Below are 72089 nucleotides of genomic sequence, written 5' to 3' on the forward strand. Positions count from 1 at the left end.
TTTGATAACTCATTTTCAGTTTTTTTTTTAATTTGTTATTGTGGAGAATCTGCATTATGTGTAGAGCTGTAAAATAAGATTTTGGGTTGTAAATATTGTTCTTTCTTAAACACACTGTAAATTACAAACTAATTTAAAGCCGTTAATTAATTTATTGATATATTCATTGGTAGATAAACCACATTAATTATAAAAGTTTAGAACAATGACTTTAGTAATAGTAAAAAGATTTTACAACAATGTTTTCAATTATTTTTTCTTAAGGCCTATATGTGAATGACTATCAGGACCTCGCGGGGCACAGGGCAGGTGAAGTAGAGCTCATCTGTTTCTATGTTCTCAGCATATGAAGGAATAGTGTGGTCAGAGTCATGCTCGGCCGGAATCGTTTTTTTTTTAAATACAAACATGTCCTCCGCATTCATTCCTAAACACCTCCTTTCTCTCGCTCACAACACACCCGCTGTCACTCGACCAGTCGCTTCGCTTGTACCCTTATTTACTCCGTACAACTACATACACGTCAACACACCCCGGCAGTGCGTCTCGCTACTTTATACATACACACACGCAGAGATCCGCCCCACGTATTTACCTTTCATACACATTACATCATGACATAAATAAGTAAATAGTCCCATCATTGCTTTCTCATTTTTATAAATAAAGAGAACTATTTTTATTTATACCATTGTGAGTTGAAAGTATGTAAATATAATAAGTATATGAAATGTATTTATGGGTTATTTTTAGGAACTCTGGATTCAACAACTGCATACAGAGAAGACAAAAATCAAGAAGAAATTAGAAAATATCCATCTCACTGTTCTGGAAACGTAATTTACAACCTTCTTCAACAGTGGTCAGATTTGACAGAGATTGGCCTGCAACAGCATACATGTTGGATCCAAGGTGTTATAATTGGGATTAGCATAGGATAGAGGACTATTGTAGAATATCGTTTAATTCTTAGTTGTATCGATGTCTACACTATTATATTGTTTAACTGTAGGTTAGATAGATCATAATAGGTGTAATAGGAATAGCCCTTAGTGTGTCTGACTGTAAGTCCACTCACTAGATACAAGCCTTTAGATTGTAAATACAGATGACAGCCGTGTTGACCTGTGTAACCTTGGTGCAGACAGTATGGCCATAGATTGGGTGAAAACCTAGGAAGTTATCAGTAATGTCTGGCATTTTAATTAGGTACGACAGAACTGTGGCGACATGTACATTAGGTTAGGCTTAGTGGGGAAAAACTAAGAAGCTAGGAACTGTGAGGGTTACAGGACAGTTGAACGTTTGCCTTGTGAGGGTGTGGTCGTGTTTTGTTTTTTAAAGTGTGGTAGGGGCTGGGCCCTAAGACTTGACGTTACTGATTTTCTTATTTCTTGGTTTTGACAAGACCAACAGTATCAACCATTAAAGTTAATGAGCTAAAATTGTGTTTGTGTTTTCTTGAACATCTCACTGCAGTCATTGGTACTCACCATACTGATGACGTCATAACATTTTGGCGAAGCAGCGAAAGTTATTCGTAACATTTTTATCCATAACACAAGGATAGGCTTACATCTTGGATCCAAGAAAACCTTTTCATATTAAACAACTATTTATTTTTATCATTTCTGAATGTATATGGTAATTAAAAAAAAGAAAACTGTGGTGTTTTTTTTTTCTTTAGCACATATTGGGTACGCTTGTTTGAGCTAAAATTATTATATATTACCAACCTAATTTAATAATATACTTTTTACTGGTGAAGTAAAATAATTTTTTTTAAATATGATGCTGAAGTAGATTTCACATTTTTTAGAGAACTTAATGGTCAGCACAATTCCAAACTGCTTTACCTGAGAACTAGAGTTGTGTTAAATCAGTGGCAACTTACAGGATCAAGAATCAGATTTATACTCAAGAAGCAAAAGTTCTTGAGTATAAATTTGATTCACAATTATAGAGTTTCACTAAACGTCTTCATTTGCATAAAACTTGGTTGATTTAAAATGAATATCTAATATATTATTTGTTAAAAATATCTCCTAGTCTAAAAAAAGCATACTAAAATGAAACTCTTTTTGTCAATAGAAGGAGATAACTAATACAAATTTCCAATAAAACAGCAAATGAGTTTGGGTAAAATGTTCAGTTGTGAAAAACACGTATTCTATTAACAGAGGTACAATCAAAACAACTATTGTAATTGGGTTTGTGTGTCTATGAAATATCTGATAAACAAGATCAAAATTTATTGTGATCGTCCATAAAAAAACATAAAAATATTATGGGGTTGAGGAGATGCTGACTTTTGGGACAAGAGCAATTGATTCCATTAACTGAGATGACGCTGGCTGCATTTGATAACAATCATGTTTAGAAAGTGACTTGTTTCATAAATTATTTTCAAATAATTGATCAGTAGGCTTACATTATATATTGGGAGATCCAAGGTAGGCTTAAATATTTTCAAATATGGAGGGGGACGTTAGTTTTTGTTACGATGTAGGTGTGGGAGGGGGGAGGACGAGGACTATCGTGTAAAAACGTTTCAGTGTTTATGGGTGCGATCATAGTCATAAGCTTAAAAAGGCAAATCTAGATTGATTTGTGTTTTCTTGATCCTCTCTCTGCAGTCATTGGTACCCACCATACTGATGACGTTATAACATTTTGGCGAAGCAGCGAAAGTTATTTATAACATTTGTATTCATACACAATGATAGGCCTACATGTTGGATCCAAGAAAACCTTTTCATATTAAACAACTATTTATTTTTATCAGTTCTGAATGTATATGGTAATTAAGAAAAAATGACAACTGTGGTGTTTTATTTTTCTTTAGCACTTGTTGGGTACGCTTGTTTGGGCTAAAATTAATATATATTACCTACCTAATTTAATAATATACTTTTTACTGGTGAAGTAAAATAATTTTTTTTTAAAATATGATGCTGAAGTAGATTTTACATTTTTTGCAGCTCTTAATGGTCAGCAGAATTTCAAACTGCTTTACCTGAGAACTAGAGTTGTATTAAATCAGAGGCAACTTACAGGATCAGGATTCAGATTTATACTCAAGAAGCAAAAGTTCTTGAGTATAAATCTGATTCAAAATTATAGCATTTCACTAAACGTCTTCATTCCCAAAAATCTAGGTTGATTTAATATGTATATCCAATATACCATTTGTTAAAACTATTCCTCTTCCAAGACAATCTACTGCAATGAAACTCATTTTATCAATAGAAGGAAAAAACGAATACAAAGTTCCAATAAAACAGCAAATGAGTTTAGCTGAAATGTTGAGTTGTGAGAAACACGTATTTTATTAACAGAGGTACAGTCAAAACAACAATTGTAATTGGATTTGTGTTTCTATGAAATATCTGATAAACAAGATCAAGATTAAGATCTTCAATGAAAAAAACATCAAAAAATTATGGGGTTTGGGAGATTCTGACTTTTTGGACAAGAGCAATGTTTTCCAGAAATTGAGATGCCACTGGCTGCATTTGATAAGAATCATGTTTAGAAAGTGACTTTAAGTCTTTATTTCGTGTAATTAAAAGTTGTTTCATACATTATTTTCAAATAATTGATCAATAGGCTTACATTATATATTGGCAGATCACAGGTAGGCTTAAATATTTTCAAATATGGGGGGGGGGGGGGGGACACGTTAGTTTTTGTTACGATGTAGGTGTGGGAGGGGGGGGAGGACGAGGACTAACGTGTAAAAACGTTTCAGTGTTTATGGGTGACCTCATAGTCATAAGCTGAAAATGTCTGAACTAGATTGATTAAGCATATAGTGAAATAATATTGAATTATGTTGATATTAATTACGATTTAAATAGTATTGTGATAGGTTATAGCTTAGGAGCTATTTAATTGGATCTTAATTTGTACTTATTTCACACATTTAAAAAATAAGATTCAAGTTTAGTAAAAAAAAAAATATGCTTTCTTGCAACAAAGATTTGGAACCAGATTTTCATGCCTATGGTTACACAATTCTTTCACCGTGTCAGTTTAAATCTGTCATAAAAGCTCTGGAGAAAACACAAGACAAATAAAAACAGTCAAATGAAAAACAAAACTTTCCACGACTGAGACGTATATGTATATATATATATATGTATATATATATATATATATATATATATATATATATATATATATATATATATATATATATATATATATATATATATATATATATGTATGTATATATATATATATATATATATATATATATATATATTTATATATATATATATATATATATATATATATATATATATATATATATATATATATATATATATATATATATATATCAATGTGTTTGGGTTAAGGCATTTGTCGGTGCCGCAAGCGCTGCAAATTGAGTCAATTTTATTGTGCTAGTTCAATTTGTTTCAATATTCTAGATGTTTTGTAAGGATCCATATATAAAATGATTGATTAAAATAAATAATTGCTCTTCTTTCTTCATTTTGAATCTTAATTTTAGGCATTCGTGTTAAATGATTTTGCGCCATTTAGACTATTGAATCTGATTTCATCCTGCTTTTCTGTAAAAAATCAATAATATTGTTGAACTGTGTAATTTATATGTATAGCTTAGATTACCACATTTGCACAAGCCTGGCTTATCTGCCTTATATTCTTTCACAATGTTTACAAGCGGACTGCTTTTATTTTACTACTGCTATTAATTATTATATAAATACTTAAATCTGTGCTTAGAAAAAAAAGAGCAACGCTATTTTATAGTCATTCATAAACACACAACATAAAGAAAGGAAAGCAGATGCTCCTTTTGGAAGGGGGGGGGTGGAGAAGATATAAGATAATAATGAGGGGTTAATCAGTTGTTGTGGGGATATTAACTCGTCGTTTTTTGGCTTACATGTATCCATGTAATTTCATATGCTAATTGTAAAATTCAAAGTTGAGAAATGACCGACGATGACATACATCGAAATACTACTATTGCAAAAGAAAACATTAGTTGTGTTGAATATCTCTTCGACCCATTATTCAGTGTTTATAATATCTTTATATCTGGCGACACAGCTAAATGTTCTGGTATGATCCGTGTTCATGTAGCAAAAAACCAAAAGAAAAAAAAAAACTTTAAAAACAATTGTCAATGCCAGATGTTTATTTTTTCCAGAAGTTTATTTTATTCATTTTGTGTTCTGCAAGGGAGAAACATAAAACAGAGTTAATACAACATTACAGTTTTTTTTACAATCCAATATATATATAATATATATATAAATATATATATATATAAATATATATATATAAATATATATATATATATATATATATATATATATATATATATATATATATATATATATATATATATATATATATATATATATATATATATATATATATATATATATATATAAACAAATAATAAATTTCTAAACATATTGACTTTTCCATATTATTTTCTTTTTGATTTACATAGCACGCAAACTTTTGATGCGCATATTTAAACTTGTACATCATAAATCTACGATCGTTTCTAATTAAATACGTAGACAACGTTTCTTTTTGTTATAATTAGATCTTCTCAATCCGTTTTTATATTGGCCTTGGATTTTCCGGGTATTTAATAACAAACTTTTTATGTACTAATGCACTAAAAAGTAGAAAATGAATTATAGACTACGATTTAAACAACTATAAAGAAAAGCGTGGGTCACTTTAGTATCTATTGGATTACTTTACTAATGTTTAGGAAGAGACCCACGCTTTTCTTTATAGTTATTTAAATAGTAGTCTATAATTTATGTTCTACTTTTTAGTGCATTAGTACATAAAAGCTTTTTATTGAAACGTTTTTCATGAAATTTTTTTGAGTACTTTACATGTTTTTACTTACAATAGTTTCATGACTAAAAAAACATTGCGCGCCTATTTCACTTGAGGACGCACTATTGAACTTGATGACGCGAGTGGTGTGGTTCGATAGAAGTTGGTTAAAATTTTAATTCATTCATAAAAAATCAATTAGGCATCCAATTAAGTCATATTTAAAGTCATACATTAATGTTAAGCCATTGTGTTCATGTCTTGCCTAAGTACAATTAAGAACCCTATCTGTCAAGTAGAAGTAGGTGCAATTTCGCTCCGGCGTTTCGATCAATACAGACTGACGACTGACGACTGACGGCGCCCGGGGACAAACTTTCTATTTGACCCCCCTTAAACTTTCGATTTGCACCCTCCTCAGACTTTCGTTTTGCACCACTTTTGATTTGGAATTCCCCCCGCTCAAACTTTTGATTTGCACCCCTCTCAAACTCTCTATTTGCATCCCCCCCCCCCGCCATAAAACTTTCGATTTCCAACCCCCCACCCCGAAAGTTTTTTCCAAACTAATATGCCCCTCTCCCCCCCCCCCCCCCGCTACGCCTCTCCTATAAAACCTCCAGCTTGTCCGCAAACTGAAAGATAGAATAATAATAAATAATATACAATAAATAATAGGCAATATTTAAAGTATCCGTGTTTTACCTACCATATATCACCTTATCAATTCACGAATATTTTTTCGAGTACTTTAAATATTTAAAATTTACAATAATTTAATAACTAAAACCATTGCGCACCCAATGAACGTGATGACGCGTCTATAATAATGCGGAATAGTTGATTAAAATAAGAAGTAGTAATAAGTACATTCAGTGAATAAAATAAATAAAAGATTGCCTTTTATCAATCCATGCTAATTATAATTTTCAAACAATAATTTCCTCTTCCACATCCGCACAATTTGCATTCACATTTTGCTCATTATATTATTGAAACACTAATTCCTTCTAGGACGCCCGTAGATTTGCATTCACATTTTTTTATTAGCGTGAGTTAAATTTATTTTTAAATTACCTCCCTTGTCAAAATTAGAAAAAAAGTTTAATTAATTAGATTTTTCTAATCTACTGTGATTATGTTATTTAAATGTATCCACTTTTTCTGGGAATCTAAACGAAAATGATATTTGACATTAATCTTGTTAATATGTTTTAGCAGTGTGCGTGTATTTAATATTTTCTTGACGTTATGCGAAAGAGTAAAAACAATGGCATTTATAAAATAACCTTATGTCGTTATATAAAAAACACTTCTCACTCATAATAAGACACTGCGGTGCAATGAAAAGCACAGCATGGTGCGATGTTAACGTTTATGGTTCCAAAATCTATAGCGATGACAGAAGGATGGACGGCTAAGGTGTGGAGTGCTTAATTTTAGAGAAAATGATATTGTTGTTCTTTGTTTACAGCCTATTTTCAGAGTAAATATAGGAAAGTTCGAAATGTATGACTAAAATGGAATTAGAACTACAGAGGTTCCATGAACAGTATGTCTCATAATTTATATTACATTGACTTTTAAAATGAATTAACTTATTTAATTAGGATACGTAGCTTAATTAACAACTTAATTTTTTACTGAAACAAATGCTATACTTCGTCATTTTCTGTTTATGTTTAAAATAGTATACAATTGTTTGAAAAATAATTATTTTAAAAAAGTTACCTCCGAAGTATGTCTTTGTTTACTTTTGTTTTACAAACAATTGTTTATAAGAAAATACTTCATCTTGACAAATCTAACGACCCTAAGGGTGTCTAAGGGTGTTTTCGACGATAATAATGTTTTTTCGTTATTCTTCGGGGTAGATCTACGACCTCACAAAATATTAGGGAGATCGTTCGTCAATCTAAATCTATAATAGGCCACGTTCGCACTTCTCTCTCTCTCTCTGTCTGTCCGCAAAATATTTTCGCCGGACATCACATCAGAATCTACAGCGATATATCGAGAACTTTTTACGGACTTTTGTTGAAAATAATATGTTAGATGTTTTAAATGTGTAACCATAATTTTATTTAAAGAAGAAAAATAAAAAAAATAAAGGCGTATTCGAATATAGAAAAACAGTATTATTTATGCAACCGGAAAAGTGTATAAACTTGGGACAAGAACGCATTTAACAATGATGTCGCTTATTGTTTACACTAAAACACTAAAACAAGAGCACGAAACTGATTACGTCATCTTCCGAGTTTAGAATTTTAAAAAATGAACTATTTCATTCAAATATGATTTAGAGCTTTGTACGCTATGAAATGTAGACTACACAATACGATATTCTCGGCCTAAACTTAAAAAAAAAATATTTTATCTATTTGGATTCTAGATCTAGAGATTCTAGATCTAGACTAGATCTAAATCTACGCAAAAACTACACTTAGATGCTACGTCGCTAAGATCTATTCTAGATCTAGATTTAGACTCTATCTACTGTAGAATCTATTCCAAAAATAAATTTCTATAATAAACTTTTTCAGGACTTAAATATTTTATAGAAATCTGTGTTTGTTTAGCAATGAAACTGGCTAATTTTGGGTAAAAAAAATAATTTGAAAAAATAGGCATATTCGTGTAAGTTATTTTTTAAAACTCTTCTTTTATTCTCCATATTTTAAAAGGTACCTAATTAGCTGAGATGGTAGTGTACTTGATACCAGACAGGTGGTGCTGGATCGAGACACACCAAGTCAAACCTATTTTTTTTAAATATGTGAATCTTCCTATTTTAGACTATAAAGAAAGGAACTACTTTGGAAATCTTTGTTTATCTATGCAATTTGCTAATCTCTATAATATATGAAGCAAAGTTGTTGGGTGCCCGACATCGGGCACTTCCCGGCGCCGCAGGCGCTTCAAATTTGGCAGGATTTTGCCTTGGGGCGACAGAACACGGGGGCCGGTTGGCCGAAAAGTCTACGATGTGGGGGTCAAAACTGACCTCGACTGACCGGCGCCTTATATGAGCTATAAATCGAAAAAAAATGTCCACGGAGGAACCTCTTCATAACTCCTGAGGTCGTAGACCGACCCTAGGGCAAATTAATTAAGCATTCAAATCCTCAATGTTTTCGAAAGCCTAAGCGAAGCTGGGCAGCATGCCTAGTTTATTTATATATATCTTAGATAATGAGAATTTAACTCGCGGTCACTTTTTAGCCCTCGTCGAGTGATTTGAGTCAGACCAACAGTTTTTCCATTCCGCCTAATCAACTATAGAGGTGCAAGCAAAAAAATGGAAATATAAAACGAGGTTGAATATCCTAAACTTTATGTTGAAATTACCCTGTTTTTCCCATAAAATACAAAGATTATATAGGAAAATACGACTGGTCAGTTTTGACCCATTTACAGATTTTTTTCCGCAAATGGCGAGTTTTTTCTGAAACCATTAGGTGTTCTCCTACCACTTCACAAAATATCAAGGGGGTCGTTTGGCAAGAAATCTTTTCGTAATAGAGCTCATTTAAAGAGAATTTCACTCGAGGTCCCGTTTTAGCCCTCGTCGAGGGCTTTGAATCAAACCGACAGATTTTCCTACAGGCCAAGCCATTTACCTAGGAGCATGCAAAAAATTAGCCAGATATACTGAATTTAAGTACCCTAAAATCCGCGATGAAATGACCCTCTGTTTTTCCCATAAAATACAAAGATAATATAGGGAAATACAACTGGTAAGTTTTGACCCCTTTACGAAGTTTTCCCAGATATGCCGAGTTTTTTCTGACACCCCTATGTGTTCTCCTACCACCTCAGAAAATTTGAAAGGGTGTCGTCAAACGAAAGTTGTTTTTTTTTGTAATAGAGGCTATATAAGGTGCCGGTCAGTCGAGGTCAGTTTTGACCCCCTCTTCGTGGAATTTTCGACCAAACGTCACCGGCCCTTTTGCCCGTGTTCTTTTGCCCCAAGGTACCATCCTGCCAATTTTGACGCGCCTACGGCGCCGAGAAGGGCCCTATTGGGCAACTGACCATTTTGCTTTTATATATATATATATATATATATATATATATATATATATATATATATATATATATATATATATATATATATATATATATATATATACATACAAATAATAAATTTCTAAACACATATGTAAACCATATTATTTACTTTTCTCATTTATATAGCACGAAAACTTTTACTTCGCATATTTAAACGTGTACATCATAAATCTACCTTTTTTAAAAAAACTCAGTATATTGACAACGTTTTTATTTGTTATAATTTGATCTTCACAATCCGTTTAATAAATCGAAATTGTAAAGATTTGCTGAGTAAGTTATTGTATGCAATTTGTTTTTAATCGTTTTAAAAGTGTATAAATAATAAAAGATCAGGTAAATTTAAATCGAGAGTAAAAAGAGAGAGTGCTGAATTTGTTGATTAATAATTGTGTTATGCTTGTACCTATATGCAGAAGTGACGCAAACAATGTTAATAGTGAAAGTGGCGGCAAGGATTCACGAAAATGAGGTGTATGTCAATAATATCAGACTGGCATGCAGCGAATATTTTTTTTTAAATTTTAAAACATTCTGTTAACATGGTAGTTGGTTAGCTTGCACATATGTGCTCAGGGGATGGGTGAAGAAAGGCGAATAATATATTAGGGCCTGGGTTTGGGAGGTAAGTGGTGTGGGGATGAGGTGCGGCACATATGAACGGGTTTTTCTGAGCCCGGGTGTGTAGCCGTTGTGTGTGTGTGTGTGTAAACATGATTTTAAGTGAACGTGGGTATTCGGATTGGCCATGGATTTTCCTGGGTATTTTTGACGAGCTATTATGCCATTCAAATTTCAGAAAGTCTTAGGTATAACAAGATAGTGTTTAGAAGAAACATACAAACGAAAGTATAACTAAATTTATGTTTAAAAATGTATTTATAAACTTACAGAAACAACCCCAACGCAACGTATTATTTTACAGCGCCCTACAACATACTTTACTTTTTATTTTCTACCATTTGCAACACATCTTTTTTGTCCGGCACTAAAAAAAGAAAAGAACAGTAATAACAATAATTAGTGGTGGTTTTGATTATTGAAATAATGTTTATAAACAGTTTTTCCCGTGTCGCTGTTATACATTTAACACCTATAGCTATAGTTTTCTAAATATTCCTAAATTCTGTAGCTCAATTTGAGGAAGTTTAACGGAAGTGGAAACTACTTTCGGTTTCTTAAAAGTTTATAACTTGCATACTGATTCAGCCCGATGGAAGACATTTCATAAATTAGTATTAGATGGTAAACGAAGAATTATTTCAACTTTTTAACGATTTTCTGTTTGTGAAAGTGACCCTTTAATCTTTTTCAAGCTATATAGACGAAATTCATATACATGTGCAAGATAAAAAAAACATTGTGGCAATGTATGGTTCTCTTAAACATTTGCATAACTTGTTCTGAAATACAGCTGTGGTATCATACTTTGTTCTAGTCCGACAACAACGACTATATTATTTTTAAGGTTTAACAAAACGTTATTATTGTAAATACCACAGACTTGGAAATACATTTTTCTGTTAATTTCTAATTGAGCTGAGGAAAAATAAACGTTAGGATCAATCAAATTCACTTAAAAAATATATTTTTATAATAACAATGTAACTTATAATTTCAATGATTTAAACAAATTTCCGTACCCATATCGGTGACAAACATATGATGTGCAACAATCTTTATGGGTTGAACAGCCTCCACTATATGTGCAACAACTGTTTGATTGAAAATAAAACGTAAATATTAAATATATGTATGTGTATGTGTATGTGTATGTGTATGTGTATGTGTATGTGTATGTGTATGTGTATGTGTATGTGTATGTGTATGTGTATGTGTATGTGTATGTGTATGTGTATGTGTATGTGTATGTGTATGTGTATGTGTATGTGTATATGTATGTGTATGTGTATGTGTATGTGTATGTGTATGTGTATGTGTATGTGTATGTGTATGTGTATGTGTATGTGTATGTGTATGTGTATGTGTATGTGTATGTGTATGTGTATGTGTATGTGTATGTGTATGTGTATGTGTATGTGTATGTGTATGTGTATGTGTAAGTGTATGTGTATGTGTATGTGTATGTGTATGTGTATGTGTATGTGTATGTGTATGTGTATGTGTATGTGTATGTGTATGTGTATGTGTATGTGTATGTGTATGTGTATGTGTATGTGTATGTGTATGTGTATGTGTATGTGTATGTGTATGTGTATGTGTATGTGTATGTGTATGTGTATGTGTATGTGTATGTGTATGTGTATAGGCATAGGCATAGGCATAGGCATAGGCATAGTCATAGGCATAGGCATAGGCATAGGCATAGGCATAGGCATAGGCATAGGCATAGGCATAGGCATAGGCATAGGCATAGGCATAGGCATAGGCATAGGCATAGGCATAGGCATAGGCATAGGCATAGGCATAGGCATAGGCATAGGCATAGGCATAGGCATAGGCATAGGCATAGGCATAGGCATAGGCATAGGCATAGGCATAGGCATAGGCATAGGCATAGGCATAGGCATAGGCATAGGCATAGGCATAGGCATAGGCATAGGCATAGGCATAGGCATAGGCATAGGCATAGGCATAGGCATAGGCATAGGCATAGGCATAGGCATAGGCATAGGCATAGCTATAGGTATAGGTATAGGTATAGGTATAGGTATAGGTATAGGTATAGGTATAGGTATAGGTATAGGTATAGGTATAGGTATAGGTATAGGTATAGGTATAGGTATAGGTATAGGTATAGGTATAGGTATAGGTATAGGTATAGGTATAGGTATAGGTATAGGTATAGGTATAGGTATAGGTATAGGTATAGGTATAGGTATAGGTATAGGTATAGGTATAGGTATAGGTATAGGTATAGGTATAGGTATAGGTATAGGTATAGGTATAGGTATAGGTATAGGTATAGGTATAGGTATAGGTATAGGTATAGGTATAGGTATAGGTATAGGTATAGGTATAGGTATAGGTATAGGTATAGGTATAGGTATAGGTATAGGTATAGGTATAGGTATAGGTATAGGTATAGGTATAGGTATAGGTATAGGTATAGGTATAGGTATAGGTATAGGTATAGGTATAGGTATAGGTATAGGTATAGGTATCGGAATAGGTATCGGAATAGGTATCGGAATAGGTATCGGAATAGGTATCGGAATAGGTATCGGAATAGGTATCGGAATAGGAATAAGAAATAGGAATAGGAATAGGAATAGGAATAGGAATAGGAATAGGAATAGGAATAGGAATAGGAATAGGAATAGGAATAGGAATAGGAATAGGAATAGGAATAGGAATAGGAATAGGAATAGGAATAGGAATAGGAATAGGAATAGGAATAGGAATAGGAATAGGAATAGGAATAGGAATAGGAATAGGAATAGGAATAGGAATAGGAATAGGAATAGGAATAGGAATAGGAATAGGAATAGGAATAGGAATAGGAATAGGAATAGGAATAGGAATAGGAATAGGAATAGGAATAGGAATAGGAATAGGAATAGGAATAGGAATAGGAATAGGAATAGGAATAGGAATAGGAATAGGAATAGGAATAGGAATAGGAACAGGAACAGGAACAGGAACAGGAACACGAAAACACGAACACGAACACGAACACGAACACAAACACGAACACGAACACGAACACGAACACGAATACGAATACGAATACGAATACGAATACGAATACGAATACGAATACGAATATGAATATTATTTTAAAATATACATATTACCTATATAAATATCTATCTATATACATGTATGTAAGTATATATATATATATATATATATATATATATATATATATATATATATATATATATATATAATAAATGTTTATGTATTTTATAGGAAGGCGTATTTAATTTACGTTCGACTCTGTGCATAAACAATGAATTCTAATTTCAATACATAGTTTTAAGTACCATCCTATTTAGTAAAGATAGTTCTAGTAGACTCACCTGTCTGTTTCAACAAAGAGATTTGCCATACACACCAGAAGAAGAAAAAATGCGAACTTCATTTTAATCAGCTCAGTAAATCTAAAATAAAAATCTTAAATATAGTTTTGCGTTTATACAAATGTTTCATCGAAGTTATTATGTATCAACTATTGAATTAATGTACTTATTCCATTCTAAACCGATTACACATTTTACAAAGCCAGTTAAAATACATTGTAAATATCATACTGCAAAACTATTATTACTTTTTTGCATAGAAATAATGCATGAGTGATCACTTCTAAACTTTCTCAAATATTCTTTAAAAAATCTAATATGGAAGGAAAGTAGAATAAGTTCCACTTCCATTTACCGAAAATTGCTAAAAAGTGGACACAGAACAACACATTTGATATAATACTTATATACGAAATGTTGTCAACCTCGTTGTAAATACATACACACACAAACAGACATACAGACAAAATTGCAAAATTAAGTTTTTCCTACTCAGGGAGGTCTAAATCGTCGAGATTTTTGAATACTCTGTTTCGTTTTTTGCCCTTATGCAATACTTCCTCTAAACTCTATATACGAGAGAGTAAAAATATGTAAACATTAAATTTTAAAAAAAATATTAATTTAACTTTTTCAAAACCAAAAATTAAATACATTTTATAATGCTAGATGAAATATATTGTACATGTCACGTGTTCAATTTATTTTTAATTATAATTTATACTTAGAAAATATGTAAACATGAATATATTTTATTGATGCAAATATATTATCTGTAACAAACTATTTACTACAAAGCTAACTTAAAAGCTAACTAATGTATGTCTTACAGAATACACGAGTAGTTTAAATGATGACCGTACATTGAATAGACATTTTATACATGCACGTTTTCTAACGTGGATGATTTCGATTGGCTAGTATTCACAACTCTAGTCTTTAAACAAAACAAAAGTATAAGATTATATTTAAACTTTTAACGAGTTTTCAGCAGATTAGTAATATTATAGTTGAGCAATGAGTGGAGTTTGTCATATTAAATCCAGGCTTCGAAATGAAAGAATACCATAAGTTAGATATATTTTTCCACCATTTGTGTTGGGAGAGGGCGCCTAATACATGGGCAACATCTGGCTCTTCTCATCTTACCACTCTGACATTGTGCTTGGATTTCCTATCCTCTATCTCTAAATGTTCGATAAGTCTTCTGAACCACGTTTAGAATTTCATGATGGGTGCGGTTTGTAAAATGTATATAGATTTACATTTGATACGAAACATGTGGTACATGCGTATCAACATGTTATGCGCTCAGTCGCACCTACATAAATAAAATGAAAAATCATGCACTAAAACATTGAAAATAATGATTTTCTTTAAATATATAATATTACACTATTAGCTGAGCTAATCTAAGCTAATCTAAGGTAACGTAATATAAGCTAAGCAAATCTAGAGCTCAATGGCATAGGCCCGAATGTATCGGATTCCCGTTGACTGGAAAGAAGCGCAAACGGAAAAAAAGCGCAAATAGAAAAAAGCGCAACGGAAAATGCGCTACGGAAAAAGCGCAAAAAAAAACGCAAACAGAAAAAAGCACACACAAAAAAGTGTGCCCATCGAAACATGCGCAAAGAGAAATTTTAGCATAAAGATTTCTTTACGGACTATATGACACCTTTATACGTGATTGTTAGGGCTGCTGTGAGAGGGTCGTGTTTGACCTGACGCGATCTACTACCATTTAAAGAATACCACTACCATGTGCATTCATATCACCACGATACACCACGATACAGGCGATAATTGCTTGAGCTACGCCAATTATTTTCTTGTTCACTATTTATTCAAATACTATTCTCATATAAATAAACATAAATCTATCCTTGATATTGGCATTACACGGAGTATCTATTACATTCTCCCTAGTCCGAACTTCCAAGCCTGCATACTATATTAACCAGTTCCTATCGCAAAACTTCACTTTCTTTCTTCAGCGTCATCAAACATGCATTCGCTATATCTCTCGCACCAACATTCACTCGCACCAAAATATCATGATAAAACACACATCATAATTATTATGTATTTAATATTATTTCATCATGATAACCTACCTACCTACCTACCTACCTACCTACCTACCTACCTACCTACCTACCTACCTACCTACCTACCTACCTACCTACCTACCTACCTAACTACCTACCTACCTACCTACCTACCTACCTACCTACCTACCTACCTACCTACCTACCTACCTACCTAACTACATGCAAAAGAAGAAGTTAAAAACTAACCATCTCACTGTTTTGAAAACGTAATTTACAGCCTTCTTTAACAGTGGTCAGATTTGACAGAAATTGGCCTAAAACAGCATATGTGTTGGATCCAATGTGTTATGACTGGGATTTGCATAGGATAGAGGACTAGGGTAGAATATCGTTTAATTCCTAATTATATCGATGTCCTCACTATTATATTGTTTAACTGCAGGTAAGTTAGATAATAATAGTTGTAATAGGAATAGCCTTTAGTGTGTCCGACTGAACGTCCACTTACTAGATGAAGCTTTTAGATTGTAATTACGGATGACAGCCATGTTGACCTGTGTAACCGTGGTGGAGACAGTATGGCGACAAATTTGGGGAAAAACTAGGAGGTTATCAGCAGGGTCTGGCATTTTAATTAGGTACGACAGAACTGTGGCGACATGTACAGGTTAGGCTTAGTGGGGGAAAACTAAGAAGCTAGGAACTGTGAGGGTTACAGGAAAGTTGAACGTTAGCCTTATGAGGGTGTTGTCGTGTTTTGTTTTGTAAAGTGTGGTAGGGGGTGGGCCCTAAGACGTGACATTATTGATTACCATGTTTATTTCTTGGTTTAGACAAGACCAACAGTATCAATCGTTAAAGTGAATTAGCTGATGTTGTGTTTGTGTTTTCTTGAACCTCTCACTGCAGTCATTAGTACCAACCATACTTATGACGTCATAACATTTTGGCGGTGCAGCGAAAGATATTCATAACATTTTTATCCATAACACAAGGATAGGCCTACATGTTGGATCCAACAAAACCTTTTCATATTGAACAACTATTTATTTGTATCAGTTATGAATGTATATGGTAATTTCTAAAAAAAAGAAAAATTTGAAGTGGTTTATTTTTCTTTAGCACTTATTTGGGCCAAAAGTAATATATATTACCTGCCTAATTTAATAATATACTTTTTACTGCTGAAGTAAAAATAATTTTTTAAAAATATGATGCTAAAGTAGATTTCACCTTTTTTTACGGTCAGCACAATTTCAAACTGCATTTACTCTAGTCTACATGACCAGACTTTTAGAATTGTGTTAAATCAGAGGCAACTTACAGGATCAAGAATCAGATTTATACTCAAGAAGCAAAAGATCTTGAGTACAAATCTGATTCACAATTATAAAGTTTCATTAAACGTCTTCAGTTTAATAAAACTTGGTTGATTTAATATAAATATCTAATATATCATTTGTTAAAATTATTCCTCGTCCAAAACATAGGTACAATCAAAACGACTATTGTAATTGGATTTGTGTGTCTATGAAATATCTGATAAACAAGATCAAAATTTATTGTGATCGTCAATAAAAAACATCAAGATATTATGGTGTTTGGGAGATTCTGACTTTTGGGACATGAGCGATGGGTTCCAGAAACTGAGATGACACTGGCTGCATTTGATAACAATCATGTTTAGAAAGTGACTTTAAGTGTTATTAAAAGTTGTTTCATAAATTATTTTTAAATAATTAATCAATAGGCTTACAAAATAAATAATATTGCTGAACTGTGTAATTTATATGTATAGCTGAGGTTACCACATTTGCACAAGGCTGACTTATCTACCTTATATTGACATTCCTTCACATTGTTTTCAAGTGGACTGCTTTTTTTTTGCAACTGCTATTTATTATTATATAAATAATTAAATCTGTACCTAGAAAAAAAAGAGCAATCGCCATTTTATAGTCATCCATAAACTCGCAACATAAAGAAAGTAAAGCATATATTTTTTGGGGGATGTGGGGGGAGGTGGAGAAGATATAACAGAATTATTAGGGGGTTAACCAGTTGTTGTGGGGATATGACCTCGTCGTTTTTCTGGCTTAAAGTTATCTATGTAATTTTATTTGCTAATTATTAAATTCAAAGTTGAGAAATGACCGACGATGACATACATCGCAATACTACTATTGCAAAAGAAAACATTAGTTGTGTTGAATATCTCTTCGACCCATTTGTCAGCGTTTATAATATTTTTATATCTAGCGACACAGCTAAATGTTCTGGTATGATCCGCGTTCATGTAGTAAAAACCAAAGGAAAAAAATAACTTTAAAAACATTGTCAATGCTAGATGTTTATTTTTTTCAGAAGTTTTTTTTTTATTCATTTTGTGTTCTGCAAGGGAAAAACATAAAACAGAGATAAAAAAGCATTGCAGTTTTATTTACAAACCAATATATATATATATATATATATATATATATATATATATATATATATATATATATATATATATATATATATATATATATATATATATATATATATACTAGGCATGCTGCCCAGCTTCGCTTAGGCTTTCAAAAACATTGAGAATTTGAATGCTTAATAAATTCGCCCGAGGGTCGGTCTACGTTATGAAGAGGTTCCTACGTGGGCATTTTTTTCGATTTATAGCTCATATAATGCGCAGGTCAGTCGAGGTCAGTTTTGACCCCCTCATCGTTGACTTTTCGGCTAACCGGCCCCCGTGTTCTGTCGCCCCAAGGCAAGATCCTGCCAAATTTGAAGCGCCTGCTGCGCCGGGAAGTGCCCTATCGGGCACCCGAAAACTTTGCTTTATATATTAAAGAGATAAGCAAATTGCATAGATAAACAAAGATTTCAATAAAGTAATTAAGGCCTGAAATACTTCAGTATAGAAAAGTATTATTTCAATAGATTCTAGATCTAGGTAGGGTCTACATCTGTGTAAGTCTAGTTTTTCCTTAGATCTAGATCAGATCTAGATCTAGAATCTCTAAATCTAGGATCCTAATAGAATTTTTTTTTAGTTTAGCCCGAGCAAAATTGTATTGTATAAATTTTATAGCGTACGTAGATCTAAATCAAATTTGAATGAAATAGTTCATTTCTTTTTATTCTAAACACGGCAGATGACTTTTTTTTCAATTGTCCAGATTTTCATTATCTTAAAACATAACCATCTGTCCCTTTCTTTTCTTGTCTCCTCCTAACTCAAAGTGTTAGCAGCGCTTGATTGGTAATTGTTTCCTATATTTACATTCAGTGCACTCCATACGAAGGACAATTTTTCTGGTGGTTTTAGCCTTCTTTTTTAAATTTGGCTTGGACTGACCACCATAACCGCTCTGCTTTCTGTCATAACGTCTTTTACCTTGGGCATACAAAGAAGCCTTTCCTGCTTTGTACTGAGTAACTTTCTGTATTGTGTGCTTTTTGCATTTCTTGCTCTTGCAGAAGGTTCGTCTTTGTTTTGGAATGTTCACCATTTTGAAGTTTACTCGGAATGGATAAACATGAGTGACGTCACTGTTTTATGCATTCTTTTTCACAACTATAAACGCTTTTCCTGTTGCATAATTAAAACTGTTTCTCTACATTCTAGTACGCCTTTATTTTTTATTTTTCTTCTTTAAATAAAATTGTGGTTATACATTTAAAACATCTAACATATTATTTTCAACAAAAGTCCGTATAAAGGTATCCACATATCGCTGCTGATTCTGACGTGATATCCGGCGAAAATATTTTGCAGACAGACAGAGAGAGAGAGAGAGAGAGAGAGAGAAGTGCGCACATGGGCTATTATATATTAGAATATATATATATATATATATATATATATATATATATATATATATATATATATATATATATATATATATAGGCCTATATACAAATAATAAATTTCTAAACATACGGACTGTTCCATTTACTTTTATAATTTACATAGCACGCAAACTTTTGATGCGCATATTTAAACTTGTACATCATAAATCTATGATTGTTTTTAATTCAGTAGAAAACATTTCTTCTTGTTATAATTTTATCTTCGTAATCGTTTTAGAAATCGAAATTGCAAAGATTTGCTGAGTAAATTAATGTGTGCAATTTGTTTTCGATCGTTTTAAAAGTGTGTAAATAATAAAAGAGAAGGTAAATTTGATGAGAAAGTAATGAGAACGGGTGCTAAATTTGTTGATTAATATAGTGTTGTATGTGTACATATATGTAGAATTGACGCAAACAATGATAATAGTGAAAGTGTTGGCAAGGATCCACGAAAATGAGGTGTATGTTAGTATTATCAGACTGGCATGCAGCGAATAGTTTTGTTTTAAATTTAAACAGTCTGTTAACATACTCATGTGATGGGCGAATAAAGGCGGATTATATATTAGGCCCTTGGAATGGACGGTTAATATGAACGGGCTGCTCTGAGCCCGGGGTTGTAGCCTGTGTGGTGTGGTTTTGATTTTAAGTGAACGTGGGTATTCGGATTGGCCTTGGATTTTCTGTGTATCTTTGACCAGCTGTTATGCCATTTAGATTTCAGAGTTTTATGTATTATAAGTTTGTGTTTAGAAGAAACATAAAAGCGAAAATATAACTATATGTATGTTTAAAAATTGGTTTATAAATTTATAAAAAAACATCCCGAAAGCTACGTATTATTTTTCAGCGCCCTATAACATACTTCATTTTTTATTTTCCATGTGGAATACATCTTCTGCTCTTCAAACTAAAAAAAAAAGAAAAGAACAGTAATATCAACAATAAGTGATAAAGGTCTTAATTATTGGAATAATGTTTAGTTAAAAACAGTTTTTCCAGTGTCGCTGTTATACATTTAACACCTCTATCTATAGTTTTCCAAATATTCTTGGGTTCTGTAGCTCAATATTGGTATAAACGCTATTTGATTACCGAGTATAGAAAATCTGTTTCAATCAAGAAAAAAATAGTTTTCGATTTTTTTTAACACCCTATACATTTCTGGGTAAAAAAAACGAGTTTTGCGTTCGAATGTCTGAGAGACATGATAACCTGGGTAACGTTTTTGTCATATTGACATTGTCTCATATACAATAATAATATATAATATGGCCCATAATTTTTTTTTAGCGAATTCCGTTTAACGAAAGTGGAAACTACTTCCGGTTTCTTAAAATTCTCTAACTTGTATACCAATTCAGCCTGATAGAAGACATTTCATAAATTAGTATTAGATTGTAAACGAAGAATTATTTCAACTTTTAAACGATTCTCACTTCGTGAAATTGGCCCTTTAAATTATTTTCATGCTAGGTTGACAAAATTCATATACATGTGAAAGATAAAAAACCTAGGTGATACTATATGTTTCTCTTGAACTTTTGGAATAACTTGTTCTGAAATACAGCTGTGGTGTCATACGTTGTTCTAGTCCGACAACAACGACTATGTTATTTAAACGAATACAGGCTTAAACATATATTTTTGTGTCAATTTCTAATTGAAGATGAATAAAAAAAAACCTTAGGGACCATCTAATTCCTTAAAAAATGTTATATTGAAAATGTAACTCATAATTTTAATGACTGAAAACAATATTCCGTACTTAATATAGGCGCAAAAATGAAATAGGCAACAATCACTATTCTTCGAACAGCGTCCACTTTTCATGCAACAACTGTTTGATAAAAAAGAAAACGTAGGTATTATATATAACTATATTTATATTAATATCTATAATCTATATCTATATCCATTTCATCGATATCATCTATATCTAAATCTATTTCTGTGTCTGTATCTGTGTCTGCGTCTGTGCCTTTGTTGTTGCCTACGTCTACGCCTATGTCTACATCTACATCTACATTTATATTTCAAATAAATGGTTATTGTCTTAATCCTATTTAATAAAGATAGTTTAATTTAACTGACCTGTCTGAAAAATCACAAAATTTTGCAATACACACCAGAAGAAGGAGAACTGCGATTTTCATTCTTAATCAGCGTAGTAAAACTAAAATAAAATCATGTTGTTTCTCAAACTTAAAATAGTTTTGAGTTGATACACATAATATAGAAAAGAAATCAATTATTGAACATCTTACTTAGCAACATAACAAATGGTTAATACATTTAATATTGCCTATATATTGTAAATATATTTTTACTTTTAATTTATACAATAAAATATATATAAACATGAAAACTTTTTGTTAATGCAAATAAAAGTGTAAGATCTATAATAATTTATTAACAACAAAGCTATGATGTATACAATGATGTATGTCTTACAGAATATAGATCGTTTGTATGAAGTAAAGCATAATATGAATACTATAAGTATAGGTTTCCTCTAAGCAAAAGTAATTAGTTTTTTGTTTGTTTCGTTATATGAGAGAATATAACACAGAACAATAAACCTAACTCGAACTCTATAAGTAAAATACAAACACAAATGCAAACCTAACGCTAACACAAACGCAAACCAAAATACAAACGGCGCCCGGGTAAGGGGGTTGCGATTTTCGTCAATACACAATTTGGCGACCAGAGTTCCAGAGCGACTATGTTAGCAACGGACATCCTTTAATCGTGCGTCCTTCATAGCGGGTAAGGGGTACTAATATATTCAGCTTTAAAACTTCAACAGGCGCAAACGACTGCGCCCCGTTGATTGGACGAACAGAAGTGCCTCGTGCTCCCTCGCAAGCACTATGACGCATACGTTCGTTTTAAAAGGGCTATACTATAAATACACAATGGGCAACAATAATCGTTGACTGTATTAAACTAGGCGCGTCCCCCGAAGAAATCTGCATAATTGTTTCAGAATGCTATTTGGCGCTCTGACTTATCCTGTGAGCACTATGGCGCTATTACGCGGCACCTCTGCCTTAAAAAATGATCTGCAAGCAGAATACTTTTAAAACGGTATGTTTAGAAGATATACTTTTACCGGGAAATCATTAAAATAAAACATATTTTAGATTGTATACTAAACAATGTACCATCATTTTACCTTTCTATTTCTTAACTATTCCTTTAGCCACTAAACCACTATAAGAAGTTCGCTATTCTGTCTGTCTTTCTGTCTGTTTACCCAGAACGTACTAGCGAAAACACATGGACATTTAAAAGTTGCACAGCGAACGACCTTGATGTAACGTTATATTTAAGACATTTTCAAAACGAAGCGATATATGTACAATTTTAAAGCCGGAGATCTACACATGTCGGCATGATTCTAGAGTATACATAATTAAAAGTTCAAAGGTAGAGGGTGATAGATACATGGGCAACATCTGGCTCATACAATTTTACCAACCAGGGGCTTTGTGCTAGGATTTCTAATGCGCAATCATCTAACGATCGATAAGACTTCTGAGCCATGATTAAAATTGTTACATTATGTTTTTCTATGGTTGACTGGTTAACGAGATGCTAATCGTTTAATAACTAATGCAGGGTGATATTTGTAAATTTCAAAGGACGCATAAAGTGCGCCATATTGTTTTAAAATATTTTGGACAACGGCTGTAACGTTTACCTATCTACCAGCCAGATAGAAGGTGAACGTCCCCGGATTCTTTTTTCGGGGTTATATGCAAATGACTTACAGCCTAAATGAATGAACACTAACTCAACAACACACTAGGGCTCGAATTCGACGTCTAGGGAACTAGTGATACTATTGAAGTTAAAACTCATCCAATCTGCATACAACCTTTAATAAGCGAACACAGTTGTGGCAGAACACAAGGTTAAACTAGATAAAATATTTAATTTATAAAATGACAAAACCCAACTTACAAAGCGTAAGAAAAAACACTATCACAGATTTCAACACTGTATAAAAATAGCCACAGGTCACACAACACTGCTATAGCTTCAAGAATCACTTGGCGACAAGTAATTTTATACTAGAAGACTAAAACAACTTAAGAAAGCATAACACACTCAGGACTTAAGTTCTCTCACGTTCAAATGGTCAGAATCTATTGCCGGACAAAATGGTCGGCCTGGTCTTAATAGACCGTTTGATCAAGGTAGACTGCCACGTGTTGCGAATGTGCGGTGCAGTTAAAGACTTATGCAACAGGGGAGGTTATCCTCAACTCATGTAGCCATTGGATGGGATGGTCATCTGATCAGAATCAATCAATCAGATCTTGATGGAAAATTTCTGGGTCCTAGACACCCTTAATAAGAAAGTGGAAAAACCCCGGTAGTTGCACCATCAATCCATATAAGGTATTATACAATGTCAAAATAAAAATGGAACATGACTCGACCTAAGTAGGTCACACGGCAATGATCAGCGGCAAAGTTCATGTGTAACAGGTGGTATTGAATAGCGGGTAGTGTGGTGTAGATGTGGATGTGCATGAAGTGTTAGATGATGTTGATGATGCGCAGTTTGGTTTTTGATATGGGTGGCATTGTTTTCAGCTGTTGATGTGGGTGGCCTTAGTATGGTTTGGAAGAATAAAGCGGTGTAGACTAATGAGAGTACATGGTGTTATGTGTTGTTGATGTGGATGGCATGTAGTGTGGTGTGGATGTTGATGATGTATAAAGCGATATAGACTTAGAAGAGTAGATTGTGTTCTTTATGCGCCTATCAAAGAGATGCCTAAAAGAAACTCTGCATGCAGACCACTTTAAAAATGGTAATTTTAGAATATATACTTTTACTCACCAAAAAATTAAATCCCCACCCTCCCTCAGAAAATATGGAAATCTCTTCTTTTTTTAAAATAAATAAAAGAACATTTTAAATTGTACACACACCAATGTACTAGGATTTTACTTATCTATTTCTTTAGCCACTAAGCCAATAGAATACTTTATTATTTTCTTTAATATTTAATGAAACACAACTATTTTAATAAATGTAAAAAAGAAGCGTGGGTCACTTCCTAAATAATATTTTAAAAAATTAAGTTGTTCAGTAGATAATGGTTCACGCGTTATTTTTCAGTTGTTTTTTTTAAATAGTAGTGTATTATTATATATTTAGAGAAAAAAAATGCATTTAGTTCATTATCACATAAAAGCTTATTGATATAATGTTTTATACGAAAAAAAGTGTCAGAAGGCCTACTTTAAAACTTTGAATAGAGTTGCACCGAATATACATGAAAAATGCGCGTATAATATAGATGTAAATAGTACTATATATAATACATTTATTATATATAAAATAACAGTGTTGACTTTTTTTTCTAAACCAAAACCGAAATATCCACCTCAACTTCAAATTTAACCGGAAACGAAAAATATAATTGAAAACTGATTTTTATCTAGAAATGGTATTTTAACAAGATTTAAGATTGATCGGTACAAAGCTAGTGCACATTCATATTAAATATAGTCGTAGTCATACCCGTAAACCTTGCGTATAAGCTTTGACTTGACAAAAGTCGCATTTAGAGTTATTTCAGGCAACGCTTCGGAAGGTTGTGGGGGGAGGGGGGAGACAGAGCCCCTGAAAAAAGTATACCGCCCCCTATAAAGACATAAAACGTATGTATAAAATATACTTTTTATTCAAACTATTGTTATGGACGAGATAAATGGCCAGTTTAGTGAAAAATAAAACGGGCGATAGAGTTGTGGTGTTCTCTATCTCTAATCCAAAGCAAAGTACCACGCTATATGTAAATATTTCCGTATTACTTTATCTAGAATAATTGATCTTTACTCAGTTCCTGCACATTGATACCAAATTGTGTTGTAGTCATACCCCTAAACCTTGCAAAACAATGCATTTACATTTCTCTACGATGGAAGAGTTTCTACCGCCCCCTCGAACGAAACATAATTTAAATTGAATTTTTTAACAATGCATTTGTTATGTTGGTGAGTAAGATGTACAATTAATGATTTCTTTGCTAAATTATGTGTATCAACTATAATTCTATAATTTAAGTTTATGAAACAACATGCTTTATTTTAGTTTTACTACGTTGACTAAAAGAAAAATCACAGTTCTCCTTCTTCTGGTGTGTTTTGCAAATCTCTGAGCTTTATCAGACAGGTCAGTTAGTTAAACTATATTTATTAAAACGATTGAGATAAATTATTTGAAACATCTATATCGATACAGATACTGATAATTATACAGATAACGATATCAATACAGACACAGAGATACAGATCCATATCCATATCCATATCCATATCCATATCCATATCCATATCCATATCCATATCCATATCCATATCCATATCCATATCCATATCCATATCCATATCCATATCCATATCCATATCCATATCCATATCCATATCCATATCCATATCCATATCCATATCCATATCCATATCCATATCCATATCCATATCCATATCCATATCCATATCCATATCCATATCCATATCCATATCCATATCCATATCCATATCCATATCCATATCCATATCCATATCCATATCCATATCCATATCCATATCCATATCCATATCCATATCCATATCCATATCCATATCCATATCCATATCCATATCCATATCCGTATCCGTATCCGTATCCGTATCCGTATCCCTATCCGTATCCGTATCCGTATCCGTATCCGTATCCGTATCCGTATCCGTATCCGAATCCGTATCCGTATCCGTATCCGTATCCGTATCCGTATCCGTATCCGTATCCGTATCCGTATCCGTATCCGTATCCGTATCCGTATCCGTATCCGTATCCGTATCCGTATCCGTATCCGTATCCGTATCCGTATCCGTATCCGTATCCGTATCCGTATCCGTATCCGTATCCGTATCCGTATCCGTATCCGTATCCGTATCCGTATCCGTATCCGTATCCGTATCCATATCCATATCCGTATCCATATCCATATCCATATCCATATCCATATCCATATCCATATCCATATCCATATCCATATCCATATCCATATCCATATCCATATCCATATCCATATCCATATCCATATCCATATCCATATCCATATCCATATCCATATCCATATCCATATCCATATCCATATCCATATCCATATCCATATCCATATCCATATCCATATCCATATCCATATCCATATCCATATCCATATCCATATCCATATCCATATCCATATCCATATCCATATCCATATCCATATCCATATCCATATCCATATCCATATCCATATCCATATCCATATCCATATCCATATCCATATCCATATCCATATCCATATCCATATCCATATCCATATCCATATCCATATCCATATCCATATCCATATCCATATCCATATCCATATCCATATCCATATCCATATCCATATCCATATCCATATCCACATCCATATCCATAATCCATATCCATATCCATATCCATATCCATATTCACATCCACATCCACATCCACATCCACATCCACAGCCACAGCCACAGCCACAGCCACAGCCACAGCCACAGCCACAGCCATATCCATATCCATATCCATATCCATATCCATATCCATATCCATATCCATATCCATATCCATATCCATATCCATATCCATATCCATATCCATATCCATATCCATATCCATATCCATATCCATATCCATATCCATATCCATATCCATATCCATATCCATATCCATATCCATATCCATATCCATATCCATATCCATATCCATATCCATATCCATATCCATATCCATATCCATATCCATATCCATATCCATATCCATATCCATATCCATATCCATATCCATATCCATATCCATATCCATATCCATATCCATATCCATATCCATATCCATATCCATATCCATATCCATATCCATATCCATATCCATATCCATATCCATATCCATATCCATATCCATATCCATATCCATATCCATATCCATATCCATATCCATATCCATATCCATATCCATATCCATATCCATATCCATATCCATATCCATATCCATATCCATATCCATATCCATATCCATATCCATATCCATATCCATATCCATATCCATATCCATATCCATATCCATATCCATATCCATATCCATATCCATATCCATATCCATATCCATATCCATATCCATATCCATATCCATATCCATATCCATATCCATATCCATATCCATATCCATATCCATATCCATATCCATATCCATATCCATATGCATATGCATATGCATATCCATATCCATATCCATATCCATATCCATATCCATATCCATATCCATATCCATATCCATATCCATATCCATATCCATATCCATATCCATATCCATATCCATATCCATATCCATATCCATATCCATATCCATATCCATATCCATATCCATATCCATATCCATATCCATATCCATATCCATATCCATATCCATATCCATATCCATATCCATATCCATATCCATATCCATATCCATATCCATATCCATATCCATATCCATATCCATATCCATATCCATATCCATATCCATATCCATATCCATATCCATATCCATATCCATATCCATATCCATATCCATATCCATATCCATATCCATATCCATATCCATATCCATATCCATATCCATATCCATATCCATATCCATATCCATATCCATATCCATATCCATATCCATATCCATATCCATATCCATATCCATATCCATATCCATATCCATATCCATATCCATATCCATATCCATATCCATATCCATATCCATATCCATATCCATATCCATATCCATATCCATATCCATATCCATATCCATATCCATATCCATATCCATATCCATATCCATATCCATATCCATATCCATATCCATATCCATATCCATATCCATATCCATATCCATATCCATATCCATATCCATATCCATATCCATATCCATATCCATATCCATATCCATATCCATATCCATATCCATATCCATAGCTACGACTTACACACGGAAACACGTAAAAAACTCTGTCCGCGAACGCCAACGTCCTCTTTTGGCTAGATGCTCCCGCGTTGCACCCCCCCCCCCCCCCCTGCGGTTTTATGGTGTTCTTGGCTTGCGACTAGGACACCAGGACCCCCATATGAAGGTTTATCGCCCGAGCACCTGAGTAAGGGGCCAGACAAGGTACAGCTCCCAGGACGGGTAGTACGATGTACTGGAGCGGAAGACAAGCCCGAGTCCGCCAAGCAGGCGAGGGGGTACGCCAAGGAATGACGGCGACGCAGTGTGCGATGCCATAGAACAACGTCATCTCCTGCCAAGGCAACTAGGGGAAGCTGAATTGGGAGCTCGACTGGGGGGGGGGTTGTGCTCTCGGTGCAGGGGAACCAACCCGCCAGAGCAATCCGAAGTCCCCTAACCCTGTTTTTAAAATGTCCGAAGGCCACCCACGATCAATCTGGGTTCCATGACAGTGGAACGACGTCCTGCGTCAGGTGGTGGGGAAGGCAAGCCTGGTGAGAGCCCACGGAAGCAAAACGGCCGACATGCAGTGTTCGAACCGACATCTTCGTGAGGCTGCTAACAGCCCACGGTAAGCCAGTTTGTCGGAGTACACTGCGTCGAGGACCGCCTGGCTTATGGGAGCGTAACTCCTGAGTCGGTGATCCCCGTTGTTCGAGTAGTTTGCAGTCTCTGAAAGACAATTATTTGCCCCTTCTTAGCCCGCGGTCGACTCATAGACGTAGCGACGGGGGAGGCGTACATATGTCCCCGGGCGACGACCCTAGGGGCCGCCATAAAGGGTTGAAAAAAAAATTAAAAGCTCATTTTAGCTGCAGTTTTGTAATATAAATATAATAAATATATAGGGGGGGGGGCGGCCAAATTGAAAGTTTGTCGACGGGGGGGGGGGGGGGGGGGGGCAAAATTAAAAGTTTTTCCCCGGACGTCGGGAAGGGTCGCTACGCCTCTGGGTCCACTCTCAGGCAAATAACCGACTAGATCTAGCAAGCTATTGTGTTTATTTTTGTTACCTCCCCTTAATTATTAAAAAAATATATTATTCATATAATATTCTTGTAATGTTATTGATGAAAAACGTATCTGGACAATCTCAGCAGGAATCTCTGCATTTAAAAGTGTGTCGAAATCCAGTTTTGTTGTTCACCACAAACCGACAAACAAGTAAACATATATTCTAAAATAATAAAAGCTTAGTGTTAGTCCTCTCATTTTAGTATTCATTTTTTTTTCTCTATATGATGCTATTCAGTTTAAAAAAGGGACACAAGATAACGTACGTCGCTCTTTCAAACTTCACAACGTATTATGCGAAAAAACAAATCACTTATTTTTACTATTATAGAAACAGAAAACTAATGTTGTTTTGTTTCATTTTCAGTGCATAAAAGTTAAGCAATAGTACCACATTTGTTCATTGTTTTCCATTCATTGTGAAATACTTTGATACACTCACAGTGTTTCTTTCAGTTTTGTTCTCGGGAGGAAGGGGGGAGGTAGAGAAGAAGGTCGGACTAAATTTCTCGGAGAACGGAAAAAAGTATATATTTTCTATAGTAATTATATTACGTTCGGGGGTGGGGGGGGGGCGGTAGAAGTTCTTCGGGAAAGATACCTGGATCAAACTCTGCACCCACGTTATGTCCAATATTTTCTTTAGAGCAAAATGTGTTCTCCATAGCAATAGAATATAACTATGCTTGCGTTATGTACTGTTATCATAAGTGATCTACTAATGGATCTTATCATACTCAACCATTGTAAAAGATTGTTTTTAAAATTAATATTCGTTGAAAAAAAAAACACTCATAGTTTTATTTTTATTCATAAAACTATAATGAAATATTAAAACACATTTCCAAACGGTCATAAAAATGTCTTATTGGAATTTCTAATTTACTAAGTACTGACATGTTTTCTAAAAATTAAACTATAAAACTGTAATTAATTGAAAATTAAATCTTTAAAAAGGAGGACACCATTTTATGGGCTGGCTTAGGGCGTGAAAGGTGTCCATCCAATCTTGTCTACTTGCTTAGTGGGAATGCCTCGTTAAACTAAATCGAGGTTTCCAAATGTGAGTAAATTATTAATGCCCACAGAATAAGTCAACTGGAATTCAGATTAAAAAAACACCCCACTATAATATTCACATTAAAATGTAATCAGTCACTAGTATTATCATTTTAAAAGGAAAAACATAAGCTAATTATTTTCTTATTGTAAATCTGTTAATAATAATATTCATTTCATACATTTATCTAGTTGTTCCAATATTTTTTTTTTCAAGAGTTATGTTTTTTTTTAAGATCAGAGGATGCGTTTGAAGTATAGTGCATCTGTTTCTCTGAGTTAAGTATATACAAATTGAGACGTGTTGCCTAGCGGTAGAGTGCTAGAGTGCTAGCGCGAAAGTCTCGATTTCGAATCCGGGTTCAAATCATGAGAGTGTCCCTGAGTCTATCCAGCTCTGATGGGTACCTAACTCGCGTTAGGAAAAGTAAAAAAAGCGGCTGGGAATAGTGCTGATCCCACTATCCCTTAATATTCCGATTTCACACAAAACAGGTGAACTCTACTTCACTTGCACAATGGACCGTCATGTTCAAATTTGAATTTTACTTTTACTAGTTAAGGAAATACAAGCATAAATTTGTTTCCTCAACCAGAATCAACCCTACATCTGTAAATAAATATATAAATATGTAACTTATGCATTGATCTGCCCGGGGGCTTGAACTTGAGTCTTGCCTTCTAACTTCTCTTTTTATAAGATTAGAACCATAAATTAAAAAATAACTATGATAAAGGTTATCACATGTGATATATAATATCACTGTTTGTGATATATAATATCACTGTTTTAAAAAGACACATCTGATACAACTTTAAGAGTGTTTTAAAAGAATGCGAAGACTAATCGATTTTCAGCTATTTGTTATTCTATAAATCTCGACATATATAGGATTTGATTAAAGCGGCTACATACTTTTTTTTCTAAAAACAAACATTTGGGTGTGGTTGTCAATCTATAGAATTAAAGCATTTAAAAATAAAATCTCAAAGTTTTGAAAGTGCTTGAATGAGGTAGCATGTATATTCACATAAGCGGGTCAGCGCGTAGTTTACGGGAATTGATCGAACTCAATGCAAGTCATACTATTGATAACCGTGTGAGTTAAGATTAACACTGGGAATTTCATTGCAACAGATTGTACATCAATACGTCTTAAACCTAATTGAAAGGGGCTATGTGTTCACATGTGAGGAAAGACCTATTAAGGAAATGTCAATGAATTGGATAATGGGTTTAGATATACCTGTATGCTTAAAATTGATTTGAGGTTACCGATGTGTACATTACTGTTGTCATTGCATGTATAGATGAAAGGATACAAACTGACATTTATTAAGATGAACAAAACATGTACTTAATGAGATATCGACTCGAGGCTAAAGGTAGTTAAGAAAAATCATTACTAGACTGTCTTGTATCTTTCACAAATTAACCTATTGACTTTAAATAGATCACGAACATTAAATCTGACATTGGCAATAGACCTAAAAGTTGTTTTTATTAATACGCCATCGTTTCTTAGAAATCAGCGATCCAATGAAATAACGACGGACAGCAACCAACTTTTATCACCATTCCGCCTGCCTATCCAACCCATCTAACTCACTACCCCCATGTATTACCAACCCACCTACCTCCCTTACGCACCTGATTAATTAACACACCTAACTCACCAACCCACCTAACTCACCAACCCACCTAACTCACCAACCCACCTACCTCACCAACCCACCTACCTCAACAACCCACCTACCTCATCAACCCTTCTACCTCACCAACCCACCTGCCTCACCAAAATACCTACCTCACACACTTGTACCTACCTCACCAACCCATCTATCTCACCAACTCTACTACCTTACCAACCTATCTACACCACCAACCCACCTACCTTACAAACTCACCTACATCACCAACCCAACTACCTCACCAACCTACCTAAATCACATGCCCACTTGCCTCACAAGCTCACCTACCTTACCAACACACTTACCTCATCAACACACCTACTTTACCAACCCACATACCTCACAAGCCCATTTGCCTCACAAGCCCACCTACCTTACCAACCCACCTACATCACCAACCCAACTACCTCGCCAACACACCAACAACACTAACCTACTTAAATCACAAGCACACTTGCCTCACAAGCTCACCTACCTTACCAACACACCTACCTCATCAACACACCTACTTTACCAACCCACCTACCTTACCAACACACCTATATCATCTCTACTAACAAACCATCTTCTTTACCAACCCATCAACCCACTAACCATACCCCACAGCTGCAACAAGCAACCACTTCACTGTAATGTCTCCGTTCATTATTTAAAAGAAAGGGAAGCAACTTTGGAAAATTGTTTTTAAAAACACAACCAGATAATCTCTCTTGAATTTCAATGGTATCTTTGCAGTGATTAGATGGTAGTAAATGGAAAATTTCGAGCATTTCCACGTAATTCGAAATTGTTCTTATTTTTTAAAGTACGATTCTTCAGAAGTAAACATGAAAATTAAGTTAGAATTTCCAATATTTAGACGTGTAGCTAAGTTGTGTCATTTTAATGAAGAATATTTTTTTTTATCAAAGAAATAGGGGGAGGGGTGTTAAACATTAAATCTTAAAAAGCTTGTTTAAAAAGTGGACTATAGTCGGTGAGCAAATGATGACGTAGGGTGTGTAATCCGGTCAGACAAGTAACTTACTTATCTTTAAGCTGAAATGGTATACGCCTTCGAACTCTGCCTTGAAGACGCCATTCTGTTCATCAAACTTGTGGCCAGTGCCCTGGTTGACGGTGGTGTTGTAGTGGGTCACTTTAACGTGGGTTACGTTGGTGGGGACCTGGCCTTGGGGTAGGCCGAGAATACGGATGAACTTTTGAGGGTTGCTGTGGTGAGCGGTAGGAAGGTGATTTGTTTCAAGTAGAGTTCATTCTTTTCTTCCGCGGCATTTGAAGGAATGGTGTGGTCAGCTCTATGCGCAGCCGTCTTTGTTTTCCCTAACTTAAGTTAGATACCCATCAACGTTATGACGACTCAAGGACATTCTACTCACTTGAACGTGGATTCAAACTTGAGGCTTTCAGATTAGCAGTATAGCTCTCTACCGCTTTGTCACGCCGTTCCATTAACCTGTGTTATCGAATGTTATTTTAATGGATGGAACTCAGTAAATTGTATCACACTTTGTTTGAGTCAATAGACTCAACTACTCCGGAACTAAACAGATTGGTCTAAATATTAGAGGTCAGTAAATTGAACTCCATCTTGATGGCACACCGCCTTGAAGTGGTGGGATGGCTTGTGTGATCCAGCGACCCCTAGAGCTATGCAGGCGGGAGCCTAGTGCTCCTGGCAGGTCTAACCAAGTTGGACAGATCTGCGTGGGTAGGGGCCAGACCAAACGTTGTGCCCTGGTCCTCCAGGTTGGGTGTTGTGCGATGGGCTAACTACTCATCCACATAAAACAAAATATACTTACAGAAACCGAAGCCAAATCTGAAATTAACGCCAGCGAGTATGTGACTCCCTCTTTCGTCGCGACCCTGGAATGGTAAATGGGACCCAGGGTAAAACTCTCGTCTTCCCAGACTGGTGAATTTTATTTTAAGCTGGACGGTCAATGATCTCAATAACCAAACTAGTTCTGTGATATCGTCTTGACTGAAGTTACAAGCTAGATTGTCTATTTTCAATTCATGTATACACTGTGCATCTAATGGGCTATCTCTCCGCTCGATGATGTCTTTGTCATCAAGTACTTCTAGTGCTAAGTCTTTGTCAGGATAGATGCTACCTAAAAAATAAAAGTAATAAAAAGTTATTTTTATACTTGTAGAAATTTCACTCATTTATGTTATTTATGATGAAAAAACATAAATAACTAAAAATAAAGTAATAAAAATATAATAATTGTTGGCAATAAAGTTTAGTGTGTAGATTTTTGTCAATTTCTCTGTGTATGTCTGTTTGTGTTACGTGATGTATGTATAGGGGGGGGGGGTGTTGTTGTTCTCCACTCCACGCATCCACGTTGGAACAAGGAGGTTTACCAAATTCGCTGTATTCGCTGTCCCGATGATGATTCAAAATTTAAATAAATAAATATAAGTAGCATAATAAATTTAAATAAAAGTTTATTTTGATCGTAAATGAATAAAATATTTTTTTTTTCAAGAAGCAGCAAAACACAAACAGTATTTGAATTAAGCATCATGTAGTGTTAATTAATAACGACAAGTTTGGCTTATATAAGATGTGTTTGCTATTTATACAATATATTTAAATATTCGCAATACCCAACAAGAAATTTATTTTATTTTAGGCAAGAGAATACCAAAATCGTATTGCGTGTTTTAGAAAGTGTTCATAAATACTTTTGCATTGTGTCAAACGAACAGCAAACCAAATAAAATGAGAAAGGCCCCTGCTGACATAATAAAAGTCAAAGCAAATATTAGGTTGCAATAAAATTAATATACGTGGGGCATCGATTATTTTTTCTATTGACGTGTTTAGAAATTCTAACTAAGGGATTTTTAAAAATATTTTATTTCCAAATACATTATTTAAAAATGGATTAAATAGCGTATATTTATTTTTCAATATCCTTATATATATATATATATATATATATATATATATATATATATATATATATATATATATATATATATATATATATAATAACATACATTATTTTATTTAAAATATATTTAAATAGATTATAGGGGTCATCCATAAATGACATCACGCTTTGTTTGGACGATTTTTACCTCCCTTTCCCTTCCGTCACACATTATCACAAAAAGCCAGACGCCCCCCCCCTCCCCAAATAACGTCACATCTCAGCCTACAACCCCCCCCCCACACACACACACACACCCCAGACTTGCAGTTGAATTTTTCTTAAAATACGATATATTTCTAAAATCTTGTCTGAACTCTGTCAAAACTCTGTTAAAACAGTTTTATAAAACGCGAAAAAACGGCTAAAATTCGTTTTCTAACATTGCTTTTTTATAATGCGAAAGTTTGACGTCACACCATCTGAACATCCCCACCCTCACCCCACTCATTGCATACCGTCTCAAAACTACGGATATCCCCTCCCCATTTATGGACGACCCCAGAGGAAAGCAGAGGAAACAACTGTGTTATCAGTTTATTTCAAAATGTTTGGAGCTTTATGAGAAAACTGGTGGATATTGTAGACTGTAGACTGGTAACTAGACCATATTTAGTTAAACCAAAATTTCAAAGATAATTATCTTTTTTATAGTATTTATAATATGCTAAACGAACAAAAACTCATTTAGTAGTTGATCGTAACGAAATGACTACCCAATTGTCACACTACAGATTTTAAAGTATATCAACAAACAGAGCGTATTGTGGTCTGCAAAAAAATAAATAATTTCCCAATAGATTTTGTTGATATCATAATTTTAAAAATGCTATTATTGTATGGCGAAAATAAATTTATATATTAAAAAAACATAGGGACTGAATGGTCAAGCGCTAGGGAGCGGGACTGCTAACCCGTAAGTCTCGAGTTCGAATCCGAGTTCGAAGTCCTTGAGTCCACCCTACTCACATTAGGGAAAGTAAAGGCGGCTGGGCATAGTGCTGACCGCACTATCTCTTCATATGCCGAAGTCACAGAAACAAGTGAACTCTACTTCACTTGCCATATAGAACGTCGGGTTTGAAAAGGGAAATTTCCTTTTTTTTAAACATACTCGCTGGCGTTACTGTCACTCTTGAATTGTGATATCTGCCAAACATGGATTGGATGAGAGGAATGATTGTTTCTTCCAGTCTATTTTCTCCGAGGGGGGGGGGGGGGGGGCACGTGAAATTTTCGGGGGGGGGGGGCGGCCTTAAATTTCCGGGGAGCTGGAGGACACTGTTAATTTTTTTTTCTATATAAATTCCATTTTGTCCAGGGTGGGGAACATGTATGGAAGAAACTCTGTGATATACAACACTTTTTCCATGGTAACGGATGTTACAAGATTCGTATTAAAACATTACTGTTTATATATTATTATCGTATTGCATACTAGCTTGAGCGAGTAGATCCGACTTGTGGTATTTCTGTTGCTTGTAATCAAACATTACTACTTTCTGTCTAGGAACATTGTTGATAAGATTGGTTGATACTTTGATTTAATGTTAAATTGAAAACGTTGGTTTAGTAGGTTTTTAGTTCCTGTTTATTTCGACCGTCACACGAAGAGACGATACTTAGCTGCAAATTAATTAGCATCAAATCAATATAAAGCTTACATATTGTAATCTAAATTGACTTTAGCATACTCAATATTTAGTGGTTGGTTTTATTATTCGGACAATAACTAGCTTGACTTAATCCTCTTAACTCATCATGGAACATAGGACCTTAACAATCCACTTTGTCCAATATCCGGTTCCCCTAAACATAAGTTCTGTTTTTACTGAATTCGGACAATACTCAAACATTATTCTGTATATTTTATTTTTTAGACCGGCATTTATACTTCCCACACGATGACCTTCATATTTTTATACATACAAGTAAAAAAATAAATAACTCAGAACAAAATTCCTTGAACAAAAAGCCTTGGACTTTATAAAGTTTCCAATAAAAAATGTTCTAAGTGACAGAGTAGGGTTTGTCCCCTACTACCAGTGATCCTACAAAGTCTTTAAAGGCTGGTCTTTCTTAAAATATTATTATAAAAGTATATGAAAAGAAAAGTAGTATACTATCTAAGACACATGGGGCAGATGAAGTAGAGTTCATCTGTTTGAAGATCTCAGCATGCTAGGTTGACACTATGGTCAGCACTATGCCTAGCCGCATGCGTTTCCATACTGTGAGTTAGGTACCCATCAGAGTTGAGGGTACGGAATGCGATACACTAAACCCCGGTCCCAATATCATCGGATTGTTCTTGTCAGTATTTGCTTTATTCGCTACGTTTCATTAAACAGCCACGATTTGAAGCACTTTGCTTCGCATAATCAAGAATTAATGCTATGATGTCACTGTCTATGCCTAAACAAATCCCTCTTTTTTTCACTAATAGCAAAGCCCAGTTGCAATCAACATATTACACACACATTTATTGTGTACATTATGTTATTGTTTTAATCAAATACATCTAAAACATTATTTCTTTCATTAAATCATTCTAGAAATAAAATCAATTTAAATCCAACACACAGAAGAGGATAGCGGTCTTGGGTCTTGTTTGATGCCAAAAATCTTCCAATAGAAATCTAGAACTGAAAGGTTATTGTTTATATTATAATATAAAACAATAGACATTGCAGCACTTGGGTCGTGTAAGAAAACTTCGGTAACAGTCCATATTCTAGGCTTAAAAACAGCCGTCTCCCGTTTATATACAGCTAAACAAGGTCAAGAGTATAGTGCGATATATATATATATATATATATATATATATATATATATATATATATATATATATATATATATATATATATATATATATATATACGTATATATATATATATATATATATATATATATATATATATATATATATATATATATATATATATATAAATATATATATATATATAAAATACACAATGAAAAGAGCCATTTAAAGCTTTGAACATATCAATTGACTATGTCATATAGGCTATATTTATATTTAAAATATATCTCTATCTCTTGGTCTTGGGATAGTTATAAGTGGAGTATTTTAAGAATAATTTGAGGTTCTTTTATGTGCAATACTTTTTAAATGCATACATACATTACCTTTATTTTACGTTTGGAAAACAAACTTGAGCATATTTACTGCGAATGTGAATATTATATATATATATATATATATATATATATACACATATATATATATATATATATATATATATATATATATATATATATATATATATATATATATATATATATATATATATATATATTGTTCCATATCCTAAATTAATTAATTAGAAATATTTTCACAGATAAGATATGTGACGTAGTAGCCGAGACGATTGTATGCACACAAAAATGTAAAGTTATGTGTTCGGCATTGAAGCAGATTTTATATATATATATATATATATATATATATATATATATATATATATATATATATATATATATATATATATATATATATATATATATACATATATATATACATATATATATATATACATATATATATATATATATATATATATATATATATATATATATATATATATATATATATATATATATATATATAATCTTCTTTTTATTGTTATAAGTTAAACGTTAGCTTTGATTATTTATTTACGCTGTGTTCCTGTTTAATTTCCAATATTATTCCAATATTATCATACATTTTCGTTTGGATACGATTGGGAGCTCTAGAAATAAAAAAAATATGAAGAAAGCAATGTTTTTTTCTTCTTGTAGTATTTACATTTGAATGCGCGACTCACTGTTGAATGACTTTTTTTTCGGCAAAAAAAAAACAAGAATTAAAAAAAAATAATTAAAAAACAACAAATAAAAACAAGAGACAAATATTGGTTAAAAAACCTAACAAAGACAGCAATACATAACCGGATTTGTAAAATAAAATATTACATTGTTTAAATGAACAGGAAATAAGTTGAAAACACACAAAAAACAAGGTATTTTTTCTGCAAATATATTTAACATTGTGCAGTGGAAGAAATTAACATAAAAGAAACTGTAAATGACGTCACACTCCTAAGGGGGAGGGGGGTTCGTATTTTTTCATGGTGTGTGATGACAGGGGGGGAGGATGTTTCAGGTGGTGTGACTTCATACTTTTGCATTATTAAAAAAAATGTTAGAAAACGAATTTTAGCCGTTATTTCGCGTATTAGAAATCTGTTTCAATAAAGCGTAATAGCAATTGATTAAAATGCTCTATGATGATAGAGTTCTGACAAGATTTTGGAAAAATATCGACGTTTTAAGAAAAATTAAACTGCAATTTTGAGGGGGGGGGGGGGGGTTCTAGGCTGAGGTATGACGTCATTTTTTGGGAGGGGGGGAGGGGATGTGGCTTTTTGTGACGATGTGTGACGGAGGGGACGGGGGATGTAAAAAACGTTTAAAAAGCGTGATGTCATTTATGGATGACCCCCTTATTACCTGCAGTAGTATCCATCGCAACAGGGTAACTGGGTATATACACATTCCTGCCACTGTCCCCGGCACCAATCATCACTGACGGTTCAAACATATAAGAGAAGAAGAGCAAATAGAATACAAAAATCAACGTTTGTTTAGCGCAATCACTGATAGTTCAAACATACAAGAAAAGAAGAACAAATTGGATACAAAATCAACGTTTGTTTAACGCAATCACTGATGGTTTAAACATACAATAAAAGAAGAGCAAATAGGATACAAAATCAACGTTTGTTTAACGCAATCACTGATCGATTAAACATACAAGAGAAGAAGAACAAATTGGATACAAAATCAGTCTTTGTTTAGCGCAATCACTGATGGTTTAAACATACAAGAGAAGAAGAACAAATAGGATACAAAATCAATCTTTGTTTAGCGCAATCACTGATGGTTTAAACATACAAGAGAAGAAGAACAAATTGGATACTAAATCAACGTTTGTTTAACGCAATCACTGATGGTTTAAACATACAAGAGAAGAAGAACAAATTGGATACAAAATCAACGTTTGTTTAACGCAATCACTGATGGTTTAAACATACAAGAGAAGAAGAACAAATAGGATACAAAATCAATCTTTGTTTAACGCAATACTTGTTAGTAGCGTAGTCAAGATATTATAAGAAGACGGACAAACCATAAGTAGTTAAAGACAGTGGTGGACAGGACCGGTGGGCACCTTAGTAAGAGATAGGGAGAGGGGCCAGTAATGGTGGTGTACTAGGTCTTATAGTGCGTGAACTTTTAAAATTAAAATTGCCGGGTCAATTATCATCCAGATTAGGCTTATCATCAGGCGCTGGTGGAGGAAAAATGTACAATGACAATGTCTTCTTCTTTTCTTCTTCTGCGTTCTTTTTTTAGTGTTGGAAGGGATCCCCTCCACCACAGTTAAGTATACGTGTCAACTGGTTATGCGCCATTGAGGCCATTGACTCCGATTTCAGCCTGCTTTTATTTTTGGATTTGTTTCTATAGCCTATGTCCAACCACGAACAAACTACAAGGCATCAGTTGTTTGATTTTGGAGTTGTCTCTCCTAGACTAGTGGCTGTCCCCAGATAATCTGCCCGAGGATTCGAACTCAAGACATTTCGATTTAGCAACCATGAGCTTTACCGACTCGACCACGCCGAACCCCCACAATGACAAATGTGGTCTGGGGTTGGGGTCCATTTTTTTAAACTAACCTACAGCCAGTCCAACCCTGGTTTAAGATGTGAAGAAAAAAAAAACAACAACATACCGTTTCTCTAGATGTCCCGCTATAAAATGTTAAATAAAAAAAAACATACAATTTAGATGTTAAAATTGATCTTTTGTATAAGAGACTTTAAACAGTAATAAAAATGAATTAGTCACGGTGTTTGCCTTTAAACGTATCGAGTTCTTGAAGTACGTAAAGACGGACAGGCCTAGTGCTTACTCAACCAATCTGTCATAGCTTAGATAGATAAAATAAGACTAGACTGGTAGAGACTAATAAGGACGGTGTAAATTTTATGGTACACAATTTGGTTCGAGGGTATAGGGCTGGTAAGTAGGTCACCAACAAGTTCTATGGCTCATGCAGGTTTTATTGAGCAGTAGAACTGGTTGGTGACCTACTTACCAGCCCTATTGTGTGCGTGTTTAATAAAATATTTGTGGCGTGAGTTTGAATTCAGCGTGACTCGACAATGTTACCGATGACGTAGGAAGAAACATTGAAGACAGTTGGGGGTTAGCCGTTGTAGGAAAATGACCTGTTTTGATATTGTGTAGTTCTTGTATTTGATAATAAAATTAATTCTATTTTATGATCGAAGTTGTTTATATTGTCAACTTAGTGTCGTCGGAAAATAAGAGTGTTCCCGTCCTCAATACATATTTATAGTAATATACTTGGAGTGTTAGTTATAGCAGTAGTCATCATATAGTTTAATATAGCAACGCATACATTTCACCCCATCAAAAAACCCTTCATGTGTCGAGGTCAAGATGTACATGAACTCTACTTCTCAAATGATCGCCATTTCAAATTATCTTATTTTCATGTATGTTTTCAGGTATTGCAATAGACATGCACGCAGTAATTACCAAAAATAATTATATTATTAAATATATCTTGCGTTATTACAAACAATCAAACATTTCCGATATACCAACTTTTAATCAACCGCTACATCTAACTACTGTATGTCCTCCTTCCAAGATAAAAATAGAAAGTAAATAAAGAAAATACAATCTACAAAGCAGCCGACCCAGATTATTCACTCAACTAGTGGTGAAGTATAATTCTAGCGCTTTTCTCCTAAGGGTCTCCGCAAGAATACGTTAACGTTAGTAAACCTATAGCAATACAACATGTTAACATATTACCTCTGTTCATCAACATGAACGAAGTGGCTGTTGCAAGCAATATCATCAGGACCACAGCAACTTTAATGTTCAACATGTTCTTGTTTTCACTTTGCCAGCTCCTCACTGAATGCTAAGGTAACGTAGCTTGATGGTAGGCGCTATGCAAGTTAATTTAACTTGAATGTAATTGGTTTTACATAGATAATGTTAACAACATCAAGAAATCTATTTTTTTTTATATTTCTCATCCAAAAAGGAACATTGTGTAATATAATTTCAAAGTAAAAAAGGAACCTATGGAGTTCTATTTAACCTAAATTGCAAACATTTCACATAATATGGAACTTAGTGTCTTTATATTACTTTAAATAGGGAACCTTGTTTTATTACAATCCTAGGGATAATCCGCTTGCTTTGACACGCGGACCTGCCATTTTTAATGTAAAAGCAATGTTGTTGTGATAAAAAAATAAATCGATGGGTTGACATAAACCTGATTTATACTGATTGTTGATCGAATAAGAAATTCGGAGCAAATGTCTATCGGTCTAATATATATATATATATATATATATATATATATATATATATATATATATATATATATATATATATATATATATATATATATATATATATATATATATATATATATATATATATATATATATATATATATATATATATATATATATTAACAGGGGGGTGGGTGGGTGGTGACACCATTAAGTGACGCACCGGGTTACACCGACCTGCTACGCCACTGCTCTGCATTCATTCCTACACACCTCCTTTCGCTCGCTCACAACACACCCGCTTTCACTCGACCAGTGGCTTCCCTTGTACGCTCGTTCACTCCGTATAACAACATACACGTCAACACACCCCGGCCTCACGTCTACCATTATGAGTAGAAAGTAAGTAAATATAATAAGTATATGAAATGTATTCATGGGTTATTTTTAGGGACTCTGGGTTAAACAACTGCATACAGAGAAGACAAAAGTCAAGAAGTTAAAAACTAACCATCTCACTGTTCTGAAAACGTAATTTACAGCCTTCTTCAACAGTGGTCAGATTTGACAGCACACATGTTGGATCCACGGTGTTATGATTGGGATTAGCATAGGATAGAGGACTAGGATAGAATATCGTTTAATTCTTAATTGTATCTATGTCTACACTATTATATTGTTTAACTGTAGGTTAGATATATCATAATAGGTGTAATAGGAATAGCTCTTAGTGAGTCTGACTGTAAGTCCACTAACTAGATACAAGCCTTTAGATTGTAATTACGGATGACAGCCATGTTGACCTGTGTAACCGTGGTGCAGACAGTATGGCCATAGATTGGGTGAAAACCTAGGAAGTTATCAGTAATGTCTGGCATTTTAATTAGGTACGACAGAACTGTGGCGACATACACATTAGGTTAGGCTTAGTGGGGGAAAACTAAGAAGCTAGGAACTGTGAGGGTTACAGGACAGTTGAACGTTTGCCTTGTGAGGGTGTAGTCGTGTTTTGTTTTTTAAAGTGTGGTAGGGGCTGGGCCCTAAGACTTGACGTTACTGATGACCATGTTTATTTCTTGGTTTTGACAAGACCAACAGTATCAACCATTAAAGTTAATGAGCTAAAATTGTGTTTGTGTTTTCTTGAACCTCTCACTGCAGTCATTGGTACTCACCATACTGATGACGTCATAACATTTTAGCGAAGCAGCGAAAGTTATTCATAACATTTGTATTCATAACACAGGGATAGGCGTGCATGTTAGATCCAAGAAAACCTAATCATATGAAACAACTATTTATTTTTATCAGTTCTGAATATATGTGGTAATTTAAAAAACAAGTTAATTAAAAGTCTAGTGATAATTTAAGAGCAAATTCCTTATGATATCCATAACAATTTTAAATCGAGATAAATTATATTCAGCAAATTAATGCAACACAAGTAGTTTCGTTTCTCTCTACACGAGCAGAGCTAGTCCCCGCTCCCTCGCGAGATCTGCGCGAGTCTGGCCAATGGCAGCGTGACGTTACCTCTCACTAGTGATTGCCTCAGCCGGTGTGCTTGTGGTAGAAATATTTGTATATTTTTAGTAATCTTAGCAAATACAAATTAGAAGAAATTAATTTTTTGTGACCAAACGAAAGGATATTTTTGATAACTTTCTTCGGCAATATTGTTCTAAATTATGGCAGGAATCGATTGGTAAATGTTTCAAGTCATTAAGTGGTCTGATTGCCGAGATATGGGCCAAAAACTGCATTTTTTCGAGTTTTTTTGGCTTTTCTGGGAAATACAGGAAGGAAACCCGAGAATTTTTTTGGCCTATGTTCATCAGGGTCGTCCATAAATGACGTCACACTCGTAGGGGGGAGGGGTCCGTAATTTTGTGTTTTGTGACGGTGTGTGATGAGGGGGTTGGGGGGGTTCAGATGGTGCGACGTCACACTTTTGCATTATAAATAAACCGGGAGTGATCTCCCCAAAACTTTCTCGAATATTCTTATATAAAATAACAGGGGATGGGAACTCTGGCTATAGACATGATTTTTAATCCATTTTAAATACTTAAAGTTTTAAAAATAGAATAAAATCTCGTAGACCAAATAATGCACACCAAGTGAACGCCAAATAAACAAGTTAATAAAAAGTCTAGCGACAATTTAAGCGCAATTTCCTTATTTATCCTCCACGACGCTTGATTTGCATGACGATCGGCGTGTTTGACTATGATTAAAACCCGCCCTCTTGTTTGTAAACATTAGCACGTGAAAAATACGAGCTACGAGTAGCTCGCCTCTCTCTCTTGCCGCGCGCAGTGACGCAAGCGATCCCACGTCGCTACAGGCTATTAGTTTAAATTAACAAGTTAATAAAAAGTCTAGCGACAATTTAAGCGCAATTTCCATAACAATTTTTAATTTTTAATTTTTTATAAATATCATCCTATAAATATAAACTCATACACGATGCTCAGTTTAAATCATCCTAGGCCTACAAGATGCTCAGTTTAAATGTTCTTAATTAATTTTTTGTGACCGAACGAAAAGATATTTTTGAAATTTTTTTTCGGCAATATTGGTCTAAATTATGGCAGAAAACGATTGATAAATGTTTCAAGTCGCTAAGTGGTCTGGTTGCCGAGATATGGAGCAAAACCTGCATTTTTCGAGGTTTTTTGGCCCATACCGGGAAATTCAGGAAGTAATTCCGGGAATTTTTTTGGCCCACAATCATCCTCTGAACTTGCTTAACATATTTGCTTTGGAACTAGTCCTCGATATTGCTTCATTGAGGAGGAGATACGACTTAAAGGCTGCGGACACACATCCATCCATTCCCAGAAATGACGAGTTATTAAACGCAATTTTTTTTTTTGCCAGTATGGAAGTTGCGCTAAAAAACAACTCATAGTGATTTATTTTTCTTTAGCACTTATTGGGTGCGCTTGTTTGGGCTAAAACTAATATATATTACCTACCTAATTTAATAATATACTCTTTACTGATGAAGTAAAAATACTTTTTAAAAAATATCATGCTGAAGTAGTTTCACGATTTTTATTACAGCTCTTAATGGTCAGCACAATTTCAAACTGCATTTACTCTGCATGACCAGAGAGTTGGAGTTGTGTTAAATCAGAGGCAACTTACAGGATCAAGAATCAGATTTATACTTAAGAAGCAAATGTTCTTGAGTATAAATCTGATTCACAATTATAGAGTTTCACTAAGCGTTTTCATTTGCACAAAACGTGGTTGATTTAATATGAATATCTAATATATCATTTGTTAAAATTATTCCTCGTCCAAAATAATATACTAAAATGAAACTCATTTTGTTAATAGAAGGAAATAACGAATACAAATTTCCAATAAAACATCAAATGAGTTTAGCTGAAATGTTGAGTTGTGTATTTTATTAACAAAGGTACAATCAAAACAACTATTGTAATTGGATTTGTGTGTCTATGAAATATCTGATAAACAAGATCAAAATTTATTGTGATCGTCAATAAACAACATCAAGATATTATGGGGTTTGGGAGATTATGACTTTTGGGAGAAGAGCGATGGTTTCCGGAAACTGCCTGCATTGTATAACAGTCATGTTTAGAAAGTGACTTTAAGTCTTTATTTCGTGTTATTAAGAGTTGTTTCATAGATGTTTTGTAGAGATTGATAAATAAATAAATGATTAAAATAAATGATTATTGTCCTTTTTTTTTCATTTTAAATCTGAATTTTAGGCATTCGCAACGACACAATTCAATAATACGTGTTAAATGATTATGTAACATTTAGACTGTTGACTCCGATTTCAGCCTGCTTTTCTGTCAAAAATCAATAATAATATTTAACTGTGTAATTTATATGTATTGCTTAGATTACCGCGTTTGCGCAAGCCTGATTTATCTGCCTTATATTCTTTCAAAATGTTTACAAGCGTACTGTTTTTATTTTACTACTGGTATTAATTATAATATAAATAACTAAATTTGTGCTTAGAAAAAAAAAACAGCAAACGCTATTTTATAGTCATTCATAAACACGCAACACAAAGAAAGGAAAGCAGATATATTTTTTTGGGATGGGGGAGGTGGAGAAGATATAACAGAATTATAAGGGGGTTAACGAGTTGTTGTGGGGATATGACCTCGCCGTTTTTCTGGCTTAAAGTTAACCATGTAATTTCATTTGCTAATTATTAAGTTCAATATTGAGAAATGACCGACGATAACATACATCGCAATACTACTATTGCAAAGCCAAATATTAGTTGTGTTGAACATCTCTCCAACCCTTCAGTCAGCGTTTATAGTATCTTTTCACCTGGCGACACAGCTAAATGTTCTGATATGATCAGCGTTCACGTAGTAAAAAACCAAAGGATGAAAAAATAACTTTAAAAACATTGTCAATGCCAGATGTTTATTTTTTCTAGAAGTTTAGTTTATTCATTGTGTTTTATCAACGGGAGAAACCTAAAACAGAGTTAGTAAAATAGTACAGTTTTATTTACAATCCAATATATATATATATATATACATATATATATATATATATATATATATATATATATATATATATATATATATATATATATATATATATATATATATATATATATATATATATATATATATATATATACACATATATATATATATATACACACATATATATATATATACACACACATATATATATATATATATATATATATATATATATATATATATATATATATATATATATATATATATAAACACATATATATACATATATATATATATATATATATATATATATATATATATATATATATATATATATATATATATATATATATATATATATATATATATATATATATATATATATATATATATAAATATATATATAAATATATATACAAATAATAAATTTCTAAAAATACCGACTGTTCCATTATATTAAATTTTTTAATTTACATAGCACGCAAACTTTTGATGCGCATATTTAAACTTGTACATCATAAATCTACGATAGTTTTTAATTCAGTATATTGACAACGTTTTTATTTGTTTTAATTTGATTTTCGCAATCCGTTTTATAAATGGAAATCGTAAAGATTTGCTTAGTAAGTTATTGTATGCAATTTGTTTTTGATCGCTTTAAAAGTGTATAAATCATAAGATGAGGTAAATTTGAATCGAGAGTAAAATGAGAGGGTGCTGAACTTTTTGATTAAGTGTTGTGGTTGTACCTATATGTAGAATTGACGCAAACACTGTTAATAGTGAAAATGTCGGAAAGGATTCACAAAAATCAGGTGTACGTCAATATTATCAGACTGGCATGCAGCGAATTTTCAAAAAAATTAAAACAATCTGTTAACACGGTAGTTGGTTAGCTTGCACATATGTGCTCAGGGGATGGGTGAAGAAAGGCGAATAGTATATTAGGGCCTGGGTTTGGGACGTTAGTGGTGTGGGGATGAGGTATTTAGTGGCAGTCGGCTGGGACGGGTGCGGCATATATGAACGGGTTGCTCTGAGCCCGGGGGTGTAGCCGGTGTGTGTGTATAGATATGATTTTAAGGGAACGTGTGTATTCGGTTTGGCCGTGGATTTTTCGGGTATCTTTGTCTAGCTATTATGCTATTCAAATATCAGAAAACCTTAGGTATAACAAGATAGTGATTAGAAGAAACATACAAACGAAAGTATAATTATATGTATGTTTAAAAATGTATTTATAAACTTATTTATAAACTTATAGAACAACCCCAACGCTACGTATTATTTTACAGCGCCCTATAACATACGTTACTTTTCGATTTCCAACATGTGCGCTAGACATATGTACATTCTTTTTTTCCGAGCCTAAAAAAATAGAAAAGAAAAGTAATATCAACAAATATTGGTGAAGGTTTTGATTATTCAATGTTTATAAACAGTTTTTCACGTGTCGCTGTTATACATTTAACATCTCTAGCTATAGTTTTCTAAATACTCCTGGATTCTGTAGCTCAATTTTGATATTTAGTATAAAAACAATTAGTATTTATTTACCAAGTAGGCTGTAGAGAATCTATTGTAATCAAGCACGAAATAGTTTTCTAAATTTCTTTACATCCTAAACATTTCTAGGTAAAAAAACAGTTTTGCGTGCGAATGCCTGAGAGTCATTATAACCAGGGTAAAGTTTTATTCATATTGGCACAGCCTCAGTCCGACAGCAACGACTATATTATTTAATTTTTTTGCCATTGTACACCGAGCTTATTAATTTCTAACATAATATTATTATTGTAAATACTACAGGCTTAAAAATATTTTTTGGTGTCAATTTCTAATTGAATATGAGGAACAATAAACCATAAGAAAAATCAAATTCAATTAAAATATAGATTTTTACAATACAAAAGAAACTTATAATTTCAAAGACTTAAACAATGTTCCGTACCTATTTACGACGCAAATAGCTGAACCGCAGCAATCACCATGATTTAAACAGCTTCCACTCGGCTTACAACAACTGTTTGATTAAAAAAAAAGGTGAAATATTATGTATAAGTATAAGTATAAGTATAAGTATAAGTATAAGTATAAGTATAAGTATAAGTATAAGTATAACTATAAGTATAAGTATAAGTATAAGTATAAGTATAACTATAAGTATAAGTATAAGTATAAGTATAAGTATAAGTATAAGTATAAGTATAAGTATAAGTATAAGTATAAGTATAAGTATAAGTATAAGTATAAGTATAAGTATAAGTATAAGTATAAGTATAAGTATAAGTATAAGTATAAGTATAAGTATAAGTATAAGTATAAGTATAAGTATAAGTATAAGTATAAGTATAAGTATAAGTATAAGTATAAGTATAAGTATAAGTATAAGTATAAGTATAAGTATAAGTATAAGTATAAGTATAAGTATAAGTATAAGTATAAGTATAAGTATAAGTATAAGTATAAGTATAAGTATAAGTATAAGTATAAGTATAAGTATAAGTATAAGTATAAGTATAAGTATAAGTATAAGTATAAGTATAAGTATAAGTATAAGTATAAGTATAAGTATAAGTATAAGTATAAGTATAAGTATAAGTATAAGTATAAGTATAAGTATAAGTATAAGTATAAGTATAAGTACAAGTATAAGTACAAGTACAAGTACAAGTACAAGTACAAGTACAAGTACAAGTACAAGTACAAGTACAAGTACAAGTACAAGTACAAGTACAAGTACAAGTACAAGTACAAGTACAAGTACAAGTACAAGTACAAGTACAAGTACAAGTACAAGTACAAGTACAAGTACAAGTACAAGTACAAGTACAAGTACAAGTACAAGTACAAGTACAAGTACAAGTACAAGTACAAGTACAAGTACAAGTACAAGTACAAGTACAAGTACAAGTACAAGTACAAGTACAAGTACAAGTACAAGTACAAGTACAAGTACAAGTACAAGTACAAGTACAAGTACAAGTACAAGTACAAGTACAAGTACAAGTACAAGTACAAGTACAAGTACAAGTACAAGTACAAGTACAAGTACAAGTACAAGTACAAGTACAAGTACAAGTACAAGTACAAGTACAAGTACAAGTACAAGTACAAGTACAAGTACAAGTACAAGTACAAGTACAAGTACAAGTACAAGTACAAGTACAAGTACAAGTACAAGTACAAGTACAAGTACAAGTACAAGTACAAGTACAAGTACAAGTACAAGTACAAGTACAAGTACAAGTACAAGTACAAGTACAAGTACAAGTACAAGTACAAGTACAAGTACAAGTACAAGTACAAGTACAAGTACAAGTACAAGTACAAGTACAAGTACAAGTACAAGTACAAGTACAAGTAAGTACAAGTACAAGTACAAGTACAAGTACAAGTACAAGTACAAGTACAAGTACAAGTACAAGTACAAGTACAAGTACAAGTACAAGTACATACAAGTACAAGTACAAGTACAAGTAAAGTACAAGTACAAGTACAAGTACAAGTACAAGTACAAGTACAAGTACAAGTACAAGTACAAGTACAAGTACAAGTACAAGTACAAGTACAAGTACAAGTACAAGTACAAGTACAAGTATAAGTATAAGTATAAGTATAAGTATAAGTATAAGTATAAGTATAAGTATAAGTATAAGTATAAGTATAAGTATAAGTATAAGTATAAGTATAAGTATAAGTATAAGTATAAGTATAAGTATAAGTATAAGTATAAGTATAAGTATAAGTATAAGTATAAGTATAAGTATAAGTATAAGTATAAGTATAAGTATAAGTAGAAGTATAAGTATAAGTAGTAGAAGTAGAAGTAGAAGTAGAAGTAGAAGTAGAAGTAGAAGTAGAAGTAGAAGTAGAAGTAGAAGTAGAAGTAGAAGTAGAAGTAGAAGTAGAAGTAGAAGTAGAAGTAGAAGTAGAAGTAGAAGTAGAAGTAGAAGTAGAAGTAGAAGTAGAAGTAGAAGTAGAAGTAGAAGTAGAAGTAGAAGTAGAAGTAGAAGTAGAAGTAGAAGTAGAAGTAGAAGTAGAAGTAGAAGTAGAAGTAGAAGTAGAAGTAGAAGTAGAAGTAGAAGTAGAAGTAGAAGTAGAAGTAGAAGTAGAAGTAGAAGTAGAAGTAGATAGAAGTAGAAGTAGAAGTAGAAGTAGAAGTAGAAGTAGAAGTAGAAGTAGAAGTAGAAGTAGAAGTAGAAGTAGAAGTAGAAGTAGAAGTAGAAGTAGAAGTAGAAGTAGAAGTAGAAGTAGAAGTAGAAGTAGAAGTAGAAGTAGAAGTAGAAGTAGAAGTAGAAGTAGAAGTAGAAGTAGAAGTAGAAGAAGTAGAAGTAGAAGTAGAAGTAGAAGTAGAAGTAGTAGAAGTAGAAGTAGAAGTAGAAGTAGAAGTAGAAGTAGAAGTAGAAGTAGAAGTAGAAAGTAGAAGTAGAAGTAGAAGTAGAAGTAGAAGTAGAAGTAGAAGTAGAAGAAGTAGAAGTAGAAGTAGAAGTAGAAGTAGAAGTAGAAGTAGAAGTAGAAGTAGAAGTAGAAGTAGAAGTAGAAGTAGAAGTAGAAGTAGAAGTAGAAGTAGAAGTAGAAGTAGAAGTAGAAGTAGAAGTAGTAGAAGTAGAAGTAGAAGTAGAAGTAGAAGTAGAAGTAGAAGAAGTAGAAGTAGAAGTAGAAGTAGAAGTAGAAGTAGAAGTAGAAGTAGAAGTAGAAGTAGAAGTAGAAGTAGAAGTAGAAGTAGAAGTAGAAGTAGAAGTAGAAGTAGTAGAAGTAGAAGTAGAAGTAGAAGTAGAAGTAGAAGTAGAAGTAGAAGTAGAAGTAGAAGTAGAAGTAGAAGTAGAAGTAGAAGTAGAAGTAGAAGTAGAAGTAGAAGTAGAAGTAGAAGTAGAAGTAGAAGTAGAAGTAGAAGTAGAAGTAGAGAAGTAGAAGTAGAAGTAGAAGTAGAAGTAGAAGTAGAAGTAGAAGTAGAAGTAGAGAAGTAGAAGTAGAAGTAGAAGTAGAAGTAGAAGTAGAAGTAGAAGTAGAGTAGAGTAGAAGTAGAAGTAGAAGTAGAAGTAGAAGTAGAAGTAGAAGTAGAAGTAGAAGTAGAAGTAGAAGTAGAAGTAGAAGTAGAAGTAGAAGTAGAAGTAGAAGTAGAAGTAGAAGTAGAAGTAAAGTAGAAGTAGAAGTAGAAGTAGAAGTAGAAGTAGAAGTAGAAGTAGAAGTAGAAGTAGAAGTAGAAGTAGAAGTAGAAGTAGAAGTAGAAGTAGAAGTAGAAGTAGAAGTAGAAGTAGAAGTAGAAGTAGAGTAGAAGTAGAAGTAGAAGTAGAAGTAGAAGTAGAAGTAGAAGTAGAAGTAGAGTAGATAGAAGTAGAAGTAGAAGTAGAAGTAGAAGTAGAAGTAGAAGTAGAAGTAGAAGTAGAAGTAGAAGTAGAAGTAGAAGTAGAAGTAGAAGTAAGTAGAAGTAGAAGTAGAAGTAGAAGTAGAAGTAGAAGTAGAAGTAGAAGTAGAAGTAGAAGTAGAAGTAGAAGTAGAAGTAGAAGTAGAAGTAGAAGTAGAAGTAGAAGTAGAAGTAGAAGTAGAAGTAGAGAAGTAGAAGGTAGAAGTAGAAGTAGAAGTAGAAGTAGAAGGTAGAAGGTAGAGGTAGAGTAGAAGTAGAAGTAGAGGTAGAGGTAGAGGTAGAGAGTAGAAGGTAGAAGGTAGAAGGTAGAGGTAGAGTAGAAGTAGAGGTAGAGGTAGAGGTAGAGGTAGAGGTAGAGGTAGAGGTAGAGGTAGAGGTAGAGGTAGAGGTAGAGGTAGAGGTAGAGGTAGAGGTTAGAGGTAGAGGTAGAGGTAGAGGTTAGAGGTAGAGGTAGAGGTAGAGGTAGAGGTAGAGGTAGAGGTAGAGGTAGAGGTAGAGGTAGAGGTAGAGGTAGAGGTAGAGGTAGAGGTAGAGGTAGAGGTAGAGGTAGAGGTAGAGGTAGAGGTAGAGGTAGAGGTAGAGGTAGAGGTAGAGGTAGAGGTAGAGGTAGAGGTAGAGGTAGAGGTAGAGGTAGGGTAGAGGTAGAGGTAGAGGTAGAGGTAGAGGTAGAGGTAGAGGTAGAGGTAGAGGTAGAGGTAGAGGTAGAGGTAGAGGTTGAGGTAGAGGTAGAGGTAGAGTGGGTAGGGTAGAGGTAGAGGTAGAGGTAGTGGTAGGGAGGTAGAGGTTGGGTAGAGGTAGAGGTAGAGGTAGAGGTAGAGGGTAGAGGTAGTAGGGTAGAGGTAGAGGTTGAGGTAGGGTAGAGGTAGGTAGGGTAGAGGTAGAGGTAGGGTAGGGTAGGGTAGTGGTAGAGGTAGAGGTAGAGGGTAGAGGTAGAGGTAGAGGTAGAGGTAGAGGTAGGTGAGGTAGAGGTGAGGGTTGAGGTAGAGGTAGAGGTAGAGGTAGAGGTAGAGGTTAGAGGTAGAGGTGTGGTAGTGGTAGAGGTTGAGGTAGAGGTAGAGGTAGAGGTAGAGGTAGAGGGTTGAGGTAGAGGTTGGGTAGAGGTAGAGGTAGAGGTAGGGTAGAGGTAGTGGTAGAGGTAGAGGTTAGAGGTAGAGGTAGAGGTAGAGGTAGAGGGTAGAGGTAGAGGTAGAGGTAGGGTAGAGGTAGAGGTTGGGAGGGTAGAGGTAGAGGTAGAGGGTAGAGGTAGAGGGTGAGGGTAGAGGTAGTGGTTGAGGTAGAGGTAGAGGTAGAGGTAGAGGTTGAGGTAGAGGTAGGTTGTGGTAGAGGTAGAGGTAGAGGTTGAGGTAGAGGTAGAGGTAGAGGTGTGAGGTAGAGGTAGAGGTTGAGGTGTAGGGTAGAGGTAGAGGTAGAGGTAGAGGTAGAGGTAGAGGGTAGAGGTAGAGGTAGAGGTAGAGGTAGAGGTAGAGGTAGAGGTAGAGGTAGAGGTAGGTAGGGTAGAGGTAGAGGGTAGAGGTAGAGGTAGGGTAGAGGTAGAGGTAGAGGTAGAGGTAGGTAGGTATAGGTTAGGGTTAGGTATAGGTATAGGTTATAGGTATAGGTATAGGTATAGGTTAGGTATAGGTATAGGTATAGGTATAGGTTAGGTAGGTATAGGTATAGGTATAGGTATAGGTATAGGTATCGGTATAGGTATAGGTATAGGTATAGGTATAGGTATAGGTATAGGTATAGGGGGTTGTCCAAAATCCAAAAAAAAATTGTGGACGTCATAAATGGATGACCCCGTATTTAATTTACGTACGATTCTCTGCATACACAATGAATTCTAATCTCAATAAATTGTTTTAATCACATTACAATTTATAAAAGATAGTTTAAGTAGACTCACCTGTCTGATACAACAAAGAGATTTGCCATACAGACCAGAAGAAGAAGAAATGCGATCTTCATTTTATCAGCTTAGTAAATCTAACATAACAATTTAAAATATAAAGTTTTGCGTTTATACAAATATTTTATCGATGTTATTATGTATCAACTATTAAATTAATTTACTTATTCCATTCCTAACCGATAACACATTTTACAAAGCCAGTTAAAATATATTGTAAATATCATACTGCAAAACTATTATTACTTTTTTGCATAGAAATAATGCGGGAGTGATCTCCCCTAAACCCTCTCAAATATTCTTAGGAAAAAACTAAAGTGGAAGAAAAGTAGAATAAGTCCAACTTCCATTTTCCGAAAATCGCTAAATAGTGGACACATTTGATATAATACTTATATACGAAATGTTGTCAAAGTCGTTGTAAATGTGGTCAAGTTATCGAGTTCACAGACAGACAGACAGACACATACATACACACACACAAACAGACATACAGACAAGATTGCAAAATTAAGTGTTTCCTACTAAATCGTCGAGATTTGTGAATACTCTGTTTCGTTTTTTTGCCCTAATGCAATACTTCCTTAAAAATATGTAAACATAAAGACATTTTGTTAATGAAAATAAATATGTATTATCAAAAAAAATTATTTACTACAAAGCTAACTTGGAAAGAAATTACATTTTTTAAAAAAATATTAATTTAACTTGTTCAAAAACAAAAATTGAATACATTTTATATTGCTAGATGAAATATATTGTACATGTCATGTGTTCAATTTATTTTTAATTATAATTTGTACTTAGAAAATATGTAAACATGAATATATTTTATTGATGCAAATATATTATCTGTAACAAATTATTTACTACAAAGCTAACTTACAATGATGTATGTCTTACAGATACACGAGTAGTTTAAATGATGACCGTACATTGAATAGACATTTTATATATGCACGTTTTCTAACGTGGATGATTTCGATTGGCTAGTATTCACAACGCTAGTCTTTAAAAAACACAAAAATTTAATATTATATTTTAAACTTTTAAAGAGTTTTCAGCAGATTAGTAATATAATAGTTGAGTAATGAGTGGAGTTTGCCATATTAAATCCAAGTTTCGAAATGAAAGAATACCATAAGGATTAAGTTAGATATATTTTTTCCACCATTTGTATTGGGGAAGGGCGCCTAATACATGGGTAACATCTGGCTCTTCTCATCTTACCACTTAGGCATTATGCTTGGATTTTCTATCCTCTATCACTAAATGTTCGATAAGTCTTCTGAACCACATTTAGAATTTCATGATGGGTGCGGTTTGTAAAATGTATATAGATGTACATTTGATACGAAACATGTGTTACATGCGTATCAACATGTTATGCGCTCAGTCGCACATACACAAATAAAATGCACAAAAAAACCGCTTTAATAACAAGCTTTTAGCATGCACTAAAGCAATTAAAATAATGATTTTCTTTAAAATTATAATATTACAATATTAGCCGAGCTAATCTAAGCTAAGATAATCTAAGATAACGTAATATAAGCTAAAGAAATCTAGAGCTCAATGGCATAGGTTCGTATATATCGATTTCCCTGTGACCCGTAAGAAGCGCAAACAGAAAAAAGCGCAAACAGAAGAAAGCGCAAACAGAAAATACCGCACATATAAAAAAGCGCAGAAAAAACGCAAACAGAAAAAAGCGCAACGGAAAAAAAGCGCAACGGTAAAAAAAACGCAAAAAAAGTAAAAAACGCAAACAGAAAAAGCACACACAAAAAAGTGTGCCCATCGAAAAATGCGCAAAGTTAAATTTTAGCATAAAGATCTCTTTACGGACTATATGACACCTTTATACGTGATTGTTAGGACTGCTGTGAGAGGGTCGTGTTTGATCTGACGCAATCTACTACCATTTAAAGAATACCACTACCATGTGCATTCATATCACCACGATACACCACGATTCAGGCGATAATCGCTTGAAACTACGCCAATTATTTTCTTGTTTACTATTTATTCAAATACTATTCTCGTATAAATAAACGTAAAACTATCCTTGATATTGGCATTACACGGAGTATCTTTTACATTCTCCCTAGTCCGAACTCCCAAGCCTGCATACTATATTAAGCCGTTCCTATCGCAAAACATCACTCTCTTTCTTCAGCGTCATCAAACATGCATTCGCTATATCTCTCGCACCAACATTCATTCGCATCAAAATACCATGATAAAACACACATCATAATCATTATGTATTTAATATTATCTCATCATGATAACCTACCTACCTACCTACCTACCTACCTACCTACCTACCTACCTACCTACCTACCTACCTACCTACCTACCTACCTACCTACCTACCTACCTACCTACCTACCTACCTACCTACCTACCTACCTACCTACCTACCTACCTACCTACCTACCTACCTACCTACCTACCTACCTACCTACCTACCTACCTACCTACCTACCTACCTACCTACCTACCTACCTACCTACCTACCTACCTACCTACCTACCTACCTACCTACCTACCTACCTACTTACCTGCCTGCCTGCCTGCCTGCCTGCCTGCCTGCCTGCCTGCCTGCCTGCCTACCTGCCTACCAACCTACCTACCTACCTACCTTCCTACCTACCTACCCACCTACTTACCTACCTACCTACCTACCTACCTACCTACCTACCTACCTACCTACCTACCTACACAAGAAGAAGTTAAAATCTAACCATCTCACTGTTCTGAAAACGTAATTTACAGCCTTCTTCAACAGTGGTCAGATTTGACAGAAATTGGCTTATAACAGCATACATGTTGGATCTAAGGTGTTATGATTGGGATTAGCATAGGATAGAGGACTAGGGTAAAATATCGTTTCATTCTTAATTGTGTCGATGTCCACACTATTATATCATTTAACTCTAGGTTAGATAGATCATAATAGGTGTAATAGGAATAGCCCTTAGTGTGTCCGACTGAACGTCCACTTACTAGATGAAGCTTTTAGTTTGTAATTACGGATGACAGCCATGTTGACCCGTGTAACCGTGGTGGAGACAGTATGGCGACGAATTGGATGTTTTCAGCAGGTTCTGGCATTTTAATTAGGTACGACAGAACTGTGGCGACATGTACATTAGGTTAGGCTTAGTGGGGAAAAACGAAGAAGCTAGGAACTGTGAGGGTTACAGGACAGTTGAACGTTTGCCTTGTGAGGGTGTAGTCGTGTTTTGTTTTGTAAAGTGAGGTAGGGACTGGGCCCTAAGACTTGACATTATTGATGACCATGTTTATTTCTTGGTTTAGACAAGACCAACAGTATCAACCATTAAAGTTAATGAGCTCAAATTGTGTTTGCGTTTTCTTGAACCTCTCACCTTTCATTAATACCAACCATACTGATGACGTCATAACATTTTCGCAAGCAGCGAAAGTTATTCATAACATTTTTATCCATAACACATGTTGGATCCAAGAAAACCTATTCATATTAAACAACTATTTATTTGTATCAGTTCTGAATGTATATGGTAATTTAAAAAACAAAAACAAATGTGAAGTGTTTTATTTTTCTTTAACACTTATAGGGTATGCTTGTTTGGGCCAAAATTAATATATATTACCTGCCTAATTTAATAATATACCTGTTACTGGTGAAGTAAAAATAATTTTAAAAAATATTATGCTAAAGTTGATTTCACCTTTTTTTTTACGGTCAGCACAATTTCAAACTGCATTTACTCTACATTACCAGACAGTTAGAGTTGTGTTAAATCAGAGGCAACTTACTGGATTAAGAATCAGATTTATACTCAAGAAGCAAAAGTTCTTGATTATAAATCGGATTCACAATTATAAAGTTTCACGAAACTTTTTCATTTTCATAAAACTTGGTTGATTTAATATGACCACCTGTGATCAAAGACCCTCTGCTGAGAAAACACCTGTGGTCAAACCCCCTATGGTCAAACCCCCTATGATCAAACCCCCTATGGTCAAAGCACCGCTATGGCCAAAGGCCCGCTGTGGTCAAACCCCCTATGGTCAAAGCCCCTATGGTCAAAGCTCCGCTGTGGTCAAACCCCCTATGGTCAAACCCCCTATGGTCAAAGCACCTGTGGTCAAAGGTCCGCGCAACTAATTTATATGTATAGCTTAGATTACCACATTTGCACAAGCCTGACTTATCTACCTTATATTGATATTCCTTCACAGTGTTTACAAGTGGACTGCTTTTTTTTGCTACTGCTATTAATTATTATATAAATAACTAGGCATGCTGCCCAGCTTCGCTTAGGCTTTCGAAAACATTGAGAATTTGAATGCTTAATTCATTCGCCCATATAAGGCGCCGGTCAGTTTTGACCCCCTCATCGTAGACTTTTCGGCCAACCAGCCCCCGTGTTCTGTCGCCCCAAGGCAAGATCCTGCCAATTTTGAAGCGCCTGCGGCGCCGGGAAGTGCCCTATCGTGCACCCGACAACTTAGCTTTATAGATCATCTAGATCTAGATGTAGAATATCTAGATCTATATGATCTAGAATCTCTATATCTAGATGATATAGAATCTCTAGATCTAGATCAAAATCTAGATCTAGAATCTCTAGATCTAGAATCCAAATAGATAAAATTTTTTTTTTAAAGTTTAGGCCAAGAATATCGAATTGTGTAGTCTACATTTCATAGCGTACATAGCCCTAAATCATATTTGAGTGAAATAGTTCATTTTTTAAAATTCTAAACTCGGAAGATGACGTAATCAGTTTCGTGCTCTTGTTTTAGTGTTTTAGAGTAAACGATAAGCGACGTCATTGTTAATTGCGTTCTTGTCCCAAGTTTATACACTCTTCCGGTTGCATAAATAATACTGTTTCTCTACATTCGAATACGCCTTTATTTTTATTTTTCTTCTTTAAATAAAATTGTGGTTATACATTTAAAACATCTAACATATTATTTTCAACAAAAGTCCGTATAAAGGTATCCATATATCGCTGCCGATTCTGACGTGATGTCCGGCGAAAATATTTTGCGGACAGGGAGAGAGAAGTGCGCACATGGGGAATTATATATTAGGATTAAATCTGTGCTTAGAAAAAAAAAGAGCAAACGCTATTTTATAGTCATTCATAAACACGCAACATAAAGAAAGGAAAGCAGATATTTTTTTGGAAGGGAGGGAGGTGGAGAAGATATAAGATAATTATGAGGGGTTAACCAGTTGTTGTGGGGATATGCCCTCGTCGTTTTTGTGGCTTAAAGTTATCTATGTAATTTCATTTGCTAATTATTAAATTCAAAGTTAAGAAATGACCGACAATGACATACATCGCAATACTACTATTGCAAAGGAAAACATTAGTTATTTTGAACATCTCTTCGACCCTTCAGTCAGCGTTTATAATATTTTTACACCTGGCGACACAACTGAATGATCTGGTATGATAACCGTTCATGTAGTAAATAACCAAAGTAAAAAAAATAACTTTAAGAACATTGTCAATGCCAGATGTTTATTTTTTCTATAAGTTTATTTTATTCATTTTGTGTTCTGCAAGGGAAAAACATACAACAGAGTTAAAAAAGCATTACAGTTTTATTTAAAAACCAATATATATATATATACTAGGCATGCTGCCCAGCTTCGCTTAGGCTATCGAAAACATTGAGAATTCGAATGCTTAATTAATTCGCCCGAGGGTCGGTCTACGACCTCAGGAGTTATGAAGAGGTTCCTACGTGGACATTTATTTCGATTTATAGCTCATATAAGGCGCCGGTCAGTCGAGGTCAGTTTTGACCCCATCATCGTAGACTTTTCGACCAACCGGCCCCCGTGTTCTGTCGCCCCAATGCAAGATCCTGCCAAATTTGAAGCGCATGCGGCGCCGGGAAGTGCCCTATCGGGCACCCGACAACTTTGCTTTATTTATTAAAGAGATAAGCAAATTGCATAGATAAACAAAGATTTCAATAAAGTAATTAAGGCCTGAAATACTTTAGTATAGAAAAGTATTATTTGAATAGATTCTAGATCTAGGTAGGGTCTACATCTGTGTAAGTCTAGTTTTTCCGTAGATCTACATCATCTAGATCTAGATCTAGAATCTCTAGATCTAGAATCCTAATAGAATTTTTTTTTAAAGTTTAGCCCGAGCAAAATTGTATTGTATAAATTTTATAGCGTACGTAGATCTAAATTAAATTTGAATGAAATAGTTCATTTCTTTTTATTCTAAACACGGCAGATGATGTCATTAGTTAATGTATAAACATTAGTGACGTCACTGTTTTAAGCATTCTTTTTCACAACTATAAACGCTTTTCCTGTTGCATAATTAAATCTGTTTCTCTACATTCGAATACGCCTTTATTTTTTTTTAATTTTTCTTCTTTAAATAAATTTGTGGTTATACATTTAAAACATCTAACATATTATTTTCAACTAAAGTCCGTATAAAGGTATCCATATATCGCTGCCGATTCTGACGTGATATCCGGCGAAAATATTTTGCGGACAGAGAGAGAGAGAGAGAGAGAAGTGCTATATACAAATAATAAATTTCTAAACATACGGACTGTTCCATTTACTTTTCTAATTTACAAAGCACGCAAACATTTGATGCGCATATTTAAACTTGTACATCATAAATCTACGATTGTTTTTAATTCAGAAGAAAACATTTCTTCTTGTTATAATTTGATCTTCGTAATCCGTTTTAGAAATCGAAATTGTAAAGATTTGCTGAGTAAATTAATGTATGCAATTTGTTTTCGATCGTTTTAAAAGTGTGTAAATAATAAAAGAGAAGGTATATTTGATGAGAAAGTAACGAGAGAGGGTACTAAATTTATTGATTAATATAGTGTTGTATTTGTACATATATGTAGAATTGACGCAAACAATGTTAATAGTGAAAGTGTCGGCAAGGATCCACGAAAATGAGGTGTATGTCAGTATTATCAGACTGGCATGCAGCGAATAGTATTTAAATTTTTTAAAATCAATCTGTTAACATACTCATGGTGTAATATATTGAGAGTTGTGAAGTCAAGGGAACTCACTCTTCTTGTATTAGTCTTATATTTATAATGTGGTTTTGAGTGATGTCCCTTGTTTCTGTCATGTGACTTCCTGTTCCGTCATGGTAGCTGAGGCTGAATAAAGATCTATATACATCAACGTGGCTCTATCGTCAGTGTATCATTAATAGAAACATCAATCTATCATATTTGGCGACGAGGATAGATCATCCACAGAAAAAGAGCACATGCTTACTTAAAAAGAAGCTTGCTAGAGCATATTGGCTAAGTATTTCTAGGATAATGGCGCTGTATGGCCAGATAAAAGAATTTAATTCGAATGACGAAACCATTCATGATTATCTGGATAGGTTAAACTTTTACCTTGAAGCTAACGACGTGACGATAGAAGCCAAAAAGAGAGCTATTTTGTTAACAGTCATAGGGCCTCAACAATTTAGGCTATTAAAGGACTTATGCGCACCAGCTAGTCCAGCTACCAAGAGCTTTAACGAGCTGAGCAAACTGCTATTAGACCACCATGCGCCCGCACCATCCAAGTTCCTGTGTAGAGCCAGATTTGACGGTAGGACTCGTCAACCAAACGAATCAATATCAGAATATGTTGCTGCTTTACGTCATCTAAGTGAATTCGGTGAATTTGGGGACACGCTGTCTGACAGACTATGTGAAAAGTTTGTGACAGGTGTAAACAGCCCTGATGTTCAAAGAAAGTTTCTTCTAGAGTCAGATATAACATTGGAAAAAGCAATACAACTTGCAACTTCATTCCAGCAGTCATCCGATGCGGCCAGATCGCTGGCGGCTTCAGGGATCCATGCAGTAGACAGCAGGTTAGTCAACACACACCAACCCCATCAGAGCAGTTCAACTTATGCTAAACAGCCTGCAAGTTCAAATCCTAGATCTAAATCTAGTAATAATTATCAAAAATGTCATCGATGCAACGGTCCCCATGCATCTCATCGATGCAAGTTCAAGTCAGCAACTTGCTATAAGTGCAGTAAGCAAGGTCACATTGCCAAGGCCTGCTTTGCAAAGTCTTCGTCTGTTGCTAGATCTAGCCAGTCAAGACAGTACCGCAACCAAAGGCAGCACTATGTTAACTGTCACCAAGACAGCCTAACCCAACCAATGAACCACTCTACCTGTGAAAATGCTCAAACTGATCTGCAGCCGGAGTTCAACCTGTTCTCTGTGAAATCAACAAATCATGCTCCCATCAATGTACCAGTTTGTATCAACGGTAAGAGCATCATCTTCCAACTTGACACTGGAGCATCTCTAACCGTCATCACAAAGAAGGACTTTGACGCTGTCACAGGAGGATCAGTGCCTCTACAACCATGTCACAAGTACCTAACAACATACACAGGTGACAATGTTCCGGTGATAGGAGAGTGTTTGGTTCATGTAAGCTATAATGGTCAAAGTGTTAAACTTCCTCTTCTTGTGGTTGAAGGAAATGGACCACCATTACTAGGTAGGAACTGGTTAGTTGATCTTAAGCAAGAGAATCTAGTTTTACTTCAATAGATAAAGTTATATCTGAAAATGAAGGTGTCTTTGGTAGTTCAGGATTACTAAATGATAGGACAGTGAAGATAAGCATTAGAGACACAAATCCAAGATACTGCAAAGTTAGAGTTCCACCTTATGCAATGAGGGATAAAATTGAAAATGAGCTAAGTAGATTGGAATCTAATAGCATCATAAATGAAGGTAGACTATTACGATTGGGCAACGCCCATTGTGCCAGTGTTAAAGAAGGATGGTTCTGTAAGAATTTGTGGAGACTATAAAGCTACACTGAATAAGCAAATAGAGCTAAATAGGTACCCTATTCCTAACATTGAGGAAATTTCTTTGAATTTGGCAGGAGGAGACAAATTCACTGAATTAGACTTTAGTCATGCTTACACTCAACTAGAACTGCATCCAGATTCAAAAGTCTATACGACAATAAACACACATAAAGGACTCTACCAATATGAAAGACTATGTTTTGGTATATCATCCAGCCCTGGAATTTTCCAAGCTGTCATGGACAGTATTTTTAAGGATATTCCAAATGTTTGTGTTTACTTTGACAATGTGTACATAACTGGTAAGAATGACACTGAACATCTTAAAACACTTGATAAAGTCTTGAAAATAGTTGGTGAAAAAGGTTTAAAGATAAACAAAGATAAATGTCAATTCATGCTGACAGATATTAGATAAACAAAGATAAATGTCAATTCATGCTGACAGATATTAGTTTTCTTGGTTATATTTTAAGCAAGCAAGGTCTCAGACCTCAACCTGAGAAAACAAAAGCCATTAAAGAAGCACCCAAACCTGAAAATACCCAACAGCTAAGAGCTTTTTTGGGCTTGATAAATTACTATGCGAAGTTCATAGGGAATCTGTCTGGTAAACTATCACCACTGTACAAGCTGCTGCAGAAAAATGCAACTTGGCACTGGGGTAAACAACAAGATCCTGCTTTTAATACAGCAAAAGAAGCTTTGTCTTCTGACACCTTACTAACTCACTATGACCCAGGGAAAAGACTTATCTTAACATGTGATGCTTCACCAGATGGTGTGGGAGCAGTCTTATCCCACAGAGATGAAAATGGTGACAGACCCATTGCTTTTGCCAGTAGATCTTTGAACCAGGCTGAGAAAAATTATTCTCAGTTAGATAGGGAAGGCTTAGGCATCATTTTTGGTATTAAGAAATTTCACAAGTTTCTGTTTGGTAGGGAGTTCACCATCTTTACAGATCATAAGCCATTGCTGGGTTTATTTGGGGAAAACAAACCCCTGCCTGAGCATGCCTCACCAAGGGTTCAAAAGTGGGCTATCACACTAGCCGCATACAATTATGAATTGAAATACAAACCTGGATCTGAGAATAGTGCAGATAGTCTTAGTCGTTTACCTTTAAAAAAACCAAAGCCTTAGTTATGTACCAGAAGATGTATTTGTTCTTTTCACTATCATGGATAACTCCAATATAAATGTGAATGATGTTAAGAGAGAAACACAAAAAGATGAGTGCTTGATAAAAGTATATGAGTACTGTAAGAATGGTTGGCCTGAAGAGTCATTGAATGATGATTTAAGGCCATATAAAATAAGAAAAATAGAGTTAAGTCTAGAAGATGGATGTGTGCTATGGAGGTCAAGGGTTATTATCCCCAAAATGTTACAAAAAGAAGTTTTAAGAACTTTACATGAAACTCATCTTGGTTCTTCCAAAATGAAGAGTCTTGCACGATCGTGGTTCTGGTGGCCACATATGGATGCTGATATTGAAAAGTATGTAAAGCTTTGTTCAAGCTGTGCACAACAATCAACCAGCCACAGCACCTTTGCAGAACTGGGATTGGCCAATCGAACCATGGAAACGTATACATATAGATTTCGCAGGACCCTCCATGAACAAAATGTTCTTAATTGTTATTGATTCACATTCTAAGTGGTTAGAAGTGAACATCATGAACACAATCACTGCAAATGATACCATTATAGAATTTAAGGAAATATTTTCAACTCATGGATTACCTGATCAAATTGTTTCAGATAATGGGCCTAGTTTCACTGTTCATGAGTTTAAACTGTTTTGTGTAGCAAATGGTATTGAGCATATAACCACATCACCCTATCACCCTGCTGGGAATGGTTTGGCTGAAAGAGCGGTAGGCATATTCAAAACCGCTATGGTAAAAATGGGTACCAGTAACAAATTTTCTCTCAGAGAAAGAGTAAACAGGTTCTTAGCCAAATACCGCACAACTCCTCATATAACAACAGGTGTTGCACCATGCGAATTGCTGTGTGGTAGGAAAATTAAAACTCATCTTGACCAACTACATCCAACTGTTCAAAGGTCTGTTTCCCAACATCAACATACACAAAAATTAAATCATGACAAAACATCCATGGAGAGAGAATTTGGTGTTAATGATAATGTGTATCTGAGAAATTATGGGAGAGGGGAAAAATGGATGCCAGGTCAAATTTTTCAATGTACAGGACTTGTGTCATATAAAGTAAAAGCAAATAATGAACTTATTGTCCCTAGACATGCAGACCAGTTAAAAATAACTTGTGCAGATAATAAGTGTGAATCTGTCAATCCCACCAGATCTGACCAGTTCACACCAACTCAGTTTGTTCCAAAACCAAGTTCTGTTGATATGAGTGAACCAAGTACTCTAGAGTCAGAAAATGTAAATTCTGGAATTAATGATTTAGATCCTAGACTTCCTGAGCTAGAGAGTCCAGATGGTCAGAATCTTGAGTCACCAAATCAAAAGCCACTGAGAAGGTCAAACAGGAGAATTAAAAGTCCCAGATAAGTTAGACCTATGATTTTAAAGGTCAAGAGGACTTTGACATCATTGTTTTGTATTTTAATTATGTTGTAGCATATTTTGCATTTGTTTGTAAGGGTGTAATCTACCAAATGATTCAAATCATATAATGTTCATGTTACAATACATTTGGTGATTTTAGGATACTATAATTTGTTCTATTGAAAGCTGTGTTGTTGTTTACTAAGGGTAAAGGGATGTAGTATATTGAGAATTGTGAAGTCAAGGGAACTCACTCTTCTTATATTAGTCTTATATTTATAATGTGGTTTTGAGTAATGTCCCTTGTTTCTGTCATGTGACTTCCTGTTCCGTCATGGTAGCTGAGGCTGAATAAAGATCTATATACATCAACGTGGCTCTATCGTCAGTGTATTATTAATAGAAACATCAATCTATAACACATGGGATGGGCGAATAAAGGCGGATTATATTATAGGCCCTGGGAATGGACGGTTAGTATGAACGTGTTGCTCTGAGCCCGTGAGTGTAGCCAGTGTGGTGTGGTTTTGATTTTAAGTTAACGTGGTTATTCGGATAGGCCTTGGATTTTCTGGGTATCTTGACCAGCTGTTATGCCATTAAGTTTCAGAGTTTTATGTATTATAAGTTTGTGTTTAGAAGAAACATAAAAGCGAAAATATAACTATATGTGTATTTAAAAATTTGTTTATAAATTAATAAAAACATCCCTAAAGTTACCTATTATTTTTCAGCGCCCTATAACATACTTCACTTTTTATTTTCCATGTGGAATACATCTTCTGCTCTTCAAACTAAAAAAAAAGAAAAGAACAGTAATATCAACAATAAGTGAAGGAGGTTTTGATTTTTGGAATAATGTTTAGGTAAAAACAATTTTTCCAGTGTCGCTGTTATACATTTAACACCTCTAGCTGTAGTTTTCTAAATATTCTTGGGTTCTGTAGCTCAATATTGGTATTGAGTTAAAAAAAAAACGCTATTTGATTACCGAGTATAGAAAATCTGTTTCAATCAAGCAAGAAATAGTTTTCAATTTCTTTACATCCTATACATTTCTGGGTTTAAAAAAATCGAGTTTTGCGTGCGAATGTCTGAGAGTCATGATAACCTGGGTAACGTTTTTGTCATTTTGACATTGTCTCATATATAATAATAACATATAATATAGGCCTATATTTTTATATTTTTTAGCGAATTCCGTTTAACGAAAGTGGAAACTACTTCCGGTTTCTTAAAATCCTCTTACTTGTAGGCCTATACCAATTCAGCCTGATGGAAGACATTTCATGAATTAGTATTAGATTGTAAACGAAGAATTATTTCAACTTTTAAACGATTCTCACTTCGTGAAATTTGCCCTTTAATCTATTTTCATGCTATGTAGACAAAATTCATATACATGTGAAAGATAAAAAACCAAGGTAATATTATATGTTTCTCTTGAACTTTTGGAATAACTTGTTCTGAAATACAGCTGTGGTGTCAAACAACAACGACTATGTTATTTAAACTACTACAGGCTTAAAAATATATTTTTGTGTCAATTTCTAATTGAAGATGAATAAAAATAAACCTCAGGGACCATCTAATTCCTTAAAAAATGTTATATTGAAAATGCAACTCATAATTTTAATGACTGAAAACAATATTCCATACTTATAATAGGCGCAAAAATGAAATAGGCAACAATCACTATTCTTCGAACAGCGTCCACTTTTCATGCAACAACTGTTTGATAAAAAAGAAAACGTAGGTATTATATATAACTATATTTATATTAATATCTATAATCTATATCTATATCCATTTCATCGATATCATCTATATCTATTTCTGTGTCTGTATCTGTGTCTGCGTCTGTGCCTTTGTTGTTGCCTACGTCTACGCCTATGTCTACATCTACATCTACATTTATATTTCAAATAAATGGTTATTTTCTAAATTCTATTTAATAAAGATAGTTTAATTTAACTGACCTGTCTGAAAAATCACAAAGATTTGCAATACACACCAGAAGAAGGAGAACTGCGATTTTCATTCTTAATCAGCGTAGTAAAACTAAAATAAAATCATGTTGTTTCTCAAACTTAAAATAGTTTTGAGTTGATACACATAATATAGAAAAGTAATCAATTATTGAACATCTTACTTAGCAACATAACAAATGGTTAATACATTTAATATTGTAAATATATTTTTACTTTTAATTTATACAATAAAATATATATAAACATGAAAACTTTTTGTTAATGCAAATAAAAGTGTAAGATCTATAATAATTTATTAACACAGAATATAGATCGTTTGTATGAAGGCCTTTAATTGAAGAGACACAGTTTATATATGTATGTTTTTAACGTGGTGAATTTCTATTGGCTTCTACTGATAACGCAAGTAATAAATCCAGCTGAAACCAAAATCAACACATTTTAAACTTTTAACCCTTTATTTAAGGAAATAATTTCTGAATGACAATGTTCTATAAGCAATGAGTTATTGTATTGTTTTTGATTCACTTAAAACTTATGTCGAAGAAAATTTAGTTTGGAAATTATTAAAAGCTGAATATATTTTGGTTATTATAAATACCACCAGAAATTGAGGATAGTTTTTCTATAAAATAAAAATAAACTGGGAGTGATCTCCACTAAACTTCCTCGAGAAATTGGAAATAGCCTTAATTACTACTTCAGGTCAACGGAAGTTACTCAAAATTTGAAAGAAGGCAGATAATTAGAAATTTTACTTATATGTGAAATTTCATTTAACTATCTGAAAATTATAGGCTTACAAAAAATTGAAAGTAGAAAAAGTTCTACTTCCGGTTATCGGAAATCGCTGAAAAGCTGATACAGATCCACAAATTTAATATACTTCTTACATTTGAAATTTCAACAACGTAGATGTAACGGTACTCAAATTATCGTGTTTACAAACACATGCACACACACACATACATACACACACACACAGACATACGGACATGATTGCAAAATATTATATGGGAACACATTTTAGACATCTTTTTGACTGCACGAAACAGAGGATATCTAATAAAGCATAATATGAATACTATAAGTATAGGTTTCCTCTAAGCAAAAGTAATTAGTTTTTTGTTTGTTTCGTTATATGAGAGAATATAACACAGAACAATAAACCTAACTCGAACTCTATAACTAAAATACAAACACAAATGCAAACCTAACGCTAACACAAACGCAATACAAAATACAAACGGCGCCCGGGTAAGGGGGTTGCGATTTTCGTCAATACACAATTTTGCGACCAGAGTTCCAGAGCGACTATGTTAGCAACGGACATCCAATAATCGTGCGTCCTTCATAGCGGGTAAGGGGTACTAATATATTCAGCTTTAAAACTTCAACAGGCGCAAACGACTGCGCCCCGTTGATTGGACGAACAGAAGTGCCTCGTGCTCCCTTGCAAGCACTATGACGCATACGTTCGTTTAAAAAGGGCTATACTATAAATACACAATGGGCAACAATAATCGTTGACTGTATCAAACTAGGCGCGTCCCCCGAAGAAATCTGCATAATTGTTTCAGAATGCTATTTGGCGCTCTGACTTATCCTGTGAGCACTATGGCGCTATTACGCGGCACCTCTGCCTTAAAAAATGCTCTGCAAGCAGAATACTTTTAAAACGGTATGTTTAGAAGATATACTTTTACCGGGAAATCATTAAAATAAAACATATTTTAGATTGTATACTAAACAATGTACCATCATTTTACCTTTCTATTTCTTAACTATTCCTTTAGCCACTAAACCACTATAAGAAGTTCGCTATTCTGTCTGTCTTTCTGTCTGTTTACCCAGAACGTACTAGCGAAAACACATGGACATTTAAAAGTTGCACAGCGAACGACCTTGATGTAACGTTATATTTAAGACATTTTCAAAACGAAGCGATATATGTACAATTTTAAAGCCGGAGATCTACGCATGTCGGCATGCATGATTCTAGAGTATAAATAATTAAAAGTTCAAAGGTAGAGGGTGATAGATACATGGGCAACATCTGGCTCATACCATTTTACCAACCAGGGGCTTTGTGCTAGGATTTCTAATGCGCAATCATCTAACGATCGATAAGACTTCTGAGCCATGATTAGAATTGTTACATTATGTTTTTCTATGGTTGACTGGTTAACGAGATGCTAATCGTTTAATAACTAATGCAGGGTGATATTTGTAAATTTCAAAGGACGCATAAAGTGCGCCATATTGTTTTAAAATATTTTGGACAACGGCAATGATCAGCGGCAAAGTTCATGTGTAACAGGTGGTATTGAATAGCGGGTAGTGTGGTGTAGATGTGGATGTGCATGAAGTGTTAGATGATGTTGATGATGCGCAGTTTGGTTTTTGATATGGGTGGCATTGTTTTCAGCTGTTGATGTGGGTGGCCTTAGTATGGTTTGGAAGAATAAAGCGGTGTAGACTAATGAGAGTACATGGTGTTATGTGTTGTTGATGTGGATGGCATGTAGTGTGGTGTGGATGTTGATGATGTATAAAGCGATATAGACTTAGAAGAGTAGATTGTGTTCTTTATGCGCCTACCAAAGAGATGCCTAAAAGAAACTCTGCATGCAGACCACTTTAAAAATGGTAATTTTAGAACATATACTTTTACTCTCCAAAAAATTAAATCCCCACCCTCCCTCAGAAAATATGGAAATCTCTTTTTTTTAAATAAATAAAAGAACATTTTAAATTGTACACACACCAATGTACTAGGATTTTACTTATCTATTTCTTTAGCCACTAAGCCAATAGAATACTTTATTATTTTCTTTAATATTTAATAAAACACAACTATTTTAATAAATGTAAAAAAGAAGCGTGGGTCACTTCCTAAATAATATTTTAAAAAATTAAGTTGTTCAGTAGATAATGGTTCACGCGTTATTTTTCAGTTTTTTTTTAAAAATAGTAGTGTATTATTATATATTTAGAGAAAAAAAAATGCATTTAGTTCATTATCACATAAAAGCTTATTGATATAATGTTTTATACGAAAAAAAAGTGTCAGAAGGCCTACTTTAAAACTTTGAATAGAGTTGCACCGAATATACATGAAAAATGCGCGTATAATATAGATGTAAATAGTACTATATATAATACATTTATTATATATAAAATAACAGTGTTGACTTTTTTTTCTAAACCAAAGCCGAAATATCCACCTCAACTTCAAATTTAACCGGAAACGAAAAATATAATTGAAAACTGATTTTTATCTAGAAATGGTATTTTAACAAGATTTAAGATTGATCGGTACAAAGCTAGTGCACATTCATATTAAATATAGTCGTAGTCATACCCGTAAACCTTGCGTATAAGCTATGACTTGACAAAAGTCGCATTTAGAGTTATTTCATGCAACGCTTCGGAAGGTTGTGGGGGGAGGGGGGAGACAGAGCCCTGAAAAAAGTATACCGCCCCCTATAAAGACATAAAACGTATGTATAAAATATACTTTTTATTCAAACTATTGTTATAGACGAGATAAATGGCCAGTTTAGTGAAAAATAAAACGGGCGATAGAGTTGTAGTGTTCTCTATCTCTAATCCAAAGCAAAGTACCACGCTATATGTAAATATTTCCGTATTACTTTATCTAGAATAATTGATCTTTACTCAGTTCCTGCACATTGATACTAAATTGTGTTGTAGTCATACCCCTAAACCTTGCAAAAAAATGCATTTACGTTTCTCTACGATGGAAGAGTTTCTACAGCCCCCTCGAACGAAACATAATTTAAATTGAATTTTTTAACAATGCATTTGTTATGTTGGTGAGTAAGATGTACAATTAATGATTTCTTTGCTAAATTATGTGTATCAACTATAATTCTATAATTTAAGTTTATAAAACAACATGCTTTATTTT

At 34.0% G+C, this 72089-nt stretch overlaps 1 protein-coding gene and 4 long non-coding RNA genes across 7 annotated transcripts; all 5 read right to left on the reverse strand.

The window, feature by feature from the left end:
- Positions 1-5155: 5155 nt before the first annotated feature.
- Positions 5156-14829, reverse strand: LOC131927576 (uncharacterized). 2 transcript variants are annotated; one of them, XR_009383659.1, is made up of 6 exons: positions 14732-14829; positions 14394-14470; positions 13902-13982; positions 11559-11630; positions 10807-10903; positions 5156-5210 (listed from the first exon to the last, which is right to left on the reverse strand). It is a non-coding gene; the product is annotated as an uncharacterized LOC131927576 (long non-coding RNA). The 2 variants fall into 2 exon arrangements; XR_009383660.1 differs by lacking the exon at positions 5156-5210 and adding an exon at positions 7181-7316.
- A 4294-nt stretch (positions 14830-19123) lies between these two features.
- On the reverse strand, positions 19124-19469 carry LOC131927574 (uncharacterized). The gene has a single exon (XM_059283285.1). The coding sequence runs from the start codon at positions 19462-19464 to the stop codon at positions 19198-19200; it is 267 nt and encodes an 88-aa protein (XP_059139268.1). The 5' UTR covers positions 19465-19469; the 3' UTR covers positions 19124-19197.
- A 1160-nt stretch (positions 19470-20629) lies between these two features.
- Positions 20630-23191, reverse strand: LOC131927578 (uncharacterized). Its single transcript, XR_009383663.1, has 4 exons — positions 22989-23191; positions 21902-21983; positions 21576-21647; positions 20630-20717 (listed from the first exon to the last, which is right to left on the reverse strand). It is a non-coding gene; the product is annotated as an uncharacterized LOC131927578 (long non-coding RNA).
- Positions 23192-38157: 14966 nt separating this feature from the next.
- LOC131927579 (uncharacterized) lies at positions 38158-44397 on the reverse strand. Its single transcript, XR_009383664.1, has 6 exons — positions 44169-44397; positions 42497-42636; positions 41382-41400; positions 40094-40168; positions 38729-38767; positions 38158-38223 (listed from the first exon to the last, which is right to left on the reverse strand). It is a non-coding gene; the product is annotated as an uncharacterized LOC131927579 (long non-coding RNA).
- A 3010-nt stretch (positions 44398-47407) lies between these two features.
- LOC131927575 (uncharacterized) lies at positions 47408-55748 on the reverse strand. Of its 2 annotated transcripts, none has more exons than XR_009383657.1 (5): positions 55638-55748; positions 54749-54828; positions 49444-49515; positions 48808-48860; positions 47408-47477 (listed from the first exon to the last, which is right to left on the reverse strand). It is a non-coding gene; the product is annotated as an uncharacterized LOC131927575 (long non-coding RNA). The 2 variants fall into 2 exon arrangements; XR_009383658.1 differs by having other exon boundaries at positions 48803-48860.
- Between the last annotated feature and the right edge of the window lie 16341 nt (positions 55749-72089).

The sequence above is a fragment of the Physella acuta genome, unplaced genomic scaffold (assembly GCF_028476545.2).
Source record: "Physella acuta isolate Inbredline_101_S28 unplaced genomic scaffold, ASM2847654v3 ptg001420l, whole genome shotgun sequence".
Classification (NCBI taxonomy): domain Eukaryota; kingdom Metazoa; phylum Mollusca; class Gastropoda; family Physidae; genus Physella; species Physella acuta.

Coding starts and splice junctions, on each gene's coding strand:
- LOC131927574 (XM_059283285.1), bottom strand. CDS start 19,464: ATGGTGAACATTCCAAAACAAAGACGAACCTTCTGCAAGAGCAAGAAA.